Consider the following 55,891-nt stretch of genomic DNA (forward strand, 5'->3'; position numbering starts at 1 on the left):
CAGTGACTCTGACAGTGTTTCGATTGCAGATTCCCAAACATCCGGAATTGATTTGTACACTTTGGAGGAAATTAATGATTTTCTGGAGGAAACGTTTGGGAAGCAAGTGAAAGTTCTTGATTACTTTCCCGACGCAGAAAAATTTATCAAGAGTGTATTAATGATGCGGAAAGTAGTTGGCTATGAAATGTTAGATGAAAAGAAACGTTTTAGATTAAAAAAGCATTTAACGACCGTGCGGAGACAAATGCCAGAGAAAAAAATGAAAGGGTCGAAACGAGTGAAACTTAACAAATAGGATGTTAAATAAAGTGCACTGGGTGAATTTTTTTCTACTGTCCTTGTCTGCTTTCCTTCTCCTTCCTGTCTACATGAGGAATATCAGGGTGGGAACTTTAAAATTAATGGTGGGAGAGATCCACATAAAAGGATGGTTAGTTTAGAGATGATAAGGCAAAAGAAACTTGATGTTGTGTTTTTACAAGAGACACATACGGATCAGGAAAATGAAGTGGAGTGGGGGCTGAGCTGGAAAGGGAAATATTTTTTGTCTCATGGGACAAGAGTATCTGCTGGTGTAGCAGTCTTATTCTCTCCAGCTTTGGACATTAATGTTATTTCTCAGTCTGAGATAGTTCCAGGAAGGGTCCTGGTGATTAGAGTGGAAATAGAACAAACCCTTTTCTGTTTTATGAATGTTTATGCACCAAATCAAGGGGATCAAAGACTTAAAATTTTTAAGATTATTCATAGTTTTTTGCAACAGTCGAATCAAAATGAGTGTGTGGTGTTGGGGGGAGACTGGAACTGTACAACGAGTTTTTTACATGATAGAACAGGGGAAGAGCCTCATCCTCCATCGTCTTCTAGATTAACTGAGATGATGGTAGAGATGGGTCTAGTTGATGCGTGGAGAACTAAACACCCCCAAGATATACAGTACACCTGGGTGAAAATGACGGATGGGATAGTGTGTGGGGCTCGTTTGGATCGGTTTTATATTTTAGATACGGATAGAAATAGATTGTTAAATTGTTTATTTCTCCGGTGGGGTTTTCTGATCATCATCTAGTTTATCTAGATTTTTTTTGCTCGAGTAACATTAGAGCTAAATCGCATTGGCATTTTAATACGAAGTTACTTAAAGATAATCTCTTTTGTCAAAAGTTAGTGACTTCTGGTATATTTGGAAAACGAGAAAGTTAGAATTTATGTCATTAACTGAGTGGTGGGAGGTTGGAAGGCTCAGATAAGAGTTTTTTGCCAACAGTATACAAAATTTTCTACATCAACAATTAAAAAAGTGATTCAGAAATTAGAAAACGAGATAAAAGTGTTAGAAACTGATGTGTCAAAAAATGCTGATAGTCAACTGAGGGACAAGAGGGATCAGTTAAGCTGTTTTTTACATGAAAGGGCTAAAGGGGCCTTGGTTCGATCACGGTTACTTCAGTGACAGAGATGGATGCCCCTACATCTTTCTTCTTTAATTTGGAGAGGAGTACCAGCAGGGCGAAACAGATGAATTGCCTCCAACTTGCTAATGGAGCGCTGACTGCTGATCCTTGTGCCATGAAAGAACTTGCCGTGACCTTTTACAGTGACCTTTACAAGAAGCAGACATGTGACAGAGGATCCATGGAAACTTTGCTGGATGGTCTTCCTCAACTTACTGCTACAGATCGGGAAATTCTGGATGTTGGAGTCTCGATGGAGGAACTGACGGCTGCAGTTGGTCAAATGGGTTCTGGAAAGAGTCCAGGAATAGACGGTTTACCTGCGGATTTTTATAAACATTTCTGGAGGTTGCTGGGGGAAGACTTGTGGGAGGTGCTACAGGAGTGCGCATCAACGGGATTTTTGCCGCCATCCTGTCGGAAAGCTGTTCTGTCATTGCTTCCAAAAAAAGGAGACTTGACTTTGTTGAAGAACTGGAGGCCAGTCTCTCTCCTGTGTGTGGACTAAGTTATTTTCTAAAGTGCTTTCCAATAGACTGAAAAATGTTCTTAAATTTCTAATACATAGAGATCAATCGTATTGTGTACCTGACAGATCAATTAAGGATAATCTTTTTCTTTTGAGAGACCTGTTTGACATTGTAGAATATATGGAACTGATGTGGGAATAATTTCACTGGATCAGGAAAAGCTTTTGATAGGGTGGATCATGTTTTTCTTTTTTCTACATTAAGAGCGTTTGGTTTCGGTGAGGGCTTTATGTCCTTCCTGGGGTTATTATACAATGAAGCAGCTTGTGTTGTTAAAGTGGGGGGCGGTTTAAGTCGTCCTGTGAAAGTTCGAAGGGGGATTAGACAAGGTTGTCCAATATCTGGTCAACTGTACTCTATTATAGTTGAACCTTTTTTGCATAGACTTCGTTCTACTCTTAATGGTTTTGTTCTTCCAGGTTTGTCACAGGGGTCAGGTTTAATAGTCTCTGCCTATGCTGATGATATAAATATTTTTATTCGGGATCAGAATGATATTGTGAATCTTCAGTGTTGTTTGGAGCTATATGAGAAAGCTTCTTCGGCTAAAGTGAACTGGGAGAAGAGTTCTGCAGTTAAAGTTGGTTTATGGGAAAATAAAACTCTCCCCACATTGCCTGGGAATATGCACTGGGTGGATCAGGGTTCAAAATTTTTGGGTGTTTTTTTAGGAAACAGAGACTGCTTTGAATAGAAATTGGGAGGGTGTCATGGAGAGAGTGTGTGTGCCAGATTATCTAAATGGAAATGGTTGCTACCTCAGTTATCCTATAGGGGGAGAGTGTTGGTAGTCAATAACTTGGTTGCTTCGGCCCTTTGGCATAAATTGACTGTGTTGACACCGCCAGCCTCCCTTATACAAAGACTCCAAAGGACTATAGTGGACTTTTTCTGGTCCGGATGCCATTGGGTGAGGGCTGCGGTTTTGTATCTACCCGTGGAAGAAGGAGGACAAGGACTCATCGACATCACGTCACGGATTGCGGCCTTCAGGCTGCAAAGCTTGCAGAAGATGCTGTATGGAGTTGGACTGCCATGGCTGGATACGGGTCGTCTTCTTCTACGGAAAGCAGGAAGGATGGGGTACGATAAACATCTCTTCTTACTGAAGCAAGGTTCGGTGGACTTGACTGGACTTACCCTTTCTATCAATCAGTGATAAACGCATGGAAGATTTCTCACGTTTGAGAGAGAGACTCAAATATCACCCTGGGATGTGGCTTTTTGAAGAGCCTTTGTTTGGAAATGGTTTTCTCTCGTCTCAACTCCTCTCATCCGTTACGCTACGATCTAAGATGATCGAAGTGGGTTGTGTGAAGTTGGGACATTTATTAAAGCTGTCTGTGGACGTTTTAATGGAGAAGTTGAGCATAAGGTCTAACAGACTTGTTTCAAAGCTGAAAGAAGAGGCGTGTGCGTCCTTGCCAGAGTCTATTAGAGTTTGCTGTTAACAGTACTCTGTCTGACCAATGGGATGATGAATGTGAGTACAGTTTTCCTTCCCTGATCGTCTCTCCTGCGGCAGATCATTGGCAGAACGAGACAAGTTATTGTTGTCTATCCGAGCGGCCCATTGGGGCGTTTTGGAAATTTGGAAAAGAAGGTTTTATATCATACTTGTGTGAAGGTTCTGAATTTACGCTCTCTGGCGGAGTGAAGGTGTCGAAGTGGACTGAGTTTTTTGACTCCAGCTCTACCCCGGGAGGCTGTTGGAGGTCCCTGTACAAACCCCCTGTTGAAAAACGGGTGGGTGACCTCCAGTGGAGGATTGTGCATGGGGCCATAGCTACGAACAGGTATCTGGCGCACCTTGATCCTGGCGTCAGCGTTTCTTGTTGTTTTTGTTCTCATGACGAAACATTATTCCATTTATTTGTCGAGTGGAGAGGTTGAAGTCTCTGTTTGTTCTTTTAAGGCAGTTGTTTGATGGTTTTGGGGAATTGTTTTCAACTTGTATTTTTATTTATGGCCCACGGTATTGTGTGAGAAAGAAGTCCATTCACATTCTCTTGAACTTTCTTTCAGGAACTGCAAAACTGGCAACATGGCTATCAAGGAGGAACAAAAAGAACAGTCAACAAACAGATGATGCTTGTGTATTATTTAAGAGATTGTTGGTTGCTCGGATTCGTGTAGAATTTGAGTTTTTTAAGTTGACAAAAGATATGGAAGGTTTTCTGTGTAAATGGGGTATTAAGAATGTGCTATGTACATTGGATGAAGAGTCTTTAGTTTTTCCTTTTATGTTGAGTTGATAATGGGTTTTTGTTAGTTTGTGTTGTGTTTTTTTTGTGATTTGACAATAGGAATGTTAAATAAAGGAATTTAAAAATCAAAAAAAAAAAATCTCTCTCTCTCTCTCTCTCTCTCTATCTATCTATCTATCTATCTATCTATCTATCTATCTATCTATCTATCTATCTATCTATCTATCTATCTATCTATCTATCTATCTATCTATCTATCTATCTATCTCTCTCTCTCTCTCTCTCTCTCTCTCTCTCTCTCTCTCTCTCTCTCTCTCTCTCTATCTATCTATCAAAACAGGCCAACCCTGCACCAAAGTGCTGTAAAAAGGCTTAATAATAATAAAATAAATTGATGAAAAGACAACATTTACTGGTTTGTGAAGGCCTTAAAATATGTGTTTACTTTGGTGCTGTATGAAAAAACAAAAACTAAATGGCTCTCAGAACTTGAATTAATGACAAATATCTGGCATAATATGTGATTCCACAACATACTTATTTTTTCATTATATCATCAACATTCTAAAAAAAACAATTGAAGTATCTTTTACTCATTTCGTTACCTCTTTTTGAACTCTAGTGAGCCTTTGGAATCAACATCTCTTTGACCTGAACTTGATTATTGCATTACAGTGTCTTGCAGGAATGTGAGCTGCCTCTCTGTATGGGTCAACTAGGTGCTAAGAGGTTAACACTGTTCTGAAAGGTTGCTGTGACACATGAGCTCAATGTTTCTCTGCCAGTTCTTTCTGAAACACAAAACCACCTTCAAGACTGAATCTAATCTCTTGTTTCATCCATTGCTAAAAAGAAAAATTTACAATCCAATTGGGTGCTTGATCAAGATTTGGATGCAATTTATCCTGGAAACCAAGTTCTTGTGAATACACTATAATGCATCTATTTTTATTATTTCTTATTCTGATTGGCTGACATTTTTTACTAACACTATAGAATGGGTTTACTTATAAAAACTATGTCTCATGAAACATGGCTGTATAGTCTGACATGGTACAACATGCAAACTGTACTGCACTTTCCAGTATTTTGAAGTATGCTGCAGGGTGCTTTTAGTTAAGAAAATATAAATTCCAGAGTCAGATACAAAGCTACATAACAGTCTGGTTAGGAAGTACAAGTGCTCGATCTATTTTAATAGTTCTTGATAAAGTACTGGGCATCTGGGGGACGGGGGGTCTTTGATGGGTTAATGCAGGGATGTTAAAGTCAAATACACCAAGAGCCTAAAAGCCAAATTTACTACAAGCCGAGGGCCGAATTGGTTCAATGTTTATTAAAATATATTTAAATGATTGCACATAGCCTTCTGAACCAAGACCAAACACAGTGTATATTATTTAATAATTACATGAATGAAGCAATATTTTGTTATGGTTCTGTCAGTAATTTCAAGGGAAAACATGTTCAACAGGAAAACAGCAAAACATTTTATTGTTTTGAAAAACAAAATGTTTCTTAATATCAAGATAAATACATAAATTGAAGTGCATGCACTATAAACTGAAAATGCATTATTGTGCTGCTCTATGATGTTCATATTCTTGTCTTTGTGTGTTTCTGAGAAGTTTGATAGTGCCTTCTTAGACTTAGTCACTTGTTGCTAGTTACTTGATTAGGAAAGTAACCAAGTTGCATTAAAGTAATCGTTTTAGTTAGTTTCAGCAATTGCTGACAACAACACTGCCCGTGAAAATGACATTGATCTTTGCCAATACTTAATTACAAGTTATTTTATAATGGTAACATCAACAATGTGTCTCCAGTTATAAGGTTGAATTGGAGGAGAGATTATTTAATGGTTACAACGGTACAAAAAACTTTAGTAATAATTTGTGCATGTTTTTGTGTGGTCCACTATTGTATGGAAAACTATAAGAAGAATTTTAAAGCCCCATCCTGCCCTCAGCCTCCAGGTTCTGTTACGGCCCTGTTTGGTGTCACAGCTCAGGGCACAGGTCTCCTCCTGTGGCTCCACAACTCAGATGACTGCACAGATTAGTGACACTTACCTTAATATTAATAATTATAATGGCGTTTAGTCGCACAGCTTTACGCACTTGTTCATTCATAGTTGTTTTCACGTTTATTGCGCTGTTCATATTAGTCTTGATGTTTGCAGTTTTCTGGAGCGCAATGCGAAGCCTGACGTCATTCACAGAAAATATATTAACATTAACAAAGTGTGCGGGACGGATCATCCGGGGAATGATGGACTAAAACTAACTGGATGACGGACAAATTCTAGGGTTTATGTCGCTTATTAAGCCAAAAACTGCAACCCACGACTCATTAAATCTGCAAGCGACTTTAGAAAGAAAAAACAAGCCTAAAGCCGCAATAAACGGAATAGGCGACCGAAACTCAAAATAGTTCCTTTTCAGCAACAAAATGCGCATCTCCCTCCATTGTTTCTGTTGCTGCTGACAGTCTCGCATGGAAACTGCAGTTACTCCCCAAGCGGCATAGAGAAAATAAAATTACAAGAGAAAATAGTCACTCAAAGTGGTTTTGATAAGTAACTGTAGTCTGACTACCTGATTTGAAATAGATTACTCATTACTGAAAAAAGTGGTCGACTGGCATCACTGTCTGCCTCCTCCTGGCCTGAAACCCTCTGTTCTCAGCGTCACTAAACGTTTAGCCGTTTTTGAGGAGGGGGACCTTAAAGTTGATCTGCTCTGATTGCTGCTGAACAGTGGAGCTGCTCGTGCTTCAGTGACTTCGCAGGCTACCGTTGCATTGTGGGGAATGTAGTGTTGTTGCATGCAAAACACCAGCGAATGTTTCTAATACCAATTAAATATCATCCTGGGAGCCATAGATAATTAATTCGCAGGCTGGGCCTTGACTTTGACAAATGTGGTTTGAAGAATGACATGCTCTCTCTATAGTTGCTACCTCTTGTTATAAATAAGAAGCAGCAAGAATATTAGCACCAGAATATAGTGGTCGTGAAACTGCTTGGTTCTGTATGGTTTAGCTAGTATGATATGTTGAGAATACTGTTTTCCTTCTATCTCTGTTAGCTAACGTGAACGTGAGCAGCAGCTTCTGGATCAGCTGCAGCTGTTTGATTGATTTGTTGGCCAGGCCTGTGAAGACGCTGTTACAATAATCAATGCGACTAAAGATAAACGCATGGATGAGTTTCTCTAGATCTGGCTGAGACATTAGTCCTCTAATACTGGAGATGTTCTTCAGGTGATAGAAGGCCGACTTTGTAACTGTCTTTATGTGGCTCACAGGGTTCAGGTCTGAGTCCATCACTACTCCCAGGTTTTGGGCTGATTGCTAGTTTTTAGTTGTAATAACTGAAGCTTAAGAGTGAGGAGGAAGAGTAGATTTGATTAAATGTTTCTGCTGTGTTTTCTGTGAAAGAACGTTTTGTGACAATAGTTGTTTGTCCAAGCGGGTCAAAGAATAAAGAACTTTCAAAGACAACAGCAACGTGATCCAAGAAGATATGACAAAGTAGGTAATGCCCTTTTTGGGATGTAGCTTTGAGAGATGCTAACAAAGGGAACGGAAAACTGTTCTGGGGTGCCATTTTGTCTGTTAGCAGATCATAATGGACCAGCTGTATTTTGGTATTAGTAAATGTAATTTGTGAATACAACTCACTGACTCTTCTGTGACCTCATACATCAAAAACTCAGCATGGCGAACACATGATTTTCTACAAATGTTGGGATCTAGTTGTTTGAGTTTGGTTTAGGAGTTTTGTCATTTTCTGTATTTTTGGTGTTCCTTTGTGTTTTTCTATTTATTTCTCCTTTGTTTTCTTCTGTTCTTCCTTAATTATTCTAGTTAGGTTTGTTTCTTTATCTAGTGATTTTTTTTGTTATTCTAGTTTCTGTGTTCCTTAGGTATTATTAGATCTGTTAAGTTCTTTTATGATTTCTCTTTATGTCTTTGTCTTTTTCAGATCATCAGGTTTTCTTTAGTCTTTCTTTAGTGTTAGAATTTGATATAAGAATTTTCTATGTTCTTTGGTAAATTGTATATTTCAGGCTCATTTTATACATTTTCAACACATTTAAAGCACAACAGGAAGTTGAGTGCTGTATATTGATTGAGTCATGGAATGAGCTCATGGTCGAGTCGTGGGCAGGGAAGTAGCATTCTGATTGGCTAACCCGTCTGGAAGAGGGGAAATGGCCATTCCCTTCTTTCATTCGAGGTTGTTTTGGTAATGAGTATAAAAGGCAGAAAAGTCCCATTGTTCAGGAGAGTCTCTGCTGTGGGTTACGTACGGATGCCCAGTTACGTGATGCTGTAGCTCTTCCCCGAAATGTCGGCTCTCCAGTTCACTGTGTCACGGTAAGAGCGGATTGAAAGAATCTAAGCATTACGTATATTTTGTTGTGTGAATGAATTTGCTGTAATTTGTGGCGGAATAAAAGAACACATTTATTCTAGCAGAACAGCGTGTTGTCGTTATTTATCACTGATCACCCCCAATCCTGCTTAAAATTTCACAAGACAGAATTATTTCCCACTCCCATGTGCTCCCCTCTGTATCTTCCCAGCTTTCCTGTGCCACTTTCTCATCTCCCTATTATCAAGTTATTAATTAGCTCATCTGTTCTGATCTAGTGTTCTCACACACTATCTTCCCATTCTTTAAGCCTCTGTGTCTCAGCCACAAGTGTTTGTCTTTCACTTCCCTTGTTATTCACTTCCCTGGATTACTTGTATGCCCTTGGGTCTCTGGCTTTGCTTTTTTTGGGTGGGGGGAGGGGTTTTCTTGTACCCTGGCCCTTGCATTTTTATTTTTCCCCTCTTCATTAAATTTCCACACTGCCTTCGGCTTTTGGGTCTACTCCAAAACTCACACATGACAGATGTAAGCCTGTAATGTAAGCATAATTCTGTAGGCAGGATTAGCGATATTAGAGCATGCATTTGGAGGGTGAAAATTAGTTTCATGATTAAATTTGCTCATTTATGTTTAGGATGATTTACCCACCTCCATCTCTGACCTAACCACCACCAGCACCACACACCAGGTCAAGTCAATTGTGTCTTCAGTTGTTTTTCTCCATCAAAAAAAATCTAGTACTTCTCATCAATGAACCAATGCTCTTTCATTTCAGAAATCCTGTCTCCTTTGGGCATGCGTGTCATACTTTTTACTACCCAGTATACCTTTTCCTCACAGAAAAAATATAAATTAGCTGCATATAGATTTTAGAGACGTCTAACTAAGTCACATTTTGATGTCAATAGATCAAAGTTGTCCTCAGTGAAAGTCAGCACCCTGATACCCGAAAGGCCAAAAATATGATGAAAACAAACGAAACACTGATGATACATAAACTACACCACACCTCCATAAAACAGAGTGCTCTGTAGGGTTATTAGAATGACACTTATTATATGAATAAGCAATCTGAAAAGGAAGACCAACTTATGAAAATGTATTTCAGATTTTTAAAGATAACTTAATACACATGAACATAAGAATTAAGTAATAACACAAAAAAGAATGATGCTAATAATAACAATACCAAAACAGAGATATACATGAAAAGAAAAGCAATATAATAAAGGGACTAAGAAGAAAATTTGGTCACAGTTGTCAGCTTGCGTTTAGCTTAATTTTTTGTTTGTTTTTCTTATTTTTCTCTTTCCGTGGGTTTGTTTTGTTGTATTTTCTTTTAATTTGTTTAAAGCACTTTGAATTGCCTTGTTGCTGAAAATATGCTATATAAATAAAATTACCTTACTTTAATTGTTCTTAATAATATTACATACAGTTTTTCAGCCTGTAGTGTTCAAAAAATAAAATATCAGATTTCATTACATTTCCAGAATAAAACCTGGTCATTATGTTTGTTTTGTACCATCCATGTTTTCATCTTCCAGCTCAAACTTACAAGTGACTTCACAAATGAGATGAAAAAAATCTTTGCTTGAAACACTTTACTTGTTTCAAGGACGAATCCTTGCTTCAAACTTCACATAGTTAGACATTGCCTGAGTATGTGACCATTGACCATTAGCCTGCTGGGTCTGGCTCTGAAACTTTTCACTGTTTTTTCTAGATTTAAAAGGTTTGCAACGAATCATATTTTACAGAAAACTGATACCATATGTGAGTGCAAAATAAGGAGGCTGTAGGGAGATGATTACCTTCAAAGAACAGCACAAAGTGGTTGTAATGATGGACTAGTTCAACAATAGCTCAACTAATTTCATTTTGATAATTCAAAATGAAATCTCAAAGGGCACATTCACACAGTAATGATGTCATGCTACTGCCCTGGGGCATTCTGAGAGAAGCAAAGCTTCAATTTTGCACCAGACAATCTGACCAACACCAGAAGGATGCTGGGTCTAATGTTTTCCCATTGTTTAAACTGTGTAAATGTGAGAATTCTTCTGGCTGGAAACACTGAAATAAAAGCATGAATGGGTTTGCTATTTACACACTTTCCTGAGCATCTATGCTATTAAGAATTTATCAAAATGGTTTAAAATAAAGTTGCAGCAAGGGAAATTGACATAGGTAGGTGAGGGGAGAACACTGGGGTCTAGGAAATGAATTTCACATGAAAGAATGACTAATAAAACTAAGTAACTAACTAAGGACTTGTGAAGAGGTTTATTTATACACAAGAAGCAAACTAGAATTACTGGGACTGAACCAAAGTGAAACAGAAACCTGGCTGATGTGATCAAAGAGAAGGAACACATGCAAAAAAAGAAAACCAGGTCAAACAACCCAAGATCCTGACACTAAGGACAATCAGTATATGGTTGCTTTTCTGACTATACCAACTTGTAACTTCGATGTTGTGGATTTGATGAGAAAACGTTTAAAGACTTGGTTTAGACTGAGCCTTCAAAGAATTGAGTCTAATTTCCCTGTTATTGACCTGCAATTTAATTTAATCTAGTAAAAGTCCTCCCCTGATCTCAACCTTGTTTAAAATTGCCAGGTTCTCTCTACCCAGGAATCATACCAGCAACCAACTAATTTAGATAAGCTCTCTCATTTATGAAAATAAACCTTAAACAGGTATAAAACGTATTTTCTCTGCTAATCTTAACGAATGTTTCATTAAATGACCAACCCAAATACCAGACCAGAAGAGGAACTGAGGAGAGAGGCAAATTATTAGATTAGGAAGTAAAAACAGAAATGAGGATGAAAAGATTGTGCAACAGCTTAAGGTCTGAGGATGGAGATGGGCAGACGTGGAATGAGCAATAGTTGAGGTTGGCAGGAAGTGATGATGTCCGGTGATGTGGTTATTGACGTTTTCAGGTGGTTGTGTTGATGGAGGACTGACGGTGGACAGACAAGCTTATTGCTGATGTTCCAAATGTTCTCCTGGAACAAGGCCATAAGGAGCAGCGAGGAGACCGAGGAAATCAGGATTTAAACGAAGAATCCAGGTGAGAGGCATGAAAGACGGATCTGGTAACTGGTTCTGTGGGGGAAGAGACAGTACAGGAGTACGGAGCCAACTCGGAGCCATAAGATCTCATAGCTAAAGGCTTGTCTGTTACCACTGCTCCTTTAGGCAACCTCCTCCGGGAAAGTGCTCCTACTTAAGGTCTTTTCTTATTAGTGACAATGAGCGGCAGCTGGATCTAAGATAGCGTTTCTCAATAGGGTGGTACCGCCCCCAGAGGGCGTTCAGAGTACGGCAGCGACCCAAAACGGCGCTGCGATTCCTTTTGGCGGAGTTTGCTCGAAGGTAAACTTTACAGCAGGAGTGTCCAAACTATTTGGCCCGTGGACCAGTTTTTTTGGCCCGCAGCAAACTCTGAAAATATAACTGAATATGGAGCTCACAAAAAGCTTAAGCTCAACTCTGTTGCACTTCTCAGTTTCAACACTAGATGGAGCCAGCCACAGAAACGAAATTAACCGAAGAAAAGCTTTTACCTTGAATCACCAGAAATGGCAACACCGAAGAAACGCAAAATAGCAAGTGGGTGTAGGACATTTCAAACACGGTGGGAAGATGAGAACTGTTTCAAAGAAATCAACGGAAAGTGTGTCTGTTTGATTTGCAATGAAGATGTTGCTGTGATGAAAGAGTATAATGTCCGTCGGCACTATCGGATCAAACTTCAGAGCTACACATCGTACACTGGTGCTGAAAGAACACAGAAAGTCAAGCAAATGGCAGCTAGCCTCTTAGCTCAACAAATGAAAGCTAGCCTGTTAGCTCAACAAATGGCAGCTAGCCTGTTAGCTCAACAAATGGCAGCTGGCCTGTTAGCTCAACAAATGGCAGCTAGCCTGTTAGCTCAACAAATGGCAGCTAGCCTGTTAGCTCAACAGCAGGTTTTTTGTGCTAATAAAATACAGGAAAACGCCACAACAGCGAGTTATGAAGTCGCTTAACTTAATGCCCAGCACAGCAAACCGTTTTCAGACGGTGATTTCATAAAGCAGTGCCTCATCAAAGGCACACATAATGTGTCCAACAACAGTGTCTGATTTCAACAATGTGAGCTCATTCAGAAATACAGTCGTGCAGAGAATAGAAGACTTGTCAGCTGCCCTGAAACTTCAGCTGAGAGACAAAGCTTGTGCTTTTGATTTTTACTCAATAGCATGAGATGAGAGCTCAGACGCCACAGACACCGCGCAGCTGTTCATGTTTTTGAGGGGATTTGATTATCATTTTTGCTGTGCGGAGGAGCTGCTTACTATGAGCCTAAAAGGCACAACGACGGAAAAAAAATATTTTTGAAGCTGTGTCAGAGGCACTTGAAAAGATGGGGGTTAATTGGGACAAGCTCTGCGGAGTAACAACAGATGGAGCCCCGGTCATGACGGGCGAGCGCAAAGGATTGGCATCGTTGATGTGCGCAAAGGTAAAAGAGAGCAGAGGTGAGGTTGTTAGGATGAACTGTATAATCCACCAAGAAGCGCTGTGTGCCAAGACTGTCCAGCTGAGCGATGTGACGAACTCTTATTAAAACTGTCAACATAATTCGAGCTCGAGGAGGACACACAAGATTTCAGGCTCTCCAATCTGACGTGGACGCTGAATACGGGGATGTTCTTCCACTCTGATGTGCTGCTGCAGCGGTTTTATTCGCTGACATCAGAAATCGACCAGTTTTAAAAGAGAAGAGTGCTTTTGATTTTTTTCATGAATCATGAACTAAGTGACCCTCTGTAGCTGGCAGAACTGGCATTTTAGTTGATGTTACGCATCATCTGGATCCACTGAACAAGAACCTAGAAGGAAAAGAACAGCTGTATGGCATGAAAGCCTTGTGCGTAAAGCTCTGCCTGTTTGAGGCACAACTACGAGGCTGTAATGCTGCACATTTTCCTGCGCTGTCTGAAATCAAGTCTGCTTTCTCAAAGGCCGACCTTTCTGCTAAAAAGGAAAAATATGTGTGTGTGTGATTGCACCCTCCTGACAGAATTCAACCACCGTTTCCAGGACTTTTCTGTCATTGAAAAACAAATTAAGCTGTTCTCAACTCCCTTCCTAGTGGAAGCAGAAAAAGTGGAAGAATGTCTGCAGGTAGAGCTGAATGAAATGCAATGTGATGATTCTCTGAAGAGTCAACATTAGCTTCTCTCCCTCCCTGATTCCTATCAGAGTTTGGATAATGCCAAGTTTCCTCTGATGAGATCCCATGCAAAAAGAATGATGAGCCTGTTCGGCTGTGAACAACCATTTTCTCTGTTTAATCAGAACAAAAGCAGACTGAGAACCAGAATGACTGATAGCCATCTCTGTGAAGTCCTTTGTGTCTCAGCTACCAAACTTTCCCCTGACATGTCTTCATCCTTCAATCCTAAGGACAGCATCACTCCTCCCACTGAGTGCAATGTCCTTTACATTGAAGGCGAATGTAGATTTTCTGGTAAATCCCGTTCTAATGTAAAATATGACAGATTACTGGATTAAGAAAATTTCTAGTATACTATATGCTGTCACACAAAATTTTTGAGAATTTGGAAACAGTTGCTCTTTCTTTCCCGAAGTTATGGGGCACGGAAAGGAGAGAATGGATATTTCAGCTGCCTGAAATAATCTGTTCCCCCTCCATAAAATGGAAACAAATTCATTTACCTGTAAGTCTTTAACTGTATTTATTCCTTTCATCATCAACAATAAATCGTGTAAGTTAGAAAACTCACACTCGAAGGTTCCTCATTAGACAGCATGCGAATGATCACGTTTTGTTTCCGTTCTCAGAGCATGATTTTGTTGTCCGGTGCTCAGCATTTAAATCACCTCTAATTTCTTTATACATTACTTCCAAGTTCTCAAGGTCTTTTTCTTTTGACTTTGTTGACTTTATTACCTTATTTTCTAATAATTTACAGAAATTGGGGGTGGTTTAAAATCTTTGCACAGATTTTAAGCAGGTTACACACACAAAGCATCTCATAGAGATAATTTGAGTGTTTTCATTTCCAGATACATAAAATACTGCCATGAAAAACAAAAAGCCACACGTATCTTTCTTTTTTTTGTATCTTTCCTTATTTGACAAACTTATGAGGGGGGAACCATATATATTAGCTGCCTGAAATAATCTGTTCCCATCTATAACATGGAAACAAATTAACTTACCAGCAAGTCTTTAACTGTGTTTATTTCTCTCTTCATCAACAAGTCCTGCACGTTTGAAAACATTTGCTAAATTTTTTGCCAGTTATGAGGGGAGAACCAAATATTTTAGCCACCTGAAATAATCCGTTTCCCCCACAACACAAAACAATTTACCAGTAAGTCTTTAACTGTGCTTATTCCTCTTGTCATCAAAAACAAATCCTGTGATTTTGGTAGCATTTTCTCCTTATTTTCCAGAGTTATTAGGGCAAACCATATATTTTAGCCACATGAAATAATCTCTTCCATTACATGGAAAAAAATGAACTTATAGGCAAATATTTAATTGTGCTTATTCTTTTCTTCATCAACAACAAATCTTGTGATTTTTGTTACATTTGCTTCTTAGTTGCCAAAGTAACGAGGTTACAACCTTGACATGATTATATAAGTTGCTTTGCTGAGAAATCGATCAGAAGAGCCGAAAATAGTCTCTGGCTGCAATACACGTTCCCGACACTGGGGGAACCGATTTTCATGGGAACAGAATTTTGCACGAGTGGTACTGTGTACCCCCACAAAAAATTGTTTGTGTTACGGGGTACCCGACCAACCTGCTTACTTTGACTCCTAGTCACAGCACAACTTTAGTTTCAACAACTTGAAGCCCTCATAATAATTTCTGGAGATGTTAAATATTTTAATCATGTCACTCCAGATTCCACTCTTGCTGCTTTTCACCAGGTTGTCTGTCAATTATCTCACCAGAAAATATAGAATAATTGAGTTACTATACGCCAATGTAAGAGATGGATATACGGCTGTGTCCTTCCCCCCACTGGGCAAGTCAGACCACAACCTGGTTTACACGCACCCTCGTACCACCTCTGGTCCAAAGGCAGGGTGTCTCCATTCGCTCCATCAGAAGATGGACTCCTGAAGCAGAGGAGGCCCTGAGAGATTATTTCAACGTCACGAATTGGGATGTCCTGCTGGGAGCCCATGATGAGGATCTAGAGGGGATGACTCACTGTCACGTGGTTCACCCTGCTTCTCAAGAATGTTCAATGTTACCCAAATAATGAACCATGAGTAACACAAGGAGTCAAAGCTGTCCTCAACTATAAGAAGGTAGTCTTAAAGATTTAAGATAAGGAGAAGATAAAAGCAGCACAAAGGGAGGAGAAAAGACTGCTACAGGAGTATAAGGAATTATCCTTATACTAAAGCACATTCAGAATGCAGTGACATTTCTAAATTACATTTTGAACAGGAGGAAGGTGGAGCAGAAGCTGAGAGAGAACTGCTTAAGTGATGTCTGAGATGGTTTTAGAACCATGACAGGGCACAAAGCTCAGTCTAGCAAAGAGGGAGGATGTAAAGATAGATTTAGCCATTATGCTTCACCCACCACCATCACTACATACAGTACAGACTAAAAGTTTGGACACAACCTTCTCATTCAATGGGTTTCCTTTATTTTCAGGATTATTTATAAGGCAAGAAAGCAAATTATCAACCTGACAGGTCACACCTGTGAAGTGAAAACCATTTCAGGTGACGACCTCTCGAAGCTCATCAAGAAAAGGCAGAGTGTGTGCAAAGCAGTGATCACAGCAAAAGGTTGCTACTTTGAAGAAACTACAATATAAGGCATATTTTCAGTTGTTTTACACTTTTTTGTTTAGTACATATTTGCACATGTGTTAATTTATAGTTTGATGCCTTCAGTGCAAATCTACAATGTCAATAGTCATAAAAATAAAGGAAACTCATTGAATGAAAAGGTGTGTCCAAACTTTTGGGTCTGTACTTCACCATTTCAGGTGACGACCTCTCGAAGCTCATCAAGAAAAGGCAGAGTGTGTGCAGGTGCTAGCAGTCACCTGCTAGCACCTTCTTGCTAGCAGGTGCAGTCATTCCACCATCCAGGCATCCTTGCCTCACCTCTATTGCCTCACCCGACCCAACCTCCTCCTCCAAAGCAGCTCAGTAGCATCTCCATTCTTCTGCTCCACACAGGCTCCTCCACACTTTATGGTTAATCAGGGGAGGGCAGAACTGAGGGAGCTTCAACCCCAAAAAGCTACAGGACGTGATAGAATATCCCCTCGGATTCTCAAGATGAGAATATCCCCTCCCCTGTCCCTAAACCCAAATAAGATTTCACATTTAAATATTACATAATGCAGGTTAATCGCATCACCTATTTTAACCTAAAAACTCTCTCCCACAGAGGGTTACCTAGTTCACAGTCTTTTACCTCAGTCACTCATTCTGCAAACGCAAATGAAAAGATGAGTGAAGAGAATCAGACGGGCACTCAACGACAAATTCCTCTTTAAAAAACACTGCGATGAACCTTTAGATGAAACAAGGTAGTATGTACTTATTGCAATGATGAATTATCCTTATACTAAAGCACATTCAGAATGCAGTGACATTTCTAAATTTCATTTTGAACAGAATTACTTATTATAAACTGTCCTTAATAAAAAAAATAAAAATGGAAAACTGCAATGTTTTGTTTGAGACATCTTTAATATTTTCTGGACAACATGCATTTTTTACATTTCAAGTTCACATAGATAAAGCACTGTGGTCTATTGTGATAAATCACAGCAACAGTGTGATTAATCTGATAACATTTTGTAATTAAAGAGCTACTATAAAGAGCTGCTAAAGAATCATTAATGGAGACTAATTAAACCAGACCTCTAGCAACAGCCCCAAGCAAGAGCACTGGATTACTACAGAGTACAAGACTTGCTACTGCAGCATCTTGGGTTGTTTTAGTTGTTTTGGAGTTTATTTTAGTGCTTTTTAGTTTTTTTTTTTTTTTTTTTTTTTTTTTTGGTATTAGATCAGCCTTGTTGTTGCTTTGGTTCAGTCCTTTCTTAGTAATTCTTGTTTATTATGTCTATTTCTTGTGTCTAGTCCTTGTTATTGTCAAACTTTGATGATTTATAGAAAATGAATCCAATAAATCAATCTTATTTACCCAGAAAATCTAGTACACTTCTTCTCAAATTAAGTTGCCTTCGAGTTAAGCAGTTAGGTTAATCATGTCTTGGACAACTTAGAATCTGCACCATTTAATCTCAGCAAATCAGCACAAGGTCACTGAGTCAGTTCTACCATTGCTATAGGCAGAGAGGCTGAGTGGAAAATTTGAAGTAGATACCCTTTACATGCTGATTTGTTATCAGCTAACACAAACAGCAGCACAACCAGCATTTATCCTTCCCACAGAAACATGGAGTGTTGAAATCAGCAGCTGAACTTTGAATCACAGTAAACATTATGGATATAAATATTGATGGTTCTTTTGAGGCGTCAAAATGTCAAGAAAGACTCTTGCAGGCATACTGTGCTGAATAAGTTTGTATGTTTTCAGAGTTCAGGACTGTGTCTGTACAGTTCCTAAACTTACATACACAGTTTGTAAATTCAGGAAGTTTAGAAAACATTTTCCCTGAAAATGTTTACTGCCGAAACATTTTCAGAGAAAATGGCAATTGGTGGGAAGGTGATGTGGGATACATATTCTATTCAACAAGAAGACTGGCACAGCAGTGTTTGGCCCAACTGCATGTTACTGGTTAAAAACCCATATTGCCTTAAAAATGTATGTCAACTGGATATAATTAAATTAAAGAAGAAGATAATGGATGAGTGGATGAAAATTTACACTCATGTTACAGTCACATCTTTGTATGAAGAGTGGAAGAAGAGCATGAGAGTGTTTGTATATTTTCTGTCTTTGGCATTTTTTTCTACTGTTTTTCCTGTAGCCAGGGGGTGGGTGGGTGCTGTGGTAGGGCCTGCCACCACTGCGGACCCTGCTTAAAGTATTGTTGAGGTGTCATTGTGGACAGTGAAAAAGCAAAAAAAAAATTGTGTGTGGGAAAGTAGGGGAGCACGGTGATGGGGTGAATGGCGGTGAGGTTGAAAATGAAGTGGGGAGAGAAACAATTGTGAAGCAGGGAGATGTGAAGGGCGATAAGGAATATTTAGTGTGTGGAGATCAGGGAGGCTAAAGGGGAGGTGCAGGTGAATGCATGGGCAGAAATCAAATAAAGGCATACTTTCTTCTTTTACTGTCAGCTACTCTGCAACATTGCCCCGGTCCTCTCGGCTCACACCGAGCTGTCGGCTAGTGGTAACGCTCAGCCCCTCCTGCCCATTTCAAACTCTTCTTATTAACATAAGAGTTAAAGGGCTAAATATAATTGAGATATTTGCCTCCTTTAACAAAAAAGCTACATCTATTAAAGCAATGCAGCCAGTTTTGCTAGTTTTGATTTAAGGCATAACAAAGCAGTTTGTCATGATTCAGCCTAAGTAAAGTAATGAACAAACTGTGTTCCAATTTTGGTTATGTTTCTTCCTATTGAGAAGTGAAAGTAAATAAAATGTGTAACATGTGTTTTGCTTTAAAATGTGTGACTTGGGGGAAGTTGGGATTAAAAATTCATCATTAAATTTTTAAAGATTTATGCCGATAGTTATCACTACCTGACTGCTCTGTATGGGAGTAGAGAGCAGAAGGGCTATTGCAGAGCATCTGGCAGTAAAGAGAGTATTCCTTTATTTCTTACTGTCTTTAATGAAGAGCCTTTAAAACGATCAAATAAGGTAAACATTTTTCTAGAAAAACTCTGGTGCTTATGATACTCACAAATATTACATTTCTACATATTTATAGTTCTCAGAAAAAAAGGGTTTAAAATACCTTCAGTTATAATTTAAATAACACAAAACTTGTATTAAGAGCTACTGCAATAAATCAATATTAATTTGGAATTTTATTAAGTGGAGGTACTTAATACCAAGTAACTTCACTTACTTACTTACTAACCCTAACCCATGTTCGCTTGGGGGTAAGACAAAAAGATTTGTATCATCCATTAACTGTCCATATATTATCTTTGAAAAAAAATGACCCAGAATTTATCCACCATTAAGCCAGCAATCACTAATGAGGACATAGAGATTGATTGAACAAAATGATAAAAATTGGACCCACTATTCTGTAGGTCTATTACAATCATAATCTAGAGAAAGCTGTTCAAGTGCTCTCTCAGGTGAAGATTGAACACTGGCTTCCAAATCACAGCATCTTAGTCCAAAAGGAACCTGGGTCTCAGGCTCTAACTCATAAGTGTCAAACTCTGGCCCGTGGGCCAAATTTGGCCCGCAGTGTAATTATATTTGGCCCGCGAGGCTATACCAAATGACTACTTGTGCTGGCCCACCAGCAAGAGCACTGGATTACTACAGAGTTATACAGCTGTATTATACAGCGCATTCATTCATCGCTAATACTACAAATTCCATAAAGCCTTGCTGTTGTTTTGGCGCGTCAATCAGGACAGGTCCCAGAATCGCCCTCTCCTCTGTGACAGTAGTTATAGCGATCTCAAGCTACAACTGTCACTGTAGAACCCCTTCCCAAAAGTGCCGAAAAGAAAGGCAGAAAACAGGAGCTTTCTGGACAGGTGGGAGACAGAATATCTGTTTACATATGTAAAAGACAGACCTGTTTGTCTGATCTGTGGATTCAACGTGGCTATAACGAAGCAGTACAACATTCGACGACACTATGGAACAAAACACTATGACAAATACAAGGACCTGGACATGACTCAAAGGGGCCAGAAAGTGGAGGAGATGAAAAGAAGTTTGGTTTCAAAACAAAATATGTTGAAAATAGCCACTCCACACAGTGAGTGGCTTTTTTGTAAAAGCTAGTTAAATTGTGGCAGCAGAAATTGCAAAATCAGCCTGACCCTTTAATGAGGGAGAGTTTGTAAAAATTTGCATAATGCAAGTTTGTGACCTTGTGTGCCCAGAGAAAAAAAACAGCATTTTCAACTGTAAGCCTGACCAGAAACAGTGTAGCTGATCACACCTCTGATCTTGCCATCAATCTGTATGACCAGCTAATGGAAAAAGGAAACGATTTTGTTGCATTCTCCCTTGCTGTGGATGAGAGCACCGACGCATCGGCTACTGCTCAGCTGTCAGTCTTCATCCGTGGAGTGGACTCAAACATGTGTGTTACGGAGGAGCTATTGGGATTCAAATCAATGCATGGCACAACCACAGGAAAGGAAATCTTTGAGGAGGTTTCCAAATGTGTAACTGAAATAAAGCTACCGTGGGATAAACTCGTGGGATTAAACGACAGATGGTGGACCAGCGATGTGCGGTGAAACAAGTGGACTGGTGGGCAGGGTCCGGGAGAAGATGCAGGAAGAGAACTGTGCAGGTGAACTAACTGTTTATCACTGCATCATATATCAGGAATCCCTGTGTGGCAAAGCCCAAAAGATGGAACATGTTATGACCACAGTAACTCAAGTGGTTAACTTTATAAGAGCCAAAGGTCTGAATCACCGCCAGTTTAAGTCTTTTCTGGAGGAGTGTGGTTCGTATCACACAGAGGTGAGATGGTTAAGCCGAGGAAAAGTACTGAACAGATGTTTCGAGCTGCATGAGGAAATATGTCAGTTTCTGGAAAGCAAAGGGAAGGACACAGCAGAAAAAGAAGTTTCTGTGTGCGACATCTCGAGCCATCTCGATGCGCTGAACCTGCAGCTTCAGGGGCGGGGCGCATCATTACAGACATGTACGCTGCAGTGAGGGCTTTTAAAACTAAACTGTGCCTGTGGGAGAATCAAATGCTGCAAGGAAACCTTGGCCATTTTCCCTGCTGCCAAACCATAAAAACGCAGCTCTTTACCACCTTGTTTCCATGCGCAGAGTTTGCAGAAAAACTCAGTGTACTTAGTGCTGAGTTTCGCCGGCGATTTGCAGACTTTGATGTCCAGAAATGTAGGTTTGAATTACTCAGTAATCCCTTCGCAGTTAATGTGGAAAACGCACCAACCAACCTCCAAATGGAGCTAATTGAACTCCAGTGTAATGATACGCTGAAGTCACAGTATGATGCTGTGGGCGCCGCACAGTTTCCACAGTTCATCCCTGACACAATGCCTCAGCTCCGCAACCAAGCTGCTCAGATGCTCTCCATGTTCGGCAGCACTTATCTATGTGAGCAACTTTCTCCTTGATGAAGATGACCAAAACATCTCACAGGAGACGTCTGACTGATGAACACCTTCGCTCGACACTGAGGATTGCCTCAGCTCAAAGCCAGAGCCCAGACATTGATGAACTAGCGTCCAAGAAGAGATGCCAGGTATCTGGCTTGGGCACATCAGATTAGATCACTGAGCAATAATTGACGTTTTCTTTATGCACTTTTTCTTGCTACTCCAAGACATGGGCTTGAATGGTTGATTGATTTATTATTGTTATTTTATTTTTTAAATTATTATTATTTAAATTTTATTTAATAAATGAATGTCACTGATGTTTTGATGTTTTTTTTATTATTTGAAATTTGATTTAGCATATCTGGACTATTAAGTTATATATTGTATAATAATAAGTGTTGCTTGTTCCATATTCAATGTTAAAGCAAATCTTGTTTAGGTTCATATTAAAAGGTTCATTTGTTCAATGCTGGCCCGTGACTTTGTTCAAGTTTTACATTTTGGCCCACTGTGTATTTGAGTTTGACATCCCTGCTCTAACTGGTGAGGTGCCAGGCAGCAAAGGACCAGCTGTCAGGGATCTACCACCAGAGGCACGACCAGCAGGGATCATCCAAGTGAACCAAGAGTATCAGCAACCCCCGATCACATCACGCATCTTTCCCACCAACCAAACGTTAGTTATTTCTGAAATTTATGCTCCACTCCCCACATAGCCAACTCCTTTCAAAATGGCTTCCACGATGATTGATCCCACAACAGAGGACTGGTTGGCCATTTTTGATAGGAGCAACGATGGGGAGAGTTTCCACTCAGGGTGAAGTCCCAGCCATCTTCAAGAGACTGACCCTGAACCTTTAACACAGAGGGAAAAACAACAAAGTAAGCAACCAACCAGCAGCGGGGAACCCTGGGAATGGAGGAAGCTGTTTCCTCAGATTATTCTTCACATTCTCTTCCCACTCCTTCTCCTCTACACCAGGGGTGTCAAACTCATTTTTGTTCTGGGCCAAATCAAGGTCATAAATGCTCTTAAAGGGCTGGTTGTGCCTAATGTACTGGTAAAATATCAATGAATTCTGAAAAGTAACATATATTATGAAACATCTTTTCATGGCCCTCCAGGATTTTGTGATTCTTTTGATGATTTTTTTGTGCAATAAAAATCAAAGTGTTTGTGGCACTAATTTGTAAATATTTGCGACAGTACATGCGTCTTTGTGTTACTCACTGTATAGATCATGGACTATAATCTGACATTAGTTAGGGCTGAGCATGCAGCATGATTTGAATGAAAGCATAACATTTAAGCACACTTAACGTTTAGTATAGAATCTCGAGGGCCACTTAAAAAGCTATGCTGGGCCAGCTTTGGGCCACGGGCCTCGAGTTTGACACATGCTCTACACCCTCTCTCTGTAGAGCCAACCCAATCTACGCCATTTACAGGTGAAAGGAATCCTACAGACTGAGGAACCACGAGTTAACTGTGAGAAACCTTGAACTCCCTGAATGTACATCATACTGACTCCTATTAACATAAAGAAGTTGAGGTCCAGTGTCCAAACCTGCCTGGACCTCAACTTCTAGGCTGAATGGGGCTCCATACCGTCCTCCTCGCCAGAACTGTGGGTTTGCACACCATCCAAGCATCTCAAAACCTGGAAGCTCCAGGACTGGAATGTCCACATCAAACAGAACTGGCTGACAGTGGGAGATTGTGGCCAGAATGCCACCCTTTGCAACTAAAGATGTCCAAATTGACAGCATCCCAGAGGCAATAGTGCTGGACAAAGCCACCTTTGTGACATCACAGTGAAAAAGCTTGTGTTGTCCTTCAACCTAAACAATAAATCATAGTGGGACAAAAACACAAAACAAAAAAAACAACAACAAAAAAAAACAGGTGGTAGAGGTGAAAAGAGCATTGAAAACAGCTCAAGAACGGTTTCCGGAGGCACACATCTTCTTCCCAGCCATCAACTTTTCTTCAGGTCTCCCCCACAGAGAGCACGTCATGCTTCTGCACCTGAACATCTTTATCACAGGTTTGGGGAATCACACTCCTGCTCTACCAGATGATGATTTCAGTACAGAATGAGACCATGTTGATTGGACTAAAAACAAGGCAATGTGCATCCTTGAACATTGGAGTGATTATATAAACTAAACATCCCCACAAGCCTGTGGCAACAGGAGGGGGTAGAAATTGTTATTAATCTGTCCAAAACTTTACCACTTTCAGATGCACAGTTTACCTTACATAGTGAGGGACTTATCCTGACTGCAGGTTTCAGTAAAGAATTATGATTTTAATATAAATATGACATGCAACAACATCATCAGAGTCAAATTAGCTATCTATTATGGAGATAAATCCATTTGAGATCCTCAACCCTTCACTCCAAAATCAGATTCGACCTCCCCCCCCCACCATATGATTCAACTTCCACCTCAGATGCTCACCCTTGTTATTGCTGATCAAGATTTTTTCCAAAATCACTTTCATTCAATTCATATCAAGTCCAGCCTTAGTTCTGAAGAATTTAAAGCTCTTCAGGAATTAAATGGAAACACAGACATCATGATAAAACCTATGGACAAAGATAGTGCTATAGTAATATTTAACAGAAAACAATATTTATTCGAGGGGTATAGACAACTCAGTGATACGAAATATTATTCTAAATTGAAAAGAAATATATCTATTTGGACACAATTACAATGATGGAAAAATAATTTATAATTTACATTCAAATTTCTTTTTATCAATATCAGATAAAAGAGGTATTAGGCTCGACTGAACCGAGGGTGAGGCTCTTTTTTTTATTTTTTATTTTTAAATTGACTATTAAGACCTCCATTGATTTTTTTAGACATAACTACCTACAAAGCATACTACCAACCACATTTTGAACATAATCACATTTGGCCAGCAGAGGGTACTTTCGCTCTTTCCGAAGAAAATGCTGTCAAATCATTCTTGGAAACGAAGCCTATTGATATTCCCCCTCTCCTGCCCTTTGACTCCATATTTTCTCTATCTTCAACCAAATTGATCAAAGTCAATTAAAACAATTTTAGGAAATTGACTCAGGGAACCCAAATGCTTATGAATTATAGGATAGAGACGGAGCGACTGCTTCCCCCCTCCCTCTCTGCTCCTCCAATCATTCACAGGATTCAATAGATACCAATGAAGAAACGTCTTCCAGACCAGAGTTTCTTAAATTTACAGATGGGATGAATCAACAGGTTCGCCTCGGCACGTCTCTCCTTAGCGCTCAGTAGCAGACCTCACTACATTTAAGCCACCTGCTCCTGACTTCCCAGAGGATCACTTTGCGTTTCTGAGGTCTGAGGCCAGGGACCAAATATTATCTTTACACCTGTCTCCATCCAGAATGTGTCTGGCCCCCGGGTTCTGCAGAACAGGACATTACCTGTCGGATCACTACAAGAAAATTGACAAAAAAACAGAATATGAAATACAGCGGTCCTAATTCGAATCTCAGACTGATTCCCTGCCTAAAGGAACCTCAGACTGAAAATCTTTAACCTTTACAGTTAAAACCCTCCAAGTCACTTAAAGTAGTTCTTTTAAATACCAGATCTCTCTGTGCTAAAGCTCTATTAATTATTATTATTAAGTATTGTTTTGGCTTGTGGCAACTAATTGAAGTTTTAAAATAAAATAATAGGTTGTTTCACACATCTAGTGTGAATGGTCACTAGATGACCATTTTTACTGTACTGCTGGAGGTAAATGTCACAAACTTGTCAAGAGGAAATCAGTAAAATATTTCCATCCATTTTCTGTACAACCTTGTCTATAATGGGGTGGGAAAGGGTGCCTACATCCAGTGAACATTTCAGGTGAGAGGCAGGGTACACCAGGTCGTCAGTCTGTTGCAGGGCAACACAAAGACAGACAGGACAAACTACCATGCACACACAAAATCTCCCCGAGGAAGAATTTAGAGAGACCAATTTGCCTGACAGTCATGTTTTTGCACATTGGCAGGAAGTTGGAGAAACAGGAGAAAACCCAGGCATGCACAGGGAGAACATGCAAATTCAATGCAGAAAGACCCCCGGCCAGAAATCGAACCCAGGTTTGTATTGCTGCAAGAACATAGTGACATTTAGACTTTGATGCTGTTCCACACATAATAAGGCTGAAAATTAAATGTTTAAAAATGGACAATTCACCAATTGTCCATTTTTCACTTCTTTTGCTGAGATAAAGCTTTTTTGGACTCTCACCATTAGTTCTCTTCAAACAAAAGATTAAGACTTGTTTCCAGTTTCAAATAACCAGAACTACTTCTTCTCAGCATTTCTATACTGTTTCACAAATGAGCCTGAAAATGTAATGTAATGCTGAAAATTCACAAATTGTCAATATTTCACTTCTTTCTCTGAGATGAAACTTTTTTCGTCTCTGACCCTCAGCTTTCATGAAAATCAAGACTTATACTTGTTCCCAGCTTCAAACAACCAGAATTAATGCTTCTCAGCATTTTTATGCTGTTTCAAATATAATAAGCCTGAAAATTTAATGGAATGCTGTAAATTCATAAATTGTCCATTTTCCACTTCTTTTGCTACGGGCTGACGTAGTACAGTGTGCATATTGCAGAATTCAGTTCCTGTTTGCTTCCTTCTGCAGCTAACTAGTGAACTCAAGGAACAGTGGGGTCTGTTGGGCAACAAAACAACTTCACACAGCACAGCAAATATAAGATAATATATACTAAATACTTCTAACATCTAGGGGTGTGAATTTACAGATGTTCCATTTTTAATTTCTTTTGCTGAGATAAAGGTGTTTTGATCTCTCACCCTCCAGGCTCTCATGAAACACAAAATATTCCATCTTAAAACAACAAGTGCTGCTTTCCAGCTTTTCTCAGCTGATCCACAGCAAACAAGGCTGAAATTGAGCTGCAAATTTAACGATTCTCCATTTTTCACTTCTTTCACTGAGATAAAGCTTTTTTGGCCTTTCAGCTGCAAGCTTTCATGAAACACAAGATTTAAATTTGGTTTTAGTCTCAAATCTACATGTGGCAGTATTTCTTCTCTGCTCCACAACGCACCATTTTCACCTGATTCTAATTGGCTGTGGCGCTGCCGTCATATATAAAATGCCCTCACCTGGTTGACATCATGTTTTTTCCTTCTGGTTCAGACTAGTCAGGCTTTGTCTCTCTTCATCAAGAGAGACGATGATTTGTGATAATTTTTTTTGTTTTCTCTATAACAACCATGCACAAAAACACGCTCAAATGGTGCACTTAACCACACTCTAATACATGCTGAAGTGTTGTATTATGATGTTAAAAATTTAATTCTTTAAGTTTCTATTCCCAAATACTGCTTTCTGAAAATTATCTCAATTTCTAAAGTGAAATAATTTTATGTAAGAGAGTGCTTAAACATTGCAACATCACAAAAGCCCAATCTTTATACCAATATGTTAATAGTTTAATTGAAGATTAGATATTAGACTTGCATTTGTAATATTTTGTTACTAATTTAATTAGATTTGTTCTAATTTCAAATTACAAGACCTAGAGTCTTCAAACCTGGACTAAATAATTCTCAACTATTCTTGTTTGTGATTATTCTTTTTTTATTTCTTCTTTTTTATGCTGAGTTTATTATATCAATCTTTTTTGTCACTAATGTGTACTTTTTTCTATGAAGACAAAAAATAATCTTGCAGCAAGGAATTATGGGTAATACAGTTTGCTGAAGTTCGCATGAATGCGGGTTTAGCGTAATGACTGAAATAAGACCCAAAATGGGCGGGGCGAAGGAAGGATCTGGAGAATTTGGGTCCTACAGCCTTCAAACCCGATTCATGTCTTTACTCCAAACCTCTCAACACGACACAAGGGCGGAACAAGGGTGGAAGTGCGAGTATTCGGACCAGGGCTACCCTTAGATGGCAGTAATACACCTTTTTGGATGTAATCTGCAATTAAACTCCCCAGAAGAAGATTCCAGTCGGAGTCATAGTTTATGGCAGACGTGGCAAACGATCGACGTCTTTCAACTGGCCGGTCACACGTTTGTTGAGCACTTCCGAAACAGCAAACTGGTAAGTAGAGAAACTGTCAAAGGACCGCTTTTGTATAATTGACTCAAATTTACTATCTGAAAGGTTAAATATGAGCTAATGTATTTGTCATTCATAGGCACTGGCGGGTTAGCTTGTTACACTCGCAGCAGCTCAGTTTAAATTCCAGCCTCATGTTTGTGTCGGCTGGCGTGTTCGCAACTTTTAGGAGAGAAATGCTGGAGGACAACAGTTACCGTTTGTGCCCCGGTTATAGAAGGACGTTTCTGACTGACAGTTTGAAACTGTTTGTCTTACTGTCATTTTATCATAAGACGACCCTGCATAAAGAAACGTCCATCCCACAGATGACCAAACTGAAGTTAGTTTACGATTCCAGCTTCCGAATCGGGAATTGGCTAAAGGGCGATTCCACCTAATTTTTCCACTACTTTTCGCATTTTTAATCTACTCTAGTTGAAAAACTACAACACATAGACCCTTCAAACCCGGACTAGATTATTCTACTCTAATAGTATAATTTTTAAAACCATGTTTGGGATTTATGAAACCGTTTTCTGATTTGTGAAACTTCAATAAAGGAGGACTTCACCACTTTTATGCCACCAGAACTGCTCTAATTTCAAACTACAAGACCTAGAGTCTAGGTCCTAGACTCTTCCAATCTGAATTAAATTGTTCTCAACTAACAGCAGAATATTTCGAACCATGTTTGTGATTTATGAGGCCTTAATTAGTTTTGTCTGTAGTGTGATCTGTCCCGTTTATTGTCGTAAAGCTGGTGGCTTTACAGGCGTAAAGTCGGCAGGTGTTTTCAGTGACATACTCAGAAAGGTGGATTTTTATAGACAGAACTTTTGGGGACATGCAACAGTATTTTTGTAGGACAACTGAAAACAAACAGCCATTTTCTATATAACAATGTAGATATAGCACATCATTGCCCTCTTTCACTATTTCACAGAGATAAAACACTACATTTAGGTGCAGTTAACAAGACCCACTCTACCTGCCCAATGTACGTTCCTACCACAGGGGAAACAAATTCCGTCAGAGATAACCTGTCTTGGCACAACACTCTTCACAGTAAATGCAGTGCATTGCATTTTTGCCTTTCCTAAACAGGAAAACTGGCCTTATCACTGTCTTTAAAATGTACAGACTTTCTTCCTTTTAATTCCATTGGGCTCTGACTTTTAGTCAATGTGGAACATTAGCTTGACATAACGTGGAAATTTGGCTCCATGTAAATTGTTCACACATTAGAGTCCTGTAGAAATATGTTTACAAAGAAAAGATTTGACTTTTTTTTTGTTTGTTCATTTGCTGCAGAACCTGGACTCTTTGCTATAAAACTTAGCTTTGTTGCAAAGAAGATGATGGAAGAGAGTGGGATTGAGACAACGCCTCCTGTGAGCCCAACACCTTTATCACTTGCTGCCTCAGCCAGCATTCCACCACTCACTAGTGGTAAGACTTGATTTGTCCAGATTTGCTGTAAGGTTTCATTTGGTAAACAGTATTTTTCATAAGAAAAAATGGAGAGAGAACTGCTCTAATCCAATGTGTTTATCACCTCTAATTCTGACATTTTAAAATTTGAACTTTATTTAAAGAAAAATGAGATGCACATCTCATTTTCAAGGGGGTATAGTTAACAATAATACAAATCACTGTGCCGCACACCAGGTCAACTTTCCATTTACATGGTTTAGGATAGTCACCCCATGGTTGCCAACTTAGTGACAACCATGTGGTCACTAACACATACACACACAAAAATCAGCACTTCCAAGTTTTTTAAAGATCGCTGATGGGCCAGATAATTGCACCATTGCATTCTTTTTAAAATAGCAATCCCTCTGTAGAATGTTGATTACTGTAATCACTGTAACATTCATTATTACATACAAACTATATTTAGTAGTTATTAAAGAAGTACTTGAACATCTTGAAAAACTTGACAATGTTCTCTGTTCATCCTCTATGTGCTGTATTTATTTATCCTTCATTTCTATCTATTTTTAATCCGTCTCTTTTTCTTTCAATTTTTATCAATTGTATTTTTCTCTCTAATTATGAGGTTTATTTTCTTACTAAGCTCAGTTACTCAGGGTGAGTATGTACCCTCTGACAGCCAAAGCTGGTCAAAACTTTTATTCAATTCAAAACTTTTATTCAATTCAGGGGAGGGCATGACACCCTTGAGCTATATTTGCACACTTTGGACCTTCACCTGTTGCAGTAGGGACAGTTCCTCCCGCTCTTGCTAGTTGGAGGCTAGTTGCATTTTTTTTTTAATTTTATTTATCTTGAGCACATGTGAGCAGAGCAGTGGCATTACTTTTCTATGACCTTTGCTGTTTTCTTGCTCTTTCAAGTGTTCTGTTGTGTGTTTCCAGTCATGGAAACCCGCAATCTGTTGAAGAGTCATTTGGTGTCTAGTCCAGATTGTGTTGTTGGTTGTTCTGCATTTGAAGATGCTGAAGCTTTTCCTAGAGGGCAGAGAGAACAAACCATGCTGAAGATGGAAGCAGGCACATGCAGAATGGGGGTGGAGGGAGCTTGAGCCCCTGCCCTTTTTATCCTTGAAGCCCCTAGTGCCCTTTTTGATTTTTTTTTTCTCAAAAAAAAATATTTTTTAATTATTATTATTTTTATTCTGTGGATCAGGAGGTCTTCTTGTGCTCCTCAGCAATAATATTTTGCTAAATATAACAATTGATCTAAATAAACTAGTCTTTCTTCATTGTTTAGACATCAGGCCCATGGCGAGGAGGAGGGGGGCGGAACATAACCCTCTAACTATCAAATTATGGGCAACAATATTTTTTATACACTGGTTTGTGAATAAAAACATTGGTCTGATGTTGACGTGAGAAAAACTCTTTCTGTTTATAGTTTCATAATTGTCCTCGCAATAGCGGAAAAAAATCTGCCTCGTCCCTAAACACAGAAATGCTTTGGCTGCAGAGAAAACTTCTGACTTTAACTATGGAAGTAAATATGTGCCATTGGAATAAAAAATGCCTCTGAAATGTGAATGCTGTATATTAATGTTAGTGTCACTATTTATAGATGAAAAATATTCAATGTCATTATTTGTACATGGGTGCAATTTTCATTTGTTAAAAAAATCACATTTCTATTTCAAAGTGATCAAATTTTCAATTTATATATTAATTAATTAAATCATAATTTCATGAACAGAATGGGGATGTGGTTAATGTCGGAAGTGTTCACAGCCCCTCCCCTCCATATTGGCTTACTACAACAGCAGCTGTTGTAGTAAGCCAATATGGCTGCCTTGTATTCTGTCAGGAGATGCTGCCATCTCCTGAAAAATTTGGACTTTACTAAAATTGCCTGTCTCAGTTTCACCTAAGACAGCATACAAACAACCCAGAAAATCGCCACCCATCAGTTCTCTTTAAAGATTTAAGTGGTATTTCTTTTTGAAATAAAACGGGGGAAATTAGATGTTGGACAGCGGGAGGGGGTTGGGATGCTAATAGGTAGCAAGAAGTATTATGCCAGCACTACATGGTGTAAGATTAATAACGGCCTATACTCGTGTTTTAAATCAAGCTTTAAGAATAATGTATCAAACTTCAGGCACAAAATGAAATATACTACAGAAATATGAAAGCATTAAACTCATCGTTGGGTTAGCGTTCGCCTCCATGGTTGCCAGCCTTGGTGATGCTGGTATTTCTTCAATATGATGGTTGCATCATTGATTGGCTGAAGAATGACGAATGAAGAATTTGAAATCCATTGCTAATGTCTGTGACCTGAAATAACCTTGCCATTTTTGCAGCAAATTTTTAGATGCTGAATTTGAGACAGCAAATTTGAGCAAGTTTAATTTTGAAAACACTGAAAAATTAAACTGAAAAATATGTACCATACATTGAAAATTTGATCACTTTGAATGTGAATTTTTTTAACAAATGAAAATTGCAACCATGTACAAATAATATTTAATTTTTTTTCATGTATAAATAATGACACTATATTTTTTTTAGGTTAAAAACATATTCTGAATTTATTTTAACACTGAAAAAGTAAACACTAATATACAACATTCAAATTTCAGAGGCATTTTTTATTCCAATCCTGATAGCACATTTTTACTTCCATATTTAACTTTGGGCTAAAAGCCCAGTTCACTACAGGCAGTCTGAGTCGGTCCCACCGACAGACAGAGAAAATGTCTGTCTTTATATCAGACATCCTGATATCAGAGTGTCATCGTGAGTTGCGACGCAGCTCAAAGCCCCGGTACCACCACTATACCACCCGATACCACCCAGTACCACTTGCTGACTGTTTGCTCTGGTTCTCCTTAACGTTACTACCAGGTGGGTTAAAGCCGCTGCTGACGGCATCTGGGCTGGAGGTGAACGGCTGTAAATAGAAGTTACTGCAGAACCTCAAGTGTTAAAGGAAGATTCGGTCCAGAGCATTTAGAGTTCACAAAATAAACATCAGAGAAAATACTGGAGCAATAATTAGAATCACAGTATAAAGCCAAACATGCCATAATTAAATAAATCAAAATGTCCCCAAAGTATCGGCGGGCTGACATAGGGCCACCAGGGGATTCCAGGTAGATTCCAGAGATGTGCATTGCAGCAGCTGTTCATGCAGGGCTGACCCAAAGTAATATGGGGCCTTAGAGAGGACCCCCGCAAAGCCCCGAAACCCATCCTACTAATAACCTCAGCATCACTAACATGTTTAAATATAGACAAGGTGAAGTCTGAGAAGAGGACCAGGTTTATTGGCCGAGTTTAAAATCAATCACTGATCATTGGTTGTTTGCTGTGATGTATTTGTAAACAAACCCAACTCAAACACAAAGATTACGCCGTATTGTAGCCATGGTAACACAACAATCCAACTGTCAAGGTGATTCTTTAAACTTTTACAAACTTCCTAATTAAATCCTACACATAATTTTTTTTCTCAGCTGATTCATTAAATAAAATGTAGTAACATTTTCATTTTCTATAACCTATGTTACTGGTTTAGATATATGGTTTATGTTGCAAATACAGTGAATCCTTGTTTTTCGGGGGGTTACGTTCCAAAAAGAATCCGTGACAGACTAAATCCATGCAGTGGTAACCTTTATTTTTTTTACAATTATCATCCAATGAAATACTCCATAATACATTGAAACCTTTTTACAGGCCCAAGCATTTATTTAACAAATAAAATGACTGTATAAATGTTTTATTTTTATTTATTTATTATTTTTTACAAATAACTACTGTACTGTAAAATAATTTTAATCATCAATACAGACTAAAGGCTTCAAATTACGGAGATCAGCACCACCCCACCGCAACCCAAGTCATTGGATTAGAACGGGAGAAAATGAGAAATGATTATGAAAAAAACTACAAAGTACAGTAGGACAAACAGTGACTCGCGTGTGTTCACTGCTGTTCTGATTGAGCCGCTGCATCCTGACTCCACTCTGCAGCGTTTTTTTCTTCTAAAGCCCGCGGTGCAGGTGTGTTTTTCCAAGAGAAGAACAGTTATAGGTAGTTGTTGTCGCTCTTTTTTTCTTCTGGGCAAAAAGATTCTTATAAACCGACATGCCGCCATCGAGTATGTTTGAGTAGCATGTCCAGAAGTTGAACTTTTTCTGTGATAGTTAGAATGTTCCTCTGCCTTTTGGGCCCGACCACAAGTGCCTTTTTGTCGGTGCAGAACGTTTTGTTGACATTATGGCATTATGACATTATGTTTTAGAGAAACTTGAAATTGCAAGAGAATTTGCAAACTTAAATTTTGCAAGCCGTTTTACATATGTGTACATCTTAAACCACAACGTTATTGACACACAGGTAGAGAAGAAGCGGAGAGACTGTTTAGTCCAGGGGTGGGCACTCCTGGTCCTTGAAGGCCGGTCTCCTGCAACTTTTAGATGTATCTCTACTTCAACACACCTGAGTCAAATAATGAGGTCATTAGCAGGACTGTGGAGAACTTGACTGCATTTAGGAGGTGATTCAGCTATTGGATTCAGGTGTGTTGGACCAGGGAGACATCCAAGAGTTGCAGGACATCGGCCCTCGAGTGCCCACCCCTGGTTTAGCCAATCCGGACGCAGAATACAACGCACTGTGGGGAAAAAAAAATTGCACAAAAAATTCGCGAAGCAGCGAGACCGTGAAAGGTGAACAGTGTTATAGCGAGGGCTCACTGTAAACCATTTCTAGGGGCCCCTGGATGGCCCCTACGAGGAGCTACTGAGTTTTCTTTGCCTTAATATTCCAATCCTACAATTCTAGATCTCAGAGGTGATAACATCAAAAAAGTATGTGGAGTTAATCTCTTTGAGCTTTTTGATCTATAAATCAGTCTGCAGCCAAGTTGTTGCAGAGGATAAATAAATTTGGGCTTAATTAGTAAAATGGTAGAATATTAGCTTATTTCATAACTTTAAAACCTTTGACCTTCTCTCCTCTGGCCTGTTTAACAGCTACAGTCTTAGATCAACTCAGCCCTCCAGCTTTGTCAGCAGCAAAAACAGAAACTTTATATCTGTTGGGGAAAATATACTATATATGTTGTCATATGCTTAGCATTTCCCTACATGAAGGCAACAATATGGTATGATCCAATTAGATTCTTGATTAATATGGGTTATTGCATGGTGTTTTAAAATCTTGTTCAATGAGCCCTTTTTTAACTTTGAGTCCCCACCCCTCCAAAGGTCTCTGCACGGCCCTGGGTGGAAGGAGTCTTTTAAAATCGACCAAGCTCTAGACAAGCGGCGACTATGAGTTGTGTCAAGGATGGAAGGAAGCTCAGTCCCAATGATTATCTTAGCTGTCCTCACCACTCTCTCCACACATTGGCAGTCAGAGGTTTTGCATGATCCAAACCAGACAGAGATACTGTTGGTCAGTATACTCTGTTGTTTCTCTGTAGAAAGTGGTGAGGATGGGAGATGGGAGGTTTGCTCTTCTCATGCGATGTAAAAAATGACGAACCACGTCATTAAGTATGCGGACGATACAACAGTGATGGGTCTCATCAAGGACAACAACAAACCGGCCTACAGAGAGGACGTGAAACATCTGGTGGACTGGTGTGATGCAAACCATGCATGATAACTATACAAAAGAAATAGTTGATTTCACAAAAAATCAACTAGTCACACACCCATCCTCAATGATTTTATTACTGATTTACACTTACTATGATTTCAAAATTATGGAGCTACATAAATGGAGATAATGGTTGTATATTTTTTGTAGAAATTTAAACTCAATTTAATTTAGAAGTACGATATACTCAAAAATGAAACATAATAATAGCTGTTTATATTATTTATATACTTAAATTTATTTCAGACAGATTTTTTTTGTAATACTGTATGTAATTAGAATATTGTTACATGCTCACCTTTTTTTATTTTTCTCTCCATCTTTGGATTGTTTATTTGTTTTTTGGCACCTTTGACGGTTCACTGGTGGGGGGGCGGGGCACTGTCAGCCCAAGTGGTTTTAGCTGGGCTGGTGGCACACCTTGGGGTGATTTAGTGATGGTGGCGTGTATGAAGCTGCTGTTGCAGCAGAGTTTTGAAAGAAATTAATTGAATGTACGGTATGGGAAGGCTCTGGACGAAAAAGGGAACCTTCACCTCGGCACGGATCCACCCAGAGGGGAGCGTCAGAAGTTTTGGCCAGGAAGAAGTTTTTCTTTTGGTTTTGATTTGTTTTTTGGGGAAAAACCGGCTGGACGCTAAAGAATTGTAGCACCAGGGAGTTACACGCCTGCCAAGACCAACCACCAGCAGAATCACGACAGGTGCGTTTTTAGAAAAAGAGAAAAACTCCACATTTAAAGACAAAAAAAACCCAAATAAATTATTAAACGGAGCGTCTGCTGGACAATGGATCACGAGGGCTCGCCTTTCTCTAACCACCGATATCAGCTGGAGTGGAAACTGATTGGACTTTTAAGGTAAGCCCCCACCACACCGTGTTCCATCAGGTGCCTGTTTTGTTTTAGTCATCTCTTGTTTCCTTTTTGTTTACTTGAATATGCACTTATTGTTGTGGCCCTAATCTCCCATAACTAGCAAAAAGGGAAAAGATAAGAAGAACAAGCCAGGATGAGGGTAGCGGTATGTTCTCTCCGGGTACTCAGACTTCCTCTCACCGTCCAAAAACGTGACAGTCAGGTCAAGTCATTGTTTGTCCTGCATGTCTCTGTGTTGCCCTGTGACAAACTGATGACCTGTCCAGGGTGACCTCGCCTTTCGCCCGTTGACCATTGAAGATGGGCACCGACATCCCTTGCAACCCCTCTAGGGATAAGAGTGTAAGATAATGGATGAATGGTTATCTGTCCGGTTTGAGCAGAAATAAATTAAAAGATTTTAAATTGATTAACATATAGATGTAATATTCTAAGAAGTTGGCAAGTAACAAAATTGCCGTGGTAACAAAGCAATGTAACTATGAAGAGTGTTTCTTTTTTTCTTTTTTTTTTTGCGCTCTTACAATCTGATGCTGTGAGTTCAATCTGTTTGAGCTCTGTTTGTTCACAAATATATCACAGTAAATGACAGTTATGACTGATGGCTTTTAAGATTGGCCAATTAAACTAGTATTATCAGGCTACCAGGCTTATAATATACTGGGGAAACCCTTTATTTATGTTCAATGAATGTTTGGAGGGTTAAATGCTGAAAGAAACTCTATTTTGCCATAAATATGTACATAAAAATATATTATGATCAGTAAAATTGAATTGTAAAGAACACCAATATATTGCTCTTTTGGGAAAAGAAATTAACAATAAAAATTTTAAGAAAATTATTTTCTTAATTATTTCATAAGTTTGATATTTTAAAGACTTCAATAAAAAAATCTAATCAAATGATAAAATTTTTCTCAATTTAAAGCTTATCAAACAATGACAAGAGTGTTTGCAGTGTGTAGCACTATTGGTTATTAGCAGTCTTTTACGTTAAATATTTATGCATACCAAGCTCTTCAGCAGACTTGATTTAAGCTCTACACTGATGTCTTGGACACATGCGTTATGAGTAATTTCACATGCCAGGCTATCGACCTGACCGCATGATGGCATGGTTTTCAGCACACATCGGGTGCAGCTTCACTTTAATGAAAAAACTGTCCAATCGTCATCATTTGCAGCTAAAAATGTATTCTGCAAAGGATGACACATAACCAACATGCTAAGATGCCTTCGGATTCATAATTCTCTGTCCTTCATGCACTGTCAGCCTTTCTCCGACTCTCAAAAAAACTTTTGTATATATTAAGCAGAGAAGAAAAGAGATCTGATTTTTGTCCTCTTTGTTTCAGGTCTGTCAAGTCAGCGTTCTTTCTCTGAAACCAGCTCGATCACAAATTGTTCAACTTCCATTTCAAACTCTCCATCCATTGATTCCCTTCCTCACTTCAGTAGCTCTTTGAACATGCCATGTTCCATTCTCTCCGAGTTGCCCCCCTCGTCAACTCTTGTCTTACCTTTCCCTACCAGTTCTACCTTCCCTCCTGTGGATTCCTCTCCTTTTCCTCCTCTACCTTCTGAGAGTGTTAGTCCACTCTCAGCAGCTGGTATGGCTGCCTCTCCTGTATACCCACCCATGACAGGCTTTTCTACAAGTGCTGGATACGACATCACACGGGGTCATGCTGGACGAACACCACAGATGCCCTTGATGCCTACAATATCCAATGCTTCTCCACTGCCAGGTAGGAGCAACAGTTCATTGGCATTATCATTCAAGAATTTTAAATAAGATTTTTCCAGTATTGTGGAAAAACATTTATTGCCAAGCCCTAATAGGTGAAAATCATTGAGTTTATTTAATACCAATATATGAGAGCCACAATCTCAAAAACTCATGAACAGGTCAGATTAAAGCTCCAAGTAAGTCTCAGAGTAGGTTCTGTGTGCACGCTGATGTGGCTCAAAGTTGGCTCTGAAAACCAGGAGACAAAATAAGTTTTATTCCAAGGTAGGGATAACAAATCCAAAACAGTAGAGCAGGGGTGTCAAACTCCAGTCCTCAAGGGCCACTGTCTTACAGTTTTTAGATGTGCCACAGGTACAAAACACTGGAATGATGTGGCTTAATTACCTCCTCCTTGTTCTCCAGAGCCTTGCTAATTACCTAATTATTCTATTCAGGTGTGGTGCAGCAGAGGCACATCTAAAAGTTGCAGGACGCCGGCCCTTCAAGACTGGATGTTGACACCCCTGCAGTAGAGAGTCAGTCTGGCTCTTGGGGAGCTGCAGAAGACATCTAACCATGGGTTTCTAGCTTAGCAAGGTTCATTTAGTTGGGCTGGTGGCAAGACAGAGGGGCAAAAAAGCTCTCTAATATTTTAGAAAATTTGGCCTAGTTCCTATTTATTTATGCAATTTCTGTCAGTGAACTGAAACCCTTTATGCCTGACGCTCTGACAGTTGTATCTCTATATTCCTCATGGAAATAGCGAAAATATGAAAGCTTTCCATTTTTCTGCCCTCTCTACTTAAAAAGCCTTTCAATCTGAACTGAAACTGTTAGTACTTCATTCACTGCTTTCCACAAACAATGGAAATCCTAACATCAGTGTCTATGTTTTAAGTTTTAACATCTTTTGAAATTTTTTGATTGCTTCTGCTATGACTATTGCACTTTTTGCACTATTTCTATTTTTTGTTTTTGTTTTTTGTATACATAGTGGATTGTCCACTATGTATACTGCCAAATATGTGTTAGTCAAGAGCCAAGACATACTTGTGATATTGAACTCAATGGGTTTTTACCTTGTTAAATGAAGGCTTACTAAAAATAGATACATCTCTTACATAGGTATATTTTTACTTTTTTTAGTTGTCTTTCTTAATTGAATGTCTGCTATTTTATTTGTCTAGGTGTTGTTTCTAACGCCATAAATAAGCATTCAGCCATGACAGGAGGACTAAATACTGGATCTCCAATTACTTTCCCAGAGGAGGATGAGGATCCTAGAGTGTCTGGAGACACCACTTCCCCAAAAGGGATCTGGGGTTTTTTAAAGGTAACAGCTCTGCAATCACACATGGCTTTAAATTACGTTTAGACTTGTTTTCGAGAATGTGAAACAGAAATTAAAATCTTATGCCTTACAATTTGACCTGAAAGTACCAATAGAAACATTACCAGTATCAACTTTGTCACAAAATAAAACATACACGTTGACAAGTTATTTGAGCAGTAAAAGATTATCTAAGAAAGCTGTCCAACAGAATGCCCTGCCAAATTTTGAAAGGGGCAGTATTATGATTTTTTTTTCTTTTGCGTTCCCTCATAAAACCTTTGCATCTCCTCTCAAAAGTTTTTGTGTCCCTTGCAATAATCTACTGATCAACATAATTGAATACTATAAGCCTTTTCGTAAGGTGGCCGCCATACTTTCTGCTTTAATATAAGGTTATGTGAAGTTTTTTCATGTATGTTAATATGTCCTTGTGAAATATCTGACATTTTAGAGCTTTCTCTTTAGGATAAAAAGACACCACAAACCTGATATAAACAGAAACTTCCCTTAAGTAGGAAAGAAATAAAAATACATCTAAACTATTTGGACTATTTCTGAGTTATTATCGTGGGGTAAATAGCCATCTGACTGTTTTAATTGTGTCTCTGTTGTGTTCGTGGTCTGAATAGTTTAAATGGCTTCTTTCAGTGCCGTTCCATTTTAGACATGCACAAAATAAATAGATTTTCAGTGTTTTGCACCAAAGAGTTAATGGTAATAAACACATTTTCACAGAAGCTCTATGAAGAGCCATATGAATGAAATAAGTAATTATTGATATGACAGGAGCACGAGGCTTTGACACCTGGGTGGTGGATGTGCCAATGTGGGCGTGACATCATCAAGTATGAATTGAAGGTTACTGGCCTGCTGGCTTTGTGTGTATGAGGAAGTGGTGAGTGGGGAGGTCAGTCCTTGCAAAGTTTGGAGCATGATAATCAAAATGGACTAAATCAATAATTGTGACAGAACAAAGAAATGGTTTAGAGTTGATTGATACACGGACAGATTAGATTCCCTGAGTTAACTCAGTTGGCCCTCAACTATCATTAGTTTGCTGTGTTTTATAATAATGCAGTGTGTTTATTATCATTAAGTCTTTGGTGCAAAAACTGATTGAAATTCGATTTATTCACTGGATATTTATGTCTGTTAAGGTTGAGATGGAACTGAACATGAAAACGGCCCTTTAAATCATTCAGACAACCAGCACAACAGAGACAATTAAAACTGTCAGATGACTGATTACCCCGCGATAATAACTCAGAAACAGTCCAAAGTAGAATGTATTTTTATTTCTTTCCTACCTAAAGCTTCTGTTTATATCACAGGTTGTTGGTGTCTTTCCATCCCAAAGAAAAAGAGATAAAACTTCAGATATTTCACTACAAGATATTAACATTCATGGAAAAACCTCACATAACCTTATATCAAAGCAGAAGATATGGCGGGCACCGTAAGAAAGGCTTACAGTATTCAATTATGCCGCATGATCTGATCAGTACAGTATTGCAAGAGAACCCAAAACCTTTTGCGAGGGAACACAAAAGAAAAAATTTCCCATGTCCCCTAGGGGGCTCTGTAATATGTTACTTAAATATATTGCTCAAAATAAATGTTACTTATTTAACACCTTGAAATTTGGCTTTGTCTGTTTAAAAACTTCTGCTCTTTCTGAAACTCTGTCTTCAGGAACATTGCTCCTCTATTAATCCTTTATCAACATTTCTACCAGTGTTGCAGTGTAGTAGCTTCTATAATAAGCTCAACAGATGTGCAGTTCCAACAGCTGTTTGATAATAGCAGTCTGCTGGAGCTCAGTGGGGAAGTGGTGCTCTATAAGGTTGAAGCTCCAAAGCTTGGAAACTGCAGTTCAGAAAAGGATTCTCTTTGGCAGACTTAGGATGTTTTAAAAAGCCCTGGCTCCAGAGGAGTTTAGCAGGGAGGGGGAGCCACTGTTTTTTTGTTGTTGTTTTGGGGGGCGTAGGCATTACATGCATCCTACAGCAATAATCAGCTCACTCACTTTGTTTTGGGAGCTACGCAAACTTGTCTCTGCATAGTAGCAGCATGTCTCAGTTGCTGCTGCAATGGTGTAAAACTGGTGTAAGCATCTTAGCACTCATGTTGCATTTAAAAGTGGCTCGGAAAAACACGGTATGACATCTGAAAAAGAGGTATAGAGGGCACAGATACGGAAAGTGGGGGAGCCCCTACTGTATCAAATGGAGATAGGAATAATTAAAAGTTGCCCATTCTCGTAGAAAGGGGGAAAAAAAGCTTCCAGTCTGGGAGGACTGAAGGTGGGTGCACAACTGACTGTGAGCAATGCCCCTCAATAACTGCCCATGCCATCGGGCCTGATTACATAAAAAGGATTTTTCAACAGAGTCAAGGCAACACTTCGTGTATGTTTTTATATGTTTTTTCATGTACGTTTTCATATGACATAATATGTTTTCGTATTATGTTTTTCATAACTTAATATGAAAAACAATAAGGAAATAAACTTTGTTGAACTTTAGACCAAGTTCAAAAAAGTTGATCTTACATAATTCTGAAAAGTCACCCTCACTGTCCAGAGCAGGGGTCACCAACACCCTGGTCGCCCGAGGGGGCATTGTCAGTCACCCGCGGAGCAAGTTCTAAAAATAGCCATTGAAATTGGGGAGCACTGCCAAAGAAATGATTGAATTTATTGTTTTTGTTAATATTTAAAGTTTTTAAAGAAACTAAATTCTAAAAATGTTTGAATGAAATTGCTTTACACATAAAACTCTTTTCTATGGTTAAATTTCAGAACTATGCGCAGACGCCTGCAGGATATTATGGGAGGGCAGCAGCACCTGCAGCTGTATGGCTGAACCCGCTCTGCCTACCTTAAGATTTTCCATGAAGTAAAAAAAGAAAAGAATAATTTCTGACATTTTTATTATTCTCTACAAAATTGCGGAGAATAAAAAAAAATCTTATGTGTCAAAACATCTTGAACATAGCGCACATGTGAGTCTGTGGGGTTCAAAGGGCACGCCAAAGCTTAAATCTTATTGGTCCGTTTGCTTTTGTTTATTTGGCGGCTTGGAGCTTTTTCTGTAAGCAAAAGATGAATGAGCAGATGTTTGTTCTTCTTTCCGTAGTTCTTCTTTTGGATGCCGGTTGAGCTTTACTGTGTGCGGTTCTGGCAGGTCGCCGGTTTATGAGCTTCTTTGATGTTTCCCGAACTGGAGAGCTGGCGGGTCCAGTCAGCGGACATCTGCTGCTCTTTCTGAGTGCCGGGCCAAGACTGGGTTAAACAATTTAATCTAGTCAAAACGTTCTCCAAAAGAGTCAAAATTAAGCAAACGTTGTTGCTTCACCTTCTCCTCCTTTGAACGTCTGACACCTGGTTTTGTGCGACGCGCACATGATGTGTGTTGGTGAGGTGATTGTGCTCCTGCAGGGTAGATGCAGTGATAGTTTAATGCGGACCTTCTGATCTGCAGGACATCTGCTGGTGTCATCCAATGAGTGGCCTGTGAGCTTTTAAGTTTGTGAAACCACAAGAAAAATAAACTGGCCACCCGCCAGAACCGCACACACTGTAAAAAGCTCAGGCAGGATCTTAGAACAATGGAGATTCAAACTCCACTCATTAATTTTTAGCTCACAAGAAAAGCAAACTGACCAATAAGATTAAGGCTTTGCCGTGCCCTTTGACCCCCACAGACTCACACTGATGTGATAAAAGATGCTGTGGCACAAAAGATCTTTTTCTTCTCTTCACAATTTTGTTAATAGTAAAGTAACTATAATATAAAATAACTATTGTCAGTAGTCCCTAACATTAATACGATCAGACAGCATGTAATCATATTTATACATATACAGTACAGACCAAACGTTTGAACACAACCTTCTCATTCAATGGGTTTCCTTTATTTTCAGGATTATTTATAAGGCAAGAAAGCAAATTATCAACCTGACAGGTCACACCTGTGAAGTGAAAACCATTTCAGGTGACGACCTCTCGAAGCTCATCAAGAAAAGGCAGAGTGTGTGCAAAGCAGTGATCACAGCAAAAGGTTGCTACTTTGAAGAAACTACAATATAAGGCATATTTTCAGTTGTTTTACACTTTTTTTAACCCTTTTGTATCTTTGTTTAGTACATATTTCCACATGTTTTAATTCATAGTTTGATGCCTTCAGTGTGAATCTACAATGTCAATAGTCATAAAAATAAAGGAAACTCATTGAATGAAAAGGTGTGTCCAAACTTTTGGGTCTGTACTGTATATAGTATTGTTATAAAGACTGAGCCAAGAAAATTTCTGTTCGTATCAAACACTGTGTTACTCTGTTCCCATGAAGTAGCTCCCAGTCTCAAAAAGGTTGGTGACCCATGGTCCAGAGTCTAAGTCTCATAATAAAAAATAACTTTAATATAGTACAAATGGTCTCACACAGAATTTATAAATACTCTGTGAAGGGAACCAGTAAGGTGCTGTGAGATAAAGCAATTTATTGTTTTTGACATGATTTGGTCAAGCACTCTAATTTATTAAAATACAAAGAAATATTATGTAAAACTACAGTATTGAAGCTAAATGCCAACCATGGTAATCTTGTCCGTGTGTTCCCTGTGTGCCTCTTTAGGGAGTAGCAGGTAATCCTGTGGTGAAGAACGTCCTTAATAAAACAAAACACTCAGTAGAGTCCATGATCACTACTCTGGACCCTGGCATGGCACCATACATCAGTAGGTTAAGCTTCTCACAGTTCATCCTTTAACCAGGTGACTAAACATTTGGAGGTCTTTGTTCATTCTTCTGTGTTGCTACCCTCAGAGTCAGGTGGAGACATTGACATTGTAGTGGCTTCTGATAAGGATATGGGCGTGCAAGCTGTCAGAGAGGCCTTCCAGGAGGTTTTTGGGATGGCAACAGTAACTGGAGAGCCAAGTCAGTCCAACATTGCACCTCAACCAGTGGGCTATGCAGCTGGAGCAAAGGTCAGTTCACTGTTTCTTCTTCTAGATATTTATCATTTTTAAAAAACATTTCTGATGAACACTCTTAGAAGAAGCTGAGTTTTCCAAAAGAAGAAAAGTTGTAAGCCATGCTATTGGGCAAACCACCAAGTTCCAACTGTATGTGCTGCATGTGGAGACTTCATCCAATATTGGTTGAAAGATTATTAACACTGCATGTTAAAGTGATGGCAAAAAATCAACAGGAAGTAGCAAATTAAACAAACTCTTTTCATTTTATTTCATATTTGTGATGTTCTGATATTGGCTTTTTCCCTGCCAATATCAGAGGGGTCGCCCCACCCCACCATCAAAACACACCTCTCAGAGTTGAGAAAAGGTGGACGAAAACACGTTTCTATTTTGTGTCGAGTCAGGCGGGCTCAATGGAAAGCCATATGGGCCATATATCACCACTTTTACCATGCATGTGGATAAAAGGTCGTTGGTTTATGCCATAGAACATTGTAAAATAAGGTGACAAATCAAAATTTTTCTTTTTAGGGTGTTGCAAGATTACTTTGTGGAACATAGAAATTTATGGGGTCTATTCTGGTTATTGTATGGCACGGAACGGCGTTCAGTTAAGCCCTCATAGCTTTTGATGACCAAAATACACATCATACTTTCCCTGCTTCTTTATTATATCATTTTAGATGGCGGTTATTTACATTTTTAAGTCCCTCCTCATGCTTTTCTTATCCGATCAATTTAAACTCCAGTCACCCAACAGCAAAGGTACAGTTACAGACCACACTAATAGATCAGCTTTGCTGAAAAGAGATTTGTTTTTTTGTTTTTGGCCAATTTCTTGTATTCTGCAGGCCTCACTGCAAGTATTTCCTTCTGTATTCATCTCATTAACCCTTTTTGTATCTTTAAAGTTTGATACACCCAACAAAATACATTATACTTTTGTATGAAGCAAGTAAAGTCCAACATGTCTTTTTGAAATCCAAGTGTATCTATAGTACTATTTCCCACCATCAGAGGGCCCTCACACCAGAAACTCAAAACAAAAATTCTAAACCATCCATATTGACTATTTTACCGCAGCACGTACACCACCACAATTTCCGTTTGGTTCGAGATTACTGGTTCACCACTCTTGATATTGAATTTCTGTCAATCACTTAGTCTATTTTTGGTCTTTTTATTTAGACTATTCCAATCCGACCAGTCAGCCATGCCTTAAGCGATACTTAGGATCAGACAGAGATATCCTAGTGTTTTTTTTCTTTATCGTTAAAGATCAAAATTAGAAGACAGAAGGTAGCTAATAACTCAGTTACTGTATCTCACTTTAGAAAATAGTATAACACAACATTTTATTTCAAAGATAGTTTATTTTTGTAGATTGTTTTGAATGTAATAACTGTTCACTGGGTGTTAGAAAAAGCATTTGGAAGCAATATAATTTCTGCTTCTTATATTTTCGGCAATAAAAAAAACTACAGCATTTTATCACAACAGAAGCGTGTGCTGCACTTTTAACTTGTTTGAAATTATTTCTTAAAAGGTAAGCATGTGTATATGTCTGCAGGGGGCTCAAGAACGTATTGATGGCTTGCGTCGAGCTGGTGTGATTCATGAGAAGCAGCCCGTAGTTGCTTTGGAAAACTTCATAGCTGAACTTTTTCCAGAGAAGTATGAACAAAACTTCCAAAACACACACATTTCTATTTGTACCCATATTAGGGCTTTGTATTGACTTCCATTCATTGTAGCATTTATGGCTAACACAGAAATTTTCCCTAACCTTATATAAGGTTTTCCATTGTACAGTGTTTGGTCTCCTTTAAGAACTTTGGTCCTCATAAAGACCTATCAGTCTTCAGATATGCCAGAAATAGTACTAAATAGGATAGTTAAACAAGTACACACATACACACACACACACACACACACACATAAAGAAACTAACCAACCTTTACAAACAAAACTGGAAAGTTTTTTTTTATTTATTTATTTTTACCTGAACCACAAACTTGCTGAAATAAACCATGCAAGTTTATCTCAGCTTGGATAATCTTGCCTAGTTAAGAAAATCTTGCGTGGTATACTTTACTTAAATGTGAAGTACAGTGTAGGGATGCTCAATAGTAAGTGATATGTGGTAAAAACAATAGAAATTTGGCCTACGACAGAGATCTGCAGGCTACCAGCCAACCACCTGATACATCATCGGAAAGCATTACCATCAAAAAGCATAACTACGTGGTATCAAAACAGAGAAGCAGAAAGAAGGGAAGAATTTGTTAAAAAGACAGATGCAAAAACATAAATTATCTACATCGGCTTCAGGTTTTACCTCCAATGGGGAAGCGAGGTGTAAAACTCCAGTAGTAGCACTATGCTCAGGAGGAGCACCTCAAATGTCATGGTTATGGTGTGACAGTCTTTCCCAACACCACAAAAAGAAAACCTTGTAAAAGCACATATGGGCTCAGTGCGACCCCGCTATCTGTGCACAGACTTGCAGGGTCTAATTGACCCCATCTCATAAAACCAAAGGAGGGTTAAAAAGCAAGACCAGCAGCAGAGAAATGTAAACTGCAAAGTGTGTGGAAGAGAAGAAGTACAAACAATTTGTTTTACCACGTTAAAACAACTGCATGTAGTAAGCTGAATACCAGCCATGCAACTAACTAAATGTCCAAGTCACAACTCTGGGAAGAGAAGGCAGTATTCGACGCAGTCATCCATTACATTAGTTACTGAGTTTTCTTAAAGAGAAACCACAGTCATCATTAAGATTAAGCTCAACTTAAAAAAAGCATTATGTACAAAAAACATGCACAAAAATGTGCTTGACATGTTTTAACACGTACAGATACATTTCACTCAATTAGTATGTGATTTTTTTTTTCATTTCTATTGTAAGTTTTATACTAGTTATATCATAATATGTATTATCACCACTCATCACAATATATATATTCTGATTTGAATTTTATGCCATATCGCACATCCCAGTGATTTTTGTGATAAACTGTTGCTGTTGCTCTCCAGAATCAAGAGATGTTAGAGTTGCAATGTGATACTAAATATTGTGTTTTGCATTTAGGTGGTTTGACATTGGTTGTTTAATCTTGGAAGACCCTGGTCATGGCATCTGCGTGGAGGTCTTCACACAGGCAACTCCTCTGACACTGGATCACATTCAGCAGGTACAAACGCAATCTATATTGTGCACATTAAGAGTCCCAGGTCAACAGGAAAATAGAGAACAATCCATTCTCTAAATATTATGGACCTTTTATGGACATGAATCTGTGCATTAAACGATGTTTGTGGGAATGAAACAACTCTTCCTATAAACAATGAAGAGGCAGCATGCCCTGCAGCCCACCCTTGAATGTTTCAACACTTGCTGCACCGAAGAAAAACAAACAAGGAGAAATTATTTCCCCAGCCCTGTTTCGTAGGACAAAACAACCAGCCCGAGCAATATCAAACTCTGATATGGAATGGAATCCCACTGAAAAACAGATTTGCTGCACTTCAGCAAGAACCCATGAGGGAAACCTCATCTTCAGACATCATCCACAAGTACGAAGCACATTCACCCCAAAAGCAAACACCAAGAAAATCACAAATATGCCAAAAATATTTATTGTCGTAGATGAGACAGTATATGGAATCAGACATTTCTGATTCCAAGAGAACAATCGGAGATTCTGAAGACTTTACAAATTCTGCTGAACACTACTTGAAAACTAAGACAGAAGATTTTTCTTAGTGGCCCTGTCCCAGCAATAGGATGTGATGACTTGAACTTACTTTCGACTGCTGTCTATAAACAAAAACTCAACAACTCTCCATCAAAGGCATTGAGTCTTGGCAAGAGAAATACAAACATTTACACCACAGTTCATTTAACAATGCAAATGAAAATATCCTTTTTAAAACAACTGACTCTTACTCCATATTCCTTCAATAGCTTTTCAGAATCTTCACTGAAATATAAAGCCAGTCGGCGGCTGCAAGATGTTGTGATAGAATCATTCTGCAAAAAAAAATGCTGCATTAATAAGTCATTAACATTTAGAACATTGAAAAATACCAGTAACTTTAGTATGAAAGTAATTGTACACAAATCTGATCAATGACAGCCATAATGTTTTTAATTTTGTGTCCTACTTTTGCTCTTATGACAATAATTTATTTGCAAATTATGGAGGAAAGTAAGTATTTGGTGAATAACAAAAGTTCATCTCAGTTCTTTTTTATATGTCGTTTGGTGGAAATGTCAGAGGTCAAACATTCTCTATAAATCTTCACTGGTACGTTTTGGGGCTGTCGTTGGGCAACACAGAGTTTCAACTCCCTCCAAAGGTTTTCTCTGGGGTTGAGCTCTGGAGACTGAGTAGGGCACCCCAGGACCTTGAAATGCTTCTTACAAAGCCACGCCTTCATTGACGTGGCGGTGTGCTTCATCTTCAGTGTCCTTGCTGATGGAAGGAAGTTTTGACTCAAAATCTCAATACATGGCCCCACTCATTCTTTCATATGCACGGATCAGTCGTCCTGGTCTCTTTGCAGAGAAACTGGCCCCAAACCATGATATCTCCACTCCCATTTATGGTGTTCTTTGGATGCAACTCAGCATTCATTCTCTTCCAAACCAACAAGTTGTGTTTCTACCAAACAGTTCTCCTTCAGTTTTATCTGACCATATGACATTCTCCCAGTACTCTTTAGGAAGGAACACCAAAATGCTCTCTAACAAACTTCAGTTGTGTCCAGATATGTATTGGCATAAGCAGGGGAACACATCATGCACTGCAGGATGAGAGTCCCTGCCGGTGTAGTGTGTTACTGACAGTCACCTTTTATTTGTTACGTTAGTCCCAGCCTTCTGCAGGTCATTCTCTGTGTGGTTTGGGGATTTTTGCTCATCATTCTTGTGATCATTTTGATCTTGTGTGGAGCACCTGATCAAGGGAAATTATCAGTGGTCTTGTATGTCTTCCCTTGTCTAATTATTGTTCCCACAGTTGATTTCTTCACACCAAGCACACAAGCTACAATTTTGTAGATTCAGTTTTCCCAGGTTGGTGCAGGTCTACAAATTTGTTTTTGGTGTAATTGCACAGGTCTTCACCATAGTGGAGTTTTGAGTGTGACTGAGGTTGTGAACAGGTGTCTTTATACTGATAAGTTCAAAGAGGTCTCATAAGGTAATGAGTGGAGGTCGGAGGAGCCTCTTACAGGTCTTATAGGTCTGAGAGAACCAGAAATCTTGCTTGTTTGTTATTGACTATAATAGACTGACCAGATCTTTGTCTGAGGCTAAAATATTATTTATGTTTGAATGTACACTTCTAAAGTACTTAATGGAAAGTCACTTAAATGGATCTCCTTGGTTTGTGACCCTCTACAGGCTCATTCTCTTACACCGCCTGACTACAGCCTGCGTTGGTCCGGCCTGGTTGTTACGGTGGGAGAGATCTTGGAGCGCAGTCTGCCAAACATCAGCAGAACAGATTGGCACAAGTCTGTAACAGGATTAAGCCAACATCATATAATCCAATGCGCAGCCAAAGTTCTTGCTGGACTTTACAAACAGCAGCTGCTTCCCTGGACTGAGTGAGGCTGACTGGTAACAGATTCCGTAGAGACACAGAAATGGCCATGAAAGCTACTGTTCTTTTGGATTAGATGCATCTCCACTGAGATTTTCTAAGTGTGTTTTTAAATGCTGCAAGATTTCAACAAAGTCTTGTTTTTCTGTATTGTGTTATGAAAAGGTTCCTATATTCTTGCATTCTATTCATTTCTTTACTCATTAATGCATGTCAATGGCTGACTTTCCTGTGGCAGTACAGAAAGTATTGCAGAGTGTATTTTCAAGGCACAGGCCCAGTATCCTTACAAAACGATCATTTTCAAATGTAAATACTAAGCTGAATTTCTCCTAAAGTGGTTTTCATAAATTTGTTGAATGTTTTTCTGCAATGTAGATTTTTTTTTTTCCCTCTGAAAAGTTTTTGCAGCGCTGGTATTTTTGACAGTAGACTTGATAGGAAGGAGGGCGGGGAGAGGGGGGAAGTCATGCGGCTAAGGTCACCGGGAGTCGAACTCGCGACGTCCGCGTCGAGGACTGAGGCCTCCAAACGTGGGGCGTGCTGACCCCTGCGCCACCACTGCACGGCTCTGCAATGTAGATTTAACAGATGGGGGTAAATGCACAGTCTTATCAAATTATTCTCTAACCTTTGCAACATTGTTCATGAGCATGCTGAAATTCATACTTTGTAATATGCTGTGAAGTGGTAAACGTATGTGCACAAAAATACATGCAAGAAGTTAAAATTTGAAAGTTGATTCTGAGGCTAGAATCAGTATAAGGCCAGGAATTATCTACTTTGTCAAACTTTGATTTTTTTTTCTTTTTCTGTCATAATACAAAGTCCAGGCTGATGACCATGGCCCTTCCTAAGTCACAAGATAGGACATTCAAAATTCTTGGTGCCAAAGACATCACTTGCATTCCTTAATTTTTCAATTTATCTTTTTCCTGAAGTATGTTTATTTAAAAAGACAAACCAAAAACTGTTTTTAAATCCCTCATCTTAATGTGCACATTTGAATTGTTGAAAGCAAAGTATATTTTAAAAATTTGACTCATGTATGCATTGTATTAATGTACATTTTTACATTTTACTTTCCAGCATTAAAAATGAATGGTTGAGGATTGTGAACAAATAATTAACCATGAGGAAAAGATTTGTTGTTTTGTTTGGTTCTCAAGAAGAACCTAATACTTAATTTGCTCATTTTGGCTAAGTTCAAGTAACCCAAATCCAATTTTTTTTGTGAAATCAGATTTGTTATCTTGTAGATCCTAGGGTATGATACTAACAGTTACTTAAAGAGTTGCTTTTGAATTTTCCCTCTGGAAACACCTGAGGGGGAATTGATCAGAATCAGAGGGAAAGAACACAGAAAGACCAAATAATAGAGTAGAAAGCAAGATGAGAGGAAGATCTGGCAGCAACTTTTGCAAGACAAGAATACGGAAAATAAATCTTCCCTGTGTCAACTTTTTTTTTCTTTTTTTCCCTTTTCCCCCTCTTATAAGAAATTTCATTGTTGTGGGTTAGAATGTTTGTTTTATTGGCACAATAAGAGCAACTATGTGTGGGGAGATTTCCTCAATGTGTCTGTCCGGAATAAATGTAGATTAAATGTACCTGTTTGCAAACGGTGCAAGGAAAACATTAGTGATAGGTCGGCTTCAGCTTCTAGAGCCGGTCTTGTGCAAAATTCTTTTCCCTGGTGAAAATCCTCTCATCATCAACAATAAATCATGTGATTTTGGTAGCATTTGCTTCTTGTTTGCCAGAGTTATGAGGGGGGAACCAAATATTTTAGATTACTAAAATAATTCGTTCCCCCTACATAACCTAGGAAGAGAACATTTTTCTGGTAAATTAATTTGTTCCCATGTTTTGGAGGGTACACAAATTATTTCAGGTGGCTAAAATGTATGGTTGCCCCTTATAACTGGCAAATAACGAAGAAATGTTTTTAAACAAATATTCTGTTTCCTCCTTATAATTTTGGCAACTAAGGAGCAAATGCCACCAAATTTACATGATTTGCTGTTGAGGAAAAGAGAAATAAACACAGTTAAGGATTTGCAGGTAATTTAGCTTGTTCCCATTTTATGGAGGGGGAACAGATTATTTCAGGCTGCTGAATTATCCACTCTTTCCTCTCTTTACCCCATAACTTTGGGGAATAAAGAGCAACTGTTTCAAATTCTCAAAATTCTTTACATACACACTACATGTTGGGAAAACTGTTTGGTGCCTGACTTTTATTTCTGTTTAGCTTAGGTGAGAAAATTTGGAAAAAGAGCGAATCTCTTTGCATTTAAAATAACACAAAACAGCGTCAAACGATCTTGTTTATTTATTTATTTTACAGTTTTTAAACAACAGCTGCCAATTAAACTGAATGTTATCTCCTTTTTCCTGGAGACAAAGTCCTCCAGGAAAAAGGAGGATTTTGTCTGGGGAGAAGCACAGCAAAGAGATTTTGAAATGACTAAAAAAGCCATTCAACAGGCTGTCATTGGAAAAATGATGTCAGGACCTGTAGAATTACAGGTCTCAGCAATTAATGATTATGCCAATTGGAGTCTATGGCAGAAACAGGGGCGAGTGAGAAAACCATTGGGATTTTGGTCAAAAAAGCCCCCAGCAGCAGGGATAAAATATACACCTTTTGAAAAACAGCTGTTAGCCTGTTATTGGCTGTTGCTGGAAACTGAGGCTCAAACTGTGGGACATGAAGTCCTGCTACGAACACACATTCCTATTCTTACTTGGGTCATGAGTGAACCAACTACTCATAGAATAAGAACAGCTCAGGAAGCAAACATTATCAAATGGAAGTGGTATGTTTCAGAAAGAGCTAAACCAGGGGAAAAAGGGATCTCAGTTGCATGAATTTTTTGAGATATCTCAGTTGATTGAGTCTCCAGTTAAAACAGGACAAAGATATGATGAGTTGACACTGGAGGAACAGCAAGTGGGCGTGGTTCACAGATGGATCTGGTCGGTGGCAGGCAGGAAAAAGGAGATGGAAGGCAGGTGCCTGGGTCAGACTTTGGAAGAGATGGGAGAAGGAAAAAAAGAATTTAATGGGCTGAATTAAAAGCTGTGCATATAGTCATAATGCAAGCAGGAGTGCATATCTTTTCTGATTCATGGTCTGTGGTGAATGGATTGACTACCTGGATGCCAACCTGGAAAAACAATGGTTGAAAAATTCAAAACAAGGAGGTATGGGGAAAAGAAATATGGGAAAAAGTTCAATCCATACCTGTGCCAGTTACTCACGTAGATGCTCGCACTAAAAATACTGATGCTAAGGCACTACATAACTGGTATATCGATGGGGTTGTTAGAGCCATACAAGTAGCACGGGAATCTAGTGTGCGGCTTGCTAGATGGGTTCATCAGAAATCAGGACATTGGGGAATACAAGGAACACAGCAGTGGGCTCGAGACAGAGGGATAGATTTGAAAGTTGATGATATTAAAACAGCTATTCAACAGTATGAAGCATGTCAACATCATAAGCGAGGAACACCACAGCATTTGCAGGGACACATCCACAGAGGAAAAGGTCCTGCACAAATTTGGCAAATGGATTTTATCGGACTACTGCCATGGTCCCAGGGGTGTAGGTATGTGTGTACTGCGGTGGACACATACTCTGGGGTGTTAGTCACTCACCCATGTAAATTTGCCAATCAAAAATCCACAGTGAAATGCTTAAAACAAATTGAGGCATTTTATGGTGTTCCTCTCCAAATTCAGAGCGATAATGGAACAAATTTTACCGGGAAAATAGTAAAATATTGGGCAACTGAAAAACATGTTGGATGGATCTGTGGATATCCCTCACTATCCACAGGCTGCAGGACTGATTGAGCGGATGAATGGAAGATTCATTGAGAAAGCTGAGTGAGCAACATGACTTGACTAATTGGAAAGCAAATTTGTCACAAGCGGTGGCCCAATTGAATAACAGGCCAATTGCGGCAGGGGTAACACCACTAAATCGAATGATCACTGGACACAACACACCTGAAAATGAGTCCATCAAAATGTGGAAAATCGACGATAAGGCAGAACTTCCTATCAGGGCAACCCCAGGTTCTGCAGGGTTAGACCAAAGAACATTGGAAGGAGTGACGTTAATACCAGATCAGATCCAAATTGTGAAAACAGGTTTGGGACTGAAATGCCCTCAGGGGATGTATGGACACATCCTTTCTCTATCGGGGTTGTCACTTAAAGGATTAACTATTCAGGCTGGTGTGATTGATAGTGATTATCAAGGGGAATTGGTTGTGGTGTGTCGCCACCAAAGCGAAAGCCCTTTGGTACTCCAAAAAGAGACAAAATTGCACAACTGGTTTTGAAAACATGTAACATGTCAGATGTGCAAGAAATTCCTCCACCCACTGAAGTGAGAGGAAAAGGAGGATTTGGCTCCAATGATAAGCCAGGAGCCAAAGTCTGGGTGAGACAAGAGCATGGTCCGCCTAAGGCTGCAGAAATCATTGCTCAGGGTAATGATGCAACTGTTTCAGTAAAATACACTTGGGAGGAGAAATGGGTGAATGTGCCTGTAACAAAGTGTTATCTGAGAGAAAACTAATAATTGTTCTCCTATGTTTTATAGCAGTGCTAATTTTCATTTCAGCTCCATGTTCTTGTGTTGTTCGGGAGACAAAACCATCATGGAGGAGAACGTCTGCAGGAGTGGGACCCAGAGAAGGGGGTCTGTCGGCTCTGGGGACATCAAGTGCCTTGCCCTTGCCGTCATGATGCTTCTGGTCCCATCCTGCTTCGGCAAGAAGACCCCGGGAGATTTAATGGAACCGGTGAAGACGGTTCGGCACCATTGGAGAAACGCAACGGCAGGACGAACACAGAATAATTCACATGCAGGTCCAATAATAAGTGTTAAGTAACCAATGTGACCAGTGATTGTCCCTTATATAGATGTAGGGAATGCTACACAAAATCAGCATCCTATAGCCACCAGGGTCTGCACATTAATGGTTACTTCTTATGTATCCATGTGTCAGTATGCATCACATCTGGACAGACGATGTGTAGGGCAAAATGGACCTAATATATCTCTTTCCCTAACTAATGACACCCTGGTACTAGGAAATGCTACCAGCAACACAGGAATACACGTGTTCGGACACATATTCTTTACCTTCCTTAACACTACTGTGAACACTCCGACACAGTTGGCCCCTGTAGCACATACTTGCCAAAAAATGGCAAGTATGTGTGTAATATGCAAATGCTGCATGCACATGCACAACGTGAACGTTTTCAAAGAGTAGTTACTACAGACAACTTTCAGGAATGGAGAAGATTTTGGAACATCAGCATCGATCATTGGTTACACCTAGAACCTGAGAAAACTAGATGTAACAGTATTATGTGTGAAGGTCATTGGACCCAGTACAATGTGACCAAATAAACTGTAGTGTGCCAATATTTTGTATTACCTGTCATTAATACTACAGGATATTGGTTTCTGCATATGGAAGGTGATTGGTTTGAGCCACAGACGAACCTCACTTATGACTTGCATAAATGTATTGATGTGGACAAAGGTGTGGTATGTATGCTACAACAAGGACACGTTAATTCATGTGTAGACAGTGACGGGGTATTATGTGATTGGACACATGAACCAACTAGAGATTTGCTATGGCTGTGGGTTACGTACGGACACCCAATTACGTGATGCTATAGCTCTGCCCAGACTGTCGGCTCTCCAGTTCGTGAACACTCTGAACTGGAGCAGATTGAAAGAATCTAAGCATTACGTATTGTTTGTTGTGTGAATGAATTTGCTGTAATCTGTGGCGGAATAAAAGGACACATTTATTCTAGCAGAACAGCGTGTTGTCATTATTTATCACCGATCCTGCCTAAAATTTCACAAAACCTATGGTAAAATATGTAATGGGCATATTTTTCTGCTTCGTGTGTGTGATGAAGGGGTCTGGCCAACTTCTTCTTACACTGATTCCTTTGAGGATAGTCATCTGACTGGATTTTATTTGCAACTGTAATGGCTGAATTTTGCTGAGCAGATTTGTCACATCTCAATGATTGTGAATATGCTATTGGGAAATTGTTTAAAATGTTCAATTTGTTTATTTTCGTCTTCTAGTTGCTGTGGTGTATCTGATTTCTTTTTTAGTGGGGTTGTTGTTTTTGTTTGTGATATTAGTTTATTTCGGGATGCAAGTGGAATTCAGCAGGGGGGAATGTAACAGAGCTAGGTTGTAGAATCCTA

At 39.1% G+C, this 55,891-nt stretch overlaps 1 protein-coding gene across 1 annotated transcript; it reads left to right on the forward strand.

Annotated features, from left to right (window-relative positions):
* The first annotated feature begins 27,668 nt into the window (after positions 1 to 27,668).
* prrc1 (proline-rich coiled-coil 1) lies at positions 27,669 to 55,481 on the forward strand. Its single transcript, XM_055024852.1, has 9 exons — positions 27,669 to 27,977; positions 29,289 to 29,426; positions 37,319 to 37,711; positions 38,883 to 39,028; positions 43,663 to 43,765; positions 43,854 to 44,017; positions 45,579 to 45,682; positions 47,103 to 47,205; positions 49,422 to 55,481. The coding sequence occupies exons 2-9, from the start codon at positions 29,333 to 29,335 to the stop codon at positions 49,629 to 49,631; spliced, it is 1,317 nt and encodes a 438-aa protein (XP_054880827.1). The 5' UTR covers positions 27,669 to 27,977; positions 29,289 to 29,332; the 3' UTR covers positions 49,632 to 55,481.
* The last annotated feature ends 410 nt before the right edge of the window (positions 55,482 to 55,891 follow it).

The sequence above is a fragment of the Poeciliopsis prolifica genome, unplaced genomic scaffold (assembly GCF_027474105.1).
Source record: "Poeciliopsis prolifica strain line A6 unplaced genomic scaffold, Auburn_PproV2 SCAFFOLD131, whole genome shotgun sequence".
In the NCBI taxonomy this organism is placed as follows: domain Eukaryota; kingdom Metazoa; phylum Chordata; class Actinopteri; order Cyprinodontiformes; family Poeciliidae; genus Poeciliopsis; species Poeciliopsis prolifica.

Bases quoted from the DNA above. Each gene is read 5' to 3' on its own strand.
- prrc1 (XM_055024852.1), top strand. From the start codon at position 29,333: ATGATGGAAGAGAGTGGGATTGAGACAACGCCTCCTGTGAGCCCAACA. The intron at 39,029-43,662 runs GTAACAGCTCTG...GTGCCTCTTTAG, and splicing joins GGATCTGGGGTTTTTTAAAG to GGAGTAGCAGGTAATCCTGT. The intron at 43,766-43,853 runs GTAGGTTAAGCT...TGCTACCCTCAG, and splicing joins TGGCATGGCACCATACATCA to AGTCAGGTGGAGACATTGAC.